The sequence below is a fragment of the Ursus americanus genome, chromosome 25 (assembly GCF_024610735.1).
Source record: "Ursus americanus isolate L20-20 chromosome 25, mUrsAme1.1.p, whole genome shotgun sequence".
NCBI classification, from domain to species: Eukaryota; Metazoa; Chordata; class Mammalia; order Carnivora; family Ursidae; genus Ursus; species Ursus americanus.
In genome coordinates this window covers 1,332,638-1,403,805 of record NC_142151.1, presented here as the reverse complement: position 1 = coordinate 1,403,805, position 71,168 = coordinate 1,332,638, and the positions used below count along the sequence as shown (strand labels likewise).

General features: G+C 43.5%; 2 protein-coding genes across 8 annotated transcripts; both read left to right on the top strand.

The window, feature by feature from the left end:
* Positions 1-19,073: 19,073 nt before the first annotated feature.
* On the top strand, positions 19,074-43,079 carry PEX26 (peroxisomal biogenesis factor 26). 7 transcript variants are annotated; one of them, XR_015721582.1, is made up of 8 exons: positions 19,078-19,751; positions 21,145-21,285; positions 21,861-22,156; positions 23,994-24,140; positions 39,693-39,820; positions 40,287-40,346; positions 41,138-41,287; positions 41,415-43,079. XR_015721582.1 is itself a non-coding variant. In XM_045775401.2 (6 exons), exons 2-6 carry the CDS (start codon positions 19,501-19,503, stop codon positions 26,799-26,801), a joined length of 936 nt encoding a protein of 311 aa, XP_045631357.1. In that variant the 5' UTR covers positions 19,074-19,216; positions 19,456-19,500; the 3' UTR covers positions 26,802-29,618. The 7 variants fall into 7 exon arrangements, 4 of the variants coding, with proteins under 4 accessions (XP_045631357.1, XP_087711567.1, XP_087711568.1 ...); XR_015721581.1 differs by lacking the exon at positions 41,415-43,079 and having other exon boundaries at positions 41,138-41,406; XR_015721583.1 differs by lacking the exon at positions 41,415-43,079 and having other exon boundaries at positions 39,689-39,820; positions 41,138-41,406.
* Positions 43,080-46,259: 3,180 nt separating this feature from the next.
* On the top strand, positions 46,260-67,285 carry TUBA8 (tubulin alpha 8). The gene is made up of 5 exons (XM_045775357.2): positions 46,260-46,413; positions 58,985-59,207; positions 60,743-60,891; positions 62,622-63,302; positions 66,973-67,285. The coding sequence occupies exons 1-5, from the start codon at positions 46,411-46,413 to the stop codon at positions 67,264-67,266; spliced, it is 1,350 nt and encodes a 449-aa protein (XP_045631313.1). The 5' UTR covers positions 46,260-46,410; the 3' UTR covers positions 67,267-67,285.
* The last annotated feature ends 3,883 nt before the right edge of the window (positions 67,286-71,168 follow it).

Below are 71,168 nucleotides of genomic sequence, written 5' to 3'. Positions count from 1 at the left end.
TTCAGCATAGGATCTAAAACACTTTCCTTCTAAGTTATAAATGACTGATAAAAGCTTGAGATAGCATCTTTCACAGGGATATTTGCCCAGTAATGGCCATGGCAGCACCTTCAGATAAAAAGGGATGAAACTCTAGCGTGGAATTGTAGGTTGGAGAAGGCAGGTGGGATGCTGCTTTCGGAAAAACCTGGATTCATTGACCATAGTTTTTAAATTAAAATTTTGGACACATTGTGTGCCAATAGACCTTTTAAAATTGATTTTAGATATAAGAAGCTTATCCTTTTTTAGAAAGAAAGATTTTATTTATTTATTTTTAGAGAAAGTCTGCTTCTCCCTCTGCCCCTCCCCCTGCTCATGAGCACAAGCGTGCTCTCTCTCTCTCAAATAAAAAAAAATAAATCTTAAAAAAAATAGATGCTCTTTCTGTCCTTTCTCTTATGCAAAGGCAGTAGCCATGAGCCTCACCGTGCTTGCTTTGCTCTGTGCACACAGCTGGCTGGATTTTGTGCGTCTGAGATGCACTAAGATAAGTATTGTGGTGGGGCGCCTGGGTAGCGCAGTCGTTAAAGCGTCTGCCTTCGGCTCAGGGCGTGATCCCGGCGTTCTGGGATCGAGTCCCACATCGGGCTCCTCCGCTATGAGCCTGCTTCTTCCTCTCCCACTCCCCGTGCTGTGTATCCCTCTCTCGCTGGCTGTCTCTCTGTCACATAAATAAATAAAATCTTTAAAAAAAAAAAAAAGATAAGTATTGTGGGTAAGGCTCAAGGTCCATGAAGTCATCCTCCCACTATTCTTTTTTCTTTTTATTTTTAAATTTTTTCGTCATGGTAAGTGTACGCTTTAATTCCCATCCCCTATTTTCCTCATCCCCCATCCTCCCACCCACCTCCCCTTTGGTAAACATCTGTTTGTTCTCTAGAGTTCAGAGTCTATTTCTTGGTTTGTTTTTCTCTCTTTTCCCCTTTGCTCTTTTGTTTTGTTTCTCAAATTCTACATATGAGTGAGATAATATGGTATTTGTCTTTCTCTGATTTATTTTGCTCAGCATTACACTCTGTTGCTCTATCTATGTTGCTGCAAATGGCAAGATTTCATTCTTTTTTATGACTGAATAATATTCCATTGTATATATACCACATCTTCTTCTTTATCCATTTATCTATTGATGGACACCTGGGCTACTTCCATAGTTGACTGTTGTAAATAATGCTGTAATAAACATAGGGGTGGATGTATCCTTTTGAATTAGTGTTTTTGTATTTTGGGGTAAATACCCAGTAGTGCTATTCCTGATGATGGGGCAGTCATCCTCCCACTATTCTTTTTTTTCTTCATCCTCCCACAATTCTTGAATTTAACCAGAATCTTACTGGTGACCCATGCCCAGTTTTGTCTTTAAAAGTAAAAAACAGGGGCACCTGGGTGGCTCAGCCATTAGGCATCTGCCTTCGGCTCACATCATGATCCCATAAAATGACTGAATGCTTGGAAAACAGATCCTAGGCAAAATGCAATTAGAATTGTTTAACTTGGACCAGAGAGGGCAGAAGGAAGGGGTTATTTATACGGGGACTAGCGATAAACTCCTCTCCTTTTCTTTTTGGATGCAGATGGGATATAAATAATACTCATGCTTTATTTATTTCTCTCTGCTGAAAATCAAAAGAAATTGGGCTTGATTTGCAACACAGAGATATAGGGTGAATGTAAGAGGAAAATCCCAGATATTGGTCCTTAGGGTGCTTGGTTTTCTTTCTTTTTCTGGAAAATGTGGAAAAAGCAAGGCACATCAGGGATGGTTTTGCTGCAGAGGAGCTAGTTAATATTTACTAGGTACCTGTGAACTAGGACCTTGATAGGACCCTGTAGAAGCCAGAAAATACTATACTGTTTTCTGAAAGGTCCTGGTTTCAGAATTAATTATTCTAATTGTTTTCATTCCTGAAGGTTAAATGCATCATAATATAGTGAGTGGAAGGAAGATGTGAACAATTATCCTGCTTTTTCTATTCACTAACTTTCTGACAACCCATAGTTTCCTCATTTATAATGTGGTGATGAGGGCGGTGGGGGAATGGGATAGACTGGTGATGGGTAGTAAGGAGGGCACGTATTGCATGGTGCACTGGGTGTTATACGCAACTAATGAATCATCGAACTTTGCGTCAGAAACCAGGGATGTACTGTATGGTGACTAACATAATATAATAAAAAAACATAAAAAAAACCCACAAAGAACCAAAAAAAATAATGTGGTGATGATGATGGCTTTCCTTCTTACATTATGTTATTATTATTATTATTATTTATTTTTAAAGATTTTATTTGTGTACTTGAGAGAGAGAGAGGGTGAGCCCAAGTGGGGGGGAGGGGCAGAGGGAGAAGCAGACTCCCCACTGAGCAGGGAGCCTGACAAAGGGCTCAGTCCCAGGACCCTGGGATCATGATCTGAGAGACTCTTAACAGCTTAGCTTAACTGACCGAGCCACTCAGGTTCCTCTGTTTTGTTTTGTTTTTACAAAAAAAATTGACTTTTAGGAATTTCTTTTTGCTCTCTGTCTCACTCACTCCTCTTGCTCAGTCACTCTCTCTTATTTATTTATTTATTTTTTGTTATATGTTTTGTCTATTGACTTTTCATAGAAGTTGGTTGCAACTTGTAAACATGTTTTTAAATTAAGAATTAAGATCAAGTGTAATACCCATTCTGTTACAAAGTGTCATAGGTTATTGAGTGTGTCAAATAAGAAAAAAAAATGACAGTGTTCTATAAAATGTTGAATGATAGTAACTGTTATTAATTTGGATAAATCATTCTTTAGACCTTGATCAAAGGTTTTTCCAGCTGAAAGTATTGACTGAACCTGATTCTAGGTTTGAATTTCAAAACCTGTGAAATCCATCCACTTGAACATCCTTCTGTCTGCCTACCTACTCATCACTCAGAGATTCTCTACTCTGTGGTAGGCATTGTAGTAAGCACAGGGATGCAGTGATGAATCAGATACTGTGCCTGGCTTTATGGAGGTAGACGACAGTCTAGTGAGGGCAGATGGTGAAGTAAACAAGTAATTACAGTGTGGCATGATATGTGCTCTGATCTGATCAGGCCAAAGGTGCTGTAAGACCTCACTTGAGGCCCCAGATCCAACCTTATGAGAGTAGAGGGAAACTTCTTAGAGGAAGTGATAAGCCAATACAGTCTTGAGTAATAGGACTTAGACAAATGAAGAACAAGTGAGGCGGGAGGGGTCTTTTCCAGGCCAAGGGAGAATGGGTCCAGACTCAAGCAAATGAAAGCTTGAACTTGAAACTGCAAGTAATGTTAAAGGCTACACATTGCCATGCGGGAGAGAGGAAGAAGGGATGCATGTTAACCAGAAGCCACATCACAGTTCGGTTGTCTTCCTAGCTAAGGGCTTTTCCTTGAGATCAAGAGAGCCATTGAGGGGTTTTAAACAGGGAGTGTTAAGATAAAATTGAAATTTTAGAAATGTCACATGTATGTAATTTAGAGGGGGCAGGATTCTCATGAAGACTAGTAAGGAAGCTATTGCAGCAATTCAGGAAGGAAGGAAAGTAGACTGGGAAAATGTAGGTGACCAAGACCTTAAATGATGCAATGAGGTACAGACATTGGTACGATGGGAATAAGGAGTGTGGAAGCAAGAAACGTGGAGGTGGAGATCACAGAGTGGTGATGAACAATTCCTGACGATGGCAGAGACTAGGATGTAGCCTTGAAGATGGAAGCTGGATGAGTGGGGATGAAGGTCACTGACAGTGAGGTCAAAGACCTGGGAAGCTTCTCTGATAGCTTTTTAAAAAATTGTGGTAAAATACACAAAACATAAAGTGTACCCTCTTAATTAAGACTATTAAATGCATCATAGTAAACGTAGTAAGTATTTTGATTGCCATTAAGTATATTCACACTGTTGTGTTACCATTACCACCATCCATCCCTAGAACTCATCTTACAAAACTGAAACTCTGTGCCCCTTAAACACTGACTCTCCATTCCCTGCCCCCTACCCAGTCCCTGGCAACCACCACTCTACTTTCTGTCTTTAGAATGTGACTATTTAAGGTGCCTCCATAGAAATAGAATCATTACAGTATTTGTCCTCTTGTGACTGGCTTATTTCATTTAGTATAATTTCCTCAAAGTTCATCTATCTTGTAGCATGTGTCAGGATTTCCTTCCTTTTAAGGCTAAATAATATTTTATTGTATGTGCTCCTATCCATTTTAAGCTTTTGATTATGGCCCACAGTAAGTAATGTATTTTAGGGGTGCCTGGGTGGCTCAGTCGGTCGAATGTCCAACTCTTGGTTTCAGCTCAGGTCAGCCCCGTTATCAGGCTCCATGCTCAGTGGGGGGTCTCTTCGAGATTCTCTCTCTCCCTCTGCCCCCCACCACCATGTGCTTTCTCTCTCTCTCTCAAAATAAATAAATACATCTTAAAAAAAGAAATGTATTTTACATAATGACTAATACACATGTATGTATTGTGTTATTGAAATAATACATTATTAGCATATGTTACATAATAATAGTAATATATATTATATTATTGAAATAAATGTTTTACCCCAAACCACCATTTTTACATGTGATATTTTATTTCCATTCTGTTTCTTAAAAAAAATTCTAGTCACAATCCTTTTAATCAATTTCATGACACACTACTGGTTTGTGATCCCTAGTTTATAAATAATTGGTCTGTTTGACATTTGAAGTTACCCAGGATGATAGCAAGACTTGGCATAAAGTGGAAGACTAGAAGTTTGGTGCCAAAGTCTTCAATGAATAAGAAGGGCCTAAAACATAGCTTCATGCATTTATCTTCATGAAAGGTCTGTAATTTCAGGACAATCTATTAAGTAAAGGTCCAAACTATCATTTCTGGTGTAAACAGGATAATTCATGGATTTGCTGATTTTTTCCAATGGTCTCTAGCTTGCATGGGTTTTTTCTTTGATTTATTCACTGCTAGTGACCATTCCCCTCCATTTTTCTGTGATAGGGAAGAACAAAGTAAACTGTCCTTCCTCAAATTCCTAGAGCCCCACATCTGATCTGGGAAAGAGGAAGAGAGGATGGGAACCTTGGCAACAGGTGACTCTGGCCTCCAGACCTTGTAGTGCTTCCAAAGTCTCCAGCTGTTTGACAACTGCAAGAATACCCCAGAGGGAGAGGCAATGTCCACAGGAGATGGTGGGCTGGAGTTTAATCCCCAGGCTGGATCCTGGGGATAGGCCTTGCCAAGAGAATAAAGTAGGTTCCAGGGAACAATGATGATCAAGAGTCAGGCCTCCCACTAAGTATCTATGCCGTGAGAGGAGAACAGGGGCAACTTGATGTCCCGATGATTTGAGAAGACCATAAGATTTCACTGTTGTCGCCCCGGGTCACCACACTCCGGCTATTTCTGTTAAACATTAACACAAATGTCAGGAGAGCTTTACCCTTATTAATTAGCTAATCTCTATGGTATTCCCACAGGATGAGGTCAGAAAGATTGCCATCTTGATAGCAATGAAAAAATAAGCAGGGATGAGAAGGGAAATCATAGAAAAATTCGTATATTCATCCAATATTTGCTGAGGAGCCACTGCAGCCATGTGCTGCATTAACTGCTGAAGATACGATGTAAGACACAGTCTCTCCTTTTTGATGTCAACCTAAGATGTGGGGGTAGGGATGATCAGACCAAGCCTTTTAAGTTAAGGGAACGGAGTTTGCAAAGGTCCAGTGATGAGAAAGAAAATTCAGAAAAATGAAATTGAGATTGCTCGTATCAGGAGTGGACAGCTAAGCAGGGAATGAGCTTGCCAAGATTTTGACGAAGTCGATTTGGACAATGGGAATCACAGAGAAACCTCACAGACGCCTCAAGACTTAGGCTGCATTTTATCTTTGTCACTTAGCAAGGTCAGTGGAATGGAAATTTACTTATCCTAATTCCTCTATCCTTTTTTTTTGGTAAGATTTTATTTATTTGTCAGAGAGAGAGTATAAGCACAAGCAGGGGGAAGGGCAGGCAGAGGGAGAAGTAGGCTCCCTGCTGAGCAAGAAGCCTGATGCGGGGCTCGATCCCAAGATCCTGGGATCATGACCTGAGCCAAAGGCAGATGCTTAACCAACTTAGCCACCCAGGCGTCCTGTAATCCCTCTTGATAAATTTCCTTGATAAAGGAACTGGGGATCAGAGAGTAAGTAACTTGTTCTGTGTTACCCCAAAAGAGAACCCAGATGTTCTGAGCCAGGCTAGGGCTCTCTCCAGACTCCAGAACACTTTTTCAGATCCAGTTCTCCAAACTGCTTTCCCTACACAGCACTCTGAGTTCTGGCTCTGTTAGGATGAACTGACCCAGCTAGAAAAAAGGACACGTTGAGCTTCACTTAGAGTGGTCCTCAGAGGCAGCATTATATGCCACATACATGAGTCTGATGGGCACTGAGAACTCAGTCGTCTCTTTCCTTCATAGCACATCACAGTTTGGAAATGGTACCAGAAGCCAATGTTCTCCTGATTGAGGAAGAAAGGGAAGGTTGATATCCAAGAACACAAGATGTTCTCTTTTTGGTAATCCAGAAACACACTAGTGTCTCTTAGCCCAGTGAATACTGAGGGAAGCCTTAGGGTAGAGGGTGGCAAAATGTGGGGGTGATGACTGGGTGGAGATGGGGGGAAGGGTGAGGGAGGGCTTGAGAGCATAGGTGGAGAATTTTCCAGGAAATGGGTGTGTTAGTTAATAAGACAGGTGGTTGGCCTGGAAAACAGATCATGGCTTTACTTTATTTTACCTCACCGGTGGAGACCTGGTTACTCATTAGGCCAAAGCATCCTGGCCATTTATTAATTCAACAAAAGATCACCATGACTTCATTGGGTTAGAAGTTGGAAACACAGAAATAAAATACACAGCTCTTTACCCTGAGGGAGTTAATAGTTCAGTGGGGTATTCATTTAAGTAAACAGACAGTTAGTGTACTGCAGCACAGCTAAGTATAGGGTGCTACAGGAATAGAGGCACTTCAGTTACCTGAGAGAGGTGAAAAGGGAGTCAGGAAAACCTCCTCAGAGAGATGATAATTGAGCTGAACTCTGGAGGGTTAGTGCAGTCCAGGAAGTAGGAAAGGGCTCCCAAGAAGAGGGACTAATTTGCTCAAAGTCCCCAGTTTGGAGAGAACAGGGTTGGTCAGAAAAATGGCAGAGGGCTTTAGGCCTGGAGCTGTAGGTGTGAGAAATAAGGCTGGGAAAGTAGGTAGGGACTTATCCTGAAGGTGATAGGCAAGCACTTCCGGTAGAGGGGATGAGTCCATGCTCCTCAAAAGAGTCCTACTGCCTGGGCCACCAATGGGCAGTCAGTGACTACAGCTCTCAGTCCAAGCTGCGTTCTCTCTGGGCCTGGGTGCAGGAGTAAGCTGCGCAGTTGTGCCAGTGGAAGAGAAAGTGAGAAAAAGGCAGGTGGGCAGAGGTTCTCAGCCATCATGATGGAACACAGCTATGATATTCTTGATAGATCAGAGGATCAAAGATTCTGTCCACATAACTTTGAGACTACCATTCTAAAGTCAAGAATTTCTTCACTGGTTCTTGAAAAATGGGCATTTGCAGAGTGGGGCAGGGCATGGCAGCAGTGTTTGCAGCTGCGGTTGTGTTTAGTGCAGGAACTAAAGGACAATACTATTGCAAATGCAACAACTATACAGGAAAGGAGGAAAGATGAGAGGCTGGAGAGGTAATGCTGTTGGAATTTGGGTACATGGTTCATTTTGGATTTACTGGATCTGCCATGTCTGAGGGAGTGTGGAAACTCAGTGTGACAGCCCAAGAAAATGTTTATTGCTACTACCATAATTTTTAAAAAATATTTTATTTATCTATTTGAGAGAGAGAGCTCGTGCGCACGCGTGCGCATGAACAGGGGGAGGGGCAGAGGGAAAGGGAGAAGCAAGGTCCCTGCTGAACAGGCAGTCTGAAGTCAGACTTGATCCCAGGACTCTGGGATCATGACCTGAGCTGAAGGCAGTTGCTTAACCAACTGAGCCACCCAGGCCCCTGCTACTACTTATTACTGAGAATGTAAAATGGATCAGACTGGGCAGAGAACACACCATCCCAGACATAGCCCCCCTGCCCTTTCCTGGGGAAGCATGTGCACACGCGACGTTCTGCCTGCTCCCTGTTCATGCAAATTCCCTTCTCTGTGTGGCTGCCGAGGGTTGAGGGAAGAAGATGGCACAGAGGGGAATGTCATTTGCTTTGAGTTCATTCTGCTTTGATCCGTTGCAACCACACCATGGTTTCCCCAAATTCAGGTGGAAAGGGAACAGCTGGGAGACTCCTTCGTGAGGTGCTTAAATAGACATAACTTAAGTGGGTGGTTATAAAGTAAAGTAACTGGGTGGTCAATCTAACTGTCTCAGGAGCAGGGTCTTCATAAGACACCCCCCCCAGCCCTCCCCGCCAACCATAGTTGGGCTCAGCAGCTTGCTGTCCTCCCGAACCCACAGACCAGCAGTACCAGGATATCCTGCAGGAGAATGACGACAGCCACAGGGCAATCTACTAAAACCACTTGCAATTCAGCTACCTGAGCAATCATCTTCTCCCCTCTTGCTACCCTTCTTCTCCTCGTTCCTTTACTTCCCTCTCATGTTCCGCTAGGCAAAAGGATGACCAATATTAAGTGCTTCTTCCCTTGCCTCCTTGTTGAATCTCTCTTTTTTCCGTTCTCCCTTCCAGTTCTCCCTCAGGTGATTCCCCTCATCCGCGTTGATTCTGCAGCCAGCGCAGCTGGCCTTTAATCTTAAAGGGGATGGAAGCTACTGAAGCACTGTGTGTCACCTGTGGGCAGGTTGGTACTTTATTCCTTAAAATGTTAATCAGGGCCTCTGCTATTCCACACCTCTAGAGGCACCATTTGCCCTGCGGTTTATGTCCTACAACAGGGGGCGCCTTTCACATACAGCACAATGTAAATGGTGCCTTCTGGAATTGTGCAACTTCGTTGCCTCGATTTCAATATGGGACTCAAGAGCCTGCAAAGCAACAAGTCTCTTAGGGGAAAAATGTTGGCCCTTGGTGACGACCAGGTTCTCTGACTGGATATTGAAGACTGTGAATAATGCCTCTGTGCATTCAAATCTCCCAGTTACTGTTAGTCTGAGATTCAGAACCTTTTGACACAGACACCTTACATTTTTCCAATTCCCCCTCCAACCTCACCATCCACCACTCCCCCATATGACCACATCTATGGCAGATTGATGATCTGAGCATGCCATGTGCCATCCTAACTGCACACCTTACTCCTGGAGTTCCTTCCATCTGGAATACCTTCTCTCTAGATCCAAATCCTATTTAATCATTGACACTCAGTTTGCATCCCATTCTGCTGAGAAGCCTTCCTTGTCCAGCCCAGTTCAGTGATATCTCTCCTCTGTTCTCCAAACTCCTTTACAGGTCTGTTCTCCTCATCTGGCACTTTACATCAAATCGTAACTAACCACTGCTTAAAAATAATGGCTTCCCAATCAGAACTTAATTCATACTTTTTAGCCTTATAAGGCCCTGTGTTATTTGACCCAAGACTAGTTCTCTGACTTCACTTCTTCCCGTTCTTGTCTTCATCCACTCCCCTTTAGCTGCACTGGCTTGCTCTCCAACTCACCGAGTTCATATCGATCTCAAGGCTTTGCACTCACTGTTCCTACGTCCCCCAGACACCCAGGGGCTACCAGACAGTAAAATCTACAAGGGCAAGAGCGTTTGCTTTTGGTTACTTCGCCCTTGTATTCCAAGTGGCTTGAAGAGCGCCTGGCCTATGGTGGGTGATAGATCGATAACTCAATGTTGGATGAAAAGTATAAATAATAGGCAGCTTTGCATTGTCTTTTTCTTCCCTTTGCTCCACCGTTCGTTTTGTACCTACCCAATCCCCCAATCGTAAGCATCCTGAGGACAGAAATCTGGTCTTATGACTTGTTTCCCTCTCATCATCTAACCCAGTGCCCTGAGCATAGGTGCTTTAATAAGTGTTTGTTGACAGAATGAGACAGAATGGGGGGAAGAGTTCTTTCATGCCTTTCCCACCAGGCAGGCTCAGCTGGCTCCAAAGCAGAAAAAAGAGTAACCCTTGTCCTCCCAGGGCTGCTCATGCTTGGATTCAGCAAACCAGCCACCAGCCCCAGCCTCTGGAATGTCTGCTCCTATCACAGCGGAGCTGTTCTTCACTTGGAAATCATTACCACCACCACCACCACCACCACCACCACCTTCCGAGCTGGTTGGGCTCAGAGGAAGGGTCTCTGATCTCCTAGAACGGAACCAGCACATATCTAATCTCAGGAAAAACCAGAGTTCTGCTAAAGTAACTGCTTGTTTTACAGAGTGAGATCTTCTAGCAAGACTTATTAAAAGATCATGACTTTGGCTGCTGTATTTCAAAGTCTGGGCAGACATTTAGGAGATAGAGTTAAATATTCCAAACTTACCTCATACTCCCTCTTTCTCTCCCTCTCTTTCAAGGGTGAGCATTCTGTTCCTCTTCCAAAACCCAGTCCTTCTCCATATTTGGGAATCTGGAATGGGCACTAGAGGCACAGCCCTGTCTCCTTTCAGTGTCTGCTGGGAGCTGTAGTTCCCAATGAGAGACGGCTGCTTTTTTCAGGCCAGTGGGTTGTCCTTGCTCAGGAGTCTATGTCTCCAAACATACAGTGGGGTGGAAGGGTGCTATTAGGAGGCTTGCCTTCTATTTTCAGCTTTCTGGTTTTATGCAAGGCACCACTCTTCTGCGGCTCGGTCTCCCTGCCTGCAAAATGGGGATAATTATCTCTCTCTTTTCCTGGCTGCCAGATTGTTGGGTGGGGTAATTAGCCAGCACCCATTAGATGCTTTGAGCTCATTCCGGCAAGGAGTGCTTTATAAATAAAAATTGTTATCTTTAAAGAAGAAAATATTAATTTTCATTGCCTAATTGCCTCCACAAACCAACTCTGCCTGTATGTCAAAAGATGCTGTTTAATTCCTTGTGTATGCCTTCCACTCACCCTGCTTTTAATGGTTTCCCTGCATCTCATTTTATTTTGTTTCATCATTTCTAGTTTCGTATCATCAAGAATAAATGCTCTGTCCCTCCTCTCCAAAAGTAAAGCACAGGGAAGTCATGAAGAAGGAATGATTTGGACCTGATCTGAGCTCCACAACTTTACATCTTTGCAGCCGGCGCCTGCATGTGACGAAGAGGTTGGTCTCTGTGGACGAGACTGACCTTTGTTCCCCCGAAGAAGAAATTGATTGCACTGCAGCAGGAAGGATTTTTGAAAGATCTTACTAAGCGTGCCCTTCTCTGGAGATCTGAAAGATTATTTTGACACTCAGAACGTGTAGTCAGAGGAAAGTGTTTTGTACGGCGTTGTACTAAGGTTAGTTGTTATAAAATGCAGGATGATGCGGTGATTAAAAACGGAGTGTTGGGGCGCCTGAGTGGCTCAGTGGGTTAAGCGGCTGCCTTTGGTTCAGGTCTTGATCCCGGGTCCTGCTCAGCGGGGAGCCTGCTTCTCCCTCTGCCTCTGCCTGCCGCTCCTCCTGCTTGTGCGCTCTTTCTGTCAAATAAATAAATAAAAGTCTTAAAAAACAAACAAACAAGCATGGAATGTTAAAGCCAGACACATTTGGATTAAAATCCCACCTGGATTTGCTGTGGAAATTTGACCAAATCACTGCTCTCTAAATCTTAGTTATAGTGTCCCTAAAACGGGGATAGTGAGGATTACATGAGATGATGCATCCAATGGACTGAGCACAGAGCCTGGCGCACACTAGTTCCTCAATATATGTAGTTATGACTATTATTAATGTATTATGTAAATGTAGTTTTGACAATGCATTATTTTTGCATTGTGGATACTTATCTCGCTTTCAATCATCTTACTTTGTGATAATCAAATAAAGTAATGTAAAGATTTGTGAGGGATGATTAGAATTAAACCCATAAGAATAGGAGATGGACTCCCCAGAGTTTTCTTTCCGGCTTCAGGATGATACAGGATTAAGGATGTACAAGTGCTTTTTCGCTACAAAGAACTATAAACGTGTGAATTGTTACTAATAACAGCTGCATTATTTGTTTCTTGTTTTAGGGAGTGGGTAATAGCAATATCCCATTGAAAAATAAAAAGGACTCCTATGACATACTCTGAATGGGTAAGTCAAGTTACAGCGCAGCATAGTGTATTTGTGGAAGGATGTTCATCAAAATGTTAGAAGTTGTCATTTATGGATGATGGGATTTCAGATGATTCTTATTCTCTTATACTTTTCTGTCTTGTTTGGATTATTTTCACTCTGGATATGTGTCATTTTAACAAAAACAGTTGAAAGACAAAAGAAGAGCAGATATCATACAGGCGGATCTCAGGTTGTAAAACTCTAGCAGAATCTATTCTGTGGTCCTTTTACCCCAGAGAACGTTTTCTTAGGTATGGAAGACGGAAGTTCTGGCAACAAGGGCAAGTTTGTGAATGTGGTAATGACAAATGCCTTTGAAAAGGAGTTGGAGGGGAATGGAACCCCTCCAAATGGCCCTGAAAGGAAAGGAAGAGGTGACCTTTTATTTCTGTTTATTTCCTAGGCTGTAATAATATGGTAGTTTCAATCATAGCTTGTGTACACGTGAGTTTCCTTATTTGCTATGGTAACATGTGATTCCTGTTTTTCTACCTCTGCTCCTTCCAGTCCCTCAGACCCGGCTGTCAGGTAGAACTAGGAACTCACCCACTCATTCCTGCTGCTCAGGTAATCACCCTTTGTCATGACTGATTAGAGAAAGGGTGCGGTGAGCCTACTCGGAATTGGCTTCACTGTCCCACTGTATTTCAGAACCAGACTCAAAGGAACAAACTTCCCAACGGGACACAAAATTAAAGGGATGGTGACAGCATGCCTTACCATTCACGATAATCTTTCCAGAAAACTTCCCACAGGCAAGTCCACACAAGCTTGACGGCAGCTTGTCTGTCATGCAGCCCATCCCCAGTGAGTACAAAAGAGTGGGGATGCGGGGATGGGAAGGTTCTTCCCTGTTATCAGGAACAACTGTCTGCAGAAAGAACTAGACGTTTTCAGATGTCAGCATGGAAGCCCATGTTAATGTGGAGCCAGGAACAAGCAGGGCTGCCATGGTGGGACTTGTAGGTTGTAAAACAACACAGTCCCAGAGGGTGCCATTCACACAGACTCCGTGTGAACGACACCGCCCAGAGTTGAGCCTCAGTGAATCCCACCAAACGTATTTTTCCCTCCCACTGAGCACACTGATTTGCAGAGGAAGAGGCCTTTACAACAACAGACTGGAGCTCTGCTGAGTAGTCCTTAATTTTTGAAATAAACTGAATTGCTCTTGGTTAAAAAATATGGTGAGACATCTGTTTTCCTCACTTTACTAATTTTTAATGTTCTTTCTGGCGTTATTCTTATTGTGCTCCAGAAACAGTTGCTGCGTGGGGTCAGAGTATTTATGGACCATGGCACTAGGCTAGGGGTGCAGTACCAAGAAGCTCTTGAGGTCACTGTCTGAGGATAATAGCTAAAACAGACACAAAGGCAAACTGCAATTCCTTTTACTAATTTTATACTTGTTACATGATTGGTTTTAGGCCTTGGACACGTGGAACAGTGTTGAGCAAATATTTGTTTTACTTGATGTACTCAACGAGTAAGAAATCCAGTTTTAGGGTTTACTGAAATTACCAGGATTGGTAAACTGAAGGCCTGCCCTTCAACGTTTTGTTTTTTGTTTTTTTTTTTTTCATTGAAGTATAGTTGACATAAAATATTATATTCGTTGCAGGTGTACAAATAGTGATTTGACAATTATCTTCATTACCAAATGCTCACCACCTGTTTTCTGTTTTTAAGTTAAAGCTTCTTTGAGGTTCTTACCGCACCAATTCTTTCTTACTGCCTTCACCTGGATGAGGTTAAAATTAGGATTTCTGGAAATCCTCCCAACATTTCTCCCTTCTCTGCCACTCCTCAAATACCTTCAGGTATTTGGGCTTGTTGACTCAAAATTGTACTTCAGAGATAATTTCAGAAAATAACTTGGGACATAAATATTCTCTCATAGTTCTCAACCTTTTAAATACAAATGATCACTGTTAATTGTCCCTCCATCAATCCTATGTTTTGGAAAGTTTTGTTTACTAAGTAAAATCTATTAACAAGTAAGCATTTATACCCGGTAAATGTACAATTTCTTCTTGAAATATTAACACTGTGTGTTGAGAACCCTCCATCCTATTTGCCCTGGAAGGCCTGCTAGGGGCAAAAACTGCAGGTTTTGAGAACCGCTGCTGCTCTCCACGGAGGGGAGGGGAGAGAGCCCTGGAGTGGTGCGTTTAAGTGGCTGGCAGTATCTGCACATTAACCGTGACCTTGACGCTGTAGATCACTCCAAAGAAGGATTAATGGCAGGGATTTCTGGGCAAGTGAGGAAAACACTTTTAAGCACAGGTGAGGTCTTCTCTGGTCTCTCTTTTTTGGGGCCTGGCATCTCCTCCGCTTCCAACCTTTTCACACAGTGCTCACGAGAGAATGTCAAGACCAAGTGATGCAGAGCCGCTGAGGGGAGGGTCCCTCCTGAGCACTGCGTGCTTACCGCTCCACACCTACGGCAGACCACACAAGGGTGAGGGACACTCTGCCCCGGCCCTTCCTGAGCTGAAGACGGGAATGACACAAACTGTAAGAAGACTTGGAAATTGGGAAGGACCAACAAGAAAGGCATAAAAAAGCAAAGCACAATTGGGAGTTTGAAGGAAGTGGTGATTAGCTTGAATTAGGTGTGATCAGGAAAGATTCCAAGGAGGAGATAGCATCTTCTCACTCTTCCATGAGAGAGCCAGGGCTGACTTGTCCTCCTGAGCGGCCTTTACTGGTTTCATTTTTCAGGCTTGGTCTGGCGTCATGAAGATTTGTTTGGATTTCTCTGAGCGAACCCTCTGATTCCCGTAGTGGGTGAGAAACAGTGGAAATTGGACAACAGATCTCCACAGAGTGGCTCCCCCAGTCACCTTCAAGTGACGAAGAGGAGCTACTAGTGGCCCTTTGAAGAATGTCACAGGCATGGGATCTGGTTAGAAATCTCCAGTAATTGTGTCAGCTTTGCCACCGAGACCAAATGTTTTGAGCCTGGGCAGTGTCTGATCTTTAGTTTCCTATCAATAAGTAGGAATAATAATAATGTATCTGTTACCTTGTTCACGGGTTGGTTGTTAAGCTCCAATAAAATAAGTGAAAGTATTTGGTAGGACCAGTATTACGTATTAGTTAAGAAGAAAGACTCTAGAGCTAAACTGCTTGGATTTAAGTCCCAGACCTTCTTTGCACTGCTGTGTGACCTTGGCAAGTCACTTAACTTCTCTGTGCCTTGGTTTCCTCTGCAAAATAGGGATGACACTAAGACTTATGTTATAGGGTTGTTGATGATTACAATGAGTCAAGTGTAAAGCACTCAGAACAGTGTCTAGTACGTAGTTAATACCATACTATATACATTGACCTGTCTTATTTTTGTAAACTACTGTAGAGGACGATTATGATTATGATTATTACTTCTTAGACACAGAAGCAAAGAAAGAATTCTGCCGTGTCTGTATGGAGAGGAGCAAATAGGAAGCATTGAGATCTGCCCTGAACACCAAGTCCAGGCTTTTAAAAAGAGCCAGAAAAATGCTAGTGAAGGTCTGGAGTGAGGGAGCACACCACTTGGCCATTCTGGAAAAATATTATCTCCACCCTGCTAATATTTATCCCTCTGGCTTGCTTCTGGTCAAAGGTCCACACTAGGCATGATTCTACTTCATTGGAGCTTTATCACCAACATCCCTGGCTGGAAGAGATGTGTTAGAAGTGACAACTATGGATGCTGCCTGTCTATTGTCACAGAATGCAGAACCAGCTTGGAGAGGGCAGGACAGGATGGACATTACTGACCTTTGTAAGAAAGAGTCCAGTCAAATTCTAGATCAGAAAATAAGATTACAGAACTTGGGAGGTGGAATGAGATTCTTTCTTCTTCTTATTCATTCCCCAATGTATTATACCAACTGGCCTTATATCAGCCTGAAATATTCCAGAGCTTTAGAGAGCTCAGTAAGCTATTGTCACATGACCCTCTTCTGACCGTCACAAAAACCCTAGTGGCAGGTGTTGTTATCCATGTCCTCAGAGGAGAAAACTGAGGCCCAGAGGGTTTCAGTGACTTTCTAGTGGTCTGGTGACTGGTTTGGTCACCGAAGGAACCAGTATTCTAACTGGGATAGTTCATCTTCCAGTCTAGAGTTCTTTATGCTACAAAAATACCCACTTGTCATCTGCTCTGAGCAGGCAGAGCAAATCTGCATTCTCAGATTAAGGCAATAAATTGATAGACTGAGCACCCTGCTGAGTAGGGTGGGGCGCACCAAGTCCCAGAGCTTGGTTTGGGGTCAGAGGATGGCTCATAATGTGGATTTTTTATCTCATTTACTCTATTTTCCCCAAAAGAAAAGATTCCAATAATACAAATATTAGCATGGACCAGACCTTAGATCTGGTCTTATAGATCAGGCCTTATTTCCACTTCTTGATTTATCCCAAGGGGAGGATAGGTGCTTTCAAAGATTGTGTCGTGAGCCCTGAGTCAGAAAGACTGGTTCGGTATATATATCTGTTTACGCTCCCTCAGGTAGAATGAACTTGCTTATGTTTAGGATTGCTGTGTCTTAGCTTGAGAAATTCTGGGTACATTCAGACAGGGGAGACAGTGGAATGTCACAGTGGTGGTTCAAGAGTCAATTTGTGGGCTTAACAATGCTAAAGGTTAAGTGGTGACATACAGACCACTGAAGTCCTGTATAGTCAAAAATTGGGTGAAACACAGAAATAGAACACAATCATATTTTTATGTGATTTTTAGCAATCCCCCCTCCCCACAATCTTGACCTCATTACGGCATCCATACCACTAAATAGGCAAGTTTGTTTCTGGCAGGTCTGCTTCTTTTAAGGCTGTGCTGCCATCTCCTGGAAGCATTTTGAAATAGCAAGAAACTTCTTAGGATTTAAGGAAGGCGCCCTTTCAAGGCGGCAATCTGAGGTGGTGGGTGCTTCTGGAAGTGATGTGATGTGGTTTTGCCAGTCTCAACCCGGCTAGGTCTGGTCCAGTCTGTTTTCTGATGCTCCTGCTGCTTTCCTGATTTTTCAGGGAAGACCTCTACACCTAGTTCTGAGAATAGGGTTTTTATTTGCAGTGCAATAATAATAATCAAATCTGAGGCAGAGCAGATAAAACATTTCAGCAACTTCATTCTCAGACTGATCCACACTTTCCAGGGATCTCTGTTTGCCTCTGGAGTTTCTGTGTGGGAATGAATACTGGCTGGTGAGGAAGAGGAGGGTGGAGCTTCTCACGAGCAACACTGAAAATAAGTTGGTCCCAAGGGTGGTGCTCCAAAATGAATAGTGATCCACTGACAGAGCCTAGTCCTGAGCAGGAGGTCCACATTTTCTCTTTGCTCTGCCCCTAACCCTGGATTTCCTGTTAACAAAGTTAAATGTGCATACCAACTCCACCTCTCCACTGCTGTTACTCCCAATCTCTCTTATTTCTCCCCAGCATTTATTATCATCTGACATACTACTGTTTGTATTTTACTTGCTTTTTTCAAATTTTGTTTTCTTTCACTATGACATAAATCCACAAAAGCGGATATTTTTGTCTCTTTTGTTCCCCGTGGGATCTTCAGTACTTAGAACAGGGCCTAGCACCTAGTGGGTGTTCAAAAAGTATTTGCAGATAAGTGAAGTCCCGACTTCATCACCTTATATGGTTACCGGGTCCGTACTTCTCTTTCTTCAGAATTTGATGGATTTCATGTTTCCACCTCAGCTTTCCATGAGGACTTTCTGTGGAGAGCTGAAAGCCCAGCAGATGTGTGTGTCTATATCTAGTGACAAGGGAAGGGGATGTATGGTATAAATGGGCACTTACCCTGTGCCTGGCCTTTCTAATCTAATCACCAGGGGAGTAAACAATTCCAGAGAAGTTTTGCAAAGAGTTCAAAAGGTAGGGAACTGAGGAGAAACTAAAGCTGAGAGAACCTAGTATAAATTCAACAGAGTCTGGGTGACACACACAATACAATAATAAATGTAATTTATGTATGTATGTAAATTTATATTATTGTTGTTATTATTATTATTATTATTATTATTATTATAGCTATAATTTATTGAATACCTGCTCTGTTCTAGTACTTTATTCTAAATTGCATTACACACTGTGTGGCTTTGTTTTCACAATATCTCTATTTTATATGAAGAAACAAGTCTCAATGACATTATGGAACTTGCTTGGGCAATGATTTGTAAATTCTCTGAATAGAAAGCATAGACAGTCCTGTCCTGCAGAACAGAATAGTAGTTAAATACATGGCTTTGAGCAAAAATAGCCTTGCTGACTTAGTTTTTGCCACCTCCTTGTTGTGCGACCTTCAGCAAATTGTTTAAATAAGCTCCAAGGTCCTCGCCTGCTAAACGGGGGTAACAGTTGTTCTTAACTCCCAGGGTTGAGGGAAGGATTAAATGAGATTGCACAAGAAGCACTTAGCATAGCGCTAGGCCCTGTAAGCACTGGATAAATGTGACTATGCCTGGGAAGGCGGAACATAGAAGGAAGTGTCCAGCTCTAATGTTTCCTTTCAGAGCTTTTCCGGCTCTGTCCTCCTCCTGTTCTAATCGCTATTCCTGCAGAAGCTCAGAGTTAGAAGCCTGTTCATAACTCCACCTCCGTTACTGGAATTTCCTCTGTCCGGCCTCAAGTGCAACTACTGGGACCTCCGCATCTCACAACACAGCCTCTGTTTTGTTATTTCCCAAAGCTTTGGTGCCAGTTTGTTTTCTCCGGGGACAGCGACAGTTCCTGTGGCGTTGTATGCTGGGGGTTGTAGTCCGAAATTCCCCCATCCACATCAAGAGGGCGATTGAGACGAGAGCCGGATAACTACAACTCCCGGAGTCCTCCGCGCCGCCGGGACGCCATGAGTCTGCAGGGGGCTGCGAGAGCCGGAAAGATGTCTGTTCCCTTGTATGGCGCCTGCAGTGAACGTCTATACTCATAAAAAAGGAAGCTGGAACGGGACTCCCCAGGGATAAGGTGGTATCAGTAAATGTCGTGGGGACAGAGAAGCTAGAGGCAGGTATTCCAGGGAGGTAGCTTTTCTGCAAATATGAGGTGTAAACTGGTTCCCCGTGTTCCAGGCTGTCTTGAGCTGGAGCAGCTACCCGGCTAACCCAGCCTTTGCCTTAGACATGGCCACTAACTTTTCCTTCTCCAGGACTCGGCCTCGGGAAGGGTTGTGGGCAAGCGTACGAGGACTGTCCCTCTTCTCCCAGGCCGACGCGGGATATCCCGGAGCCCCGGGAGAGGCTGCCACTCTGATGTCTGAAGACACAGGCCCTAAGTCCAGGCTGGCAATGAAGAGTGATTCCTCGACCCCTGCAGCCCCCCTTAGGGGACTCGGGGCGCCCCTGAGGAGCAGCGAGCCTGTGCGCGCCGCCCCACCTCCGTCGGCGGCCATGGTTCTGCTGGAGGAGGCTGCGGACCTCTTGGTGGTGCACCTGGACTTCCAGGCGGCGCTGCAAACCTGTGAACGGGCCTGGAGGAGCTTGGCCAATGATGACGCGGGCATGTATGTGCTGGGCTCTGTTCATTTCCGGGTGATATTGGGGAGGGACTCAAGATTTTGGTAGTTCTGTCATTCCCAGATTGCTCACAAGAAGCCTTACACCTTGCTTTCATTAGTGGTTCCTCTCAGAGGCAGCGTGCCCATTCTACAGAGGAGGAAACTGAGGCACTGCACAATGAGGTAGAAGTGGTCAAGTCGGGTAACAGAGCTTAGTGGGAACCCACAGCCAATTCTTTTCTCCCTATTCCAGTGTAGAATGGCATGGTGGGAACATAGAATGTGTATTAAGTGTTACATTATTTCGGTAAGCAGGAATAGGCAGGTGGTGGAAGTCCTCTCCTAGCTAGGTACACTTCTCTCCCCAGGTTCTTCACTTCTGACCTTGCTTGATGAAGGGAAATAGAATTCAGAGCAGGAGTAGTGTACTGGTCCTGTTGAAGGATTGGATTAAAGAATCAATCTGGAGAAAACCTTGGTCCTACATTGCTCTTTCTAATGCTGGTAGCCTCCTCAGGAAGTTGAAGGCATCATTTCTCTGTGGATTGTAATGTTGATTTTGGCTACACTAGGGAGGTGGTGGGTAGAATAGTCAAAGCCGACCCCAGAGAAGGATGAACTGGAGAGCTCCTGCTGTGTTTTTAGCGGGTTGGGTAAGGGCTTGTTGCAGTAAATGCCGGAGACTGTGATTTGGGGTGCCTGGAGGTACCTCACTTGGTGGTGCTAACAGGCCAGTTGTGAAGTTCTGGTACCTACACTCAGGCAGAAACCTTGCTCCATCCCCACTTCTATGCAAACTCTTAGCTCCAGCTCTCTTTCCACCCACACACCTGTGCTACATGTTACCCCTTTCCTGATTTCACCTGGATTCAAAGATGTGTGGAGGCAACAATTGAGTTGCCTCCAGATTTACAGGAACTTTGAACTCCTGTGTGAAAGGGCAGTTTTCTTTGTGTTGGGGCTAGTGAGACCAGTTGTAATTTGAACTCCACTTAAATACTAATGAGGAGGATAGAGGTGATGGCTGCTGTGTTGGGAACTGGGGAGGAACAGTCCCAGGGTGGAGGTAGGAATGGAAACAGGGGAACCATTTTTCTTCTTTCTTCCCTTCCTTTCCTTCCTTTCTTTCCTTGCTTTCTTTCCTTTCTTTCTTTCCTATTTTATTTATTTATTTAGAGAGCATGTAAGACTGGGTGGGGGGAGGGGCAGAGGGAAAGGGAAAGAATCTCCAGCAGACTCTGCACTGAACTGGAGCTCAGAACCTGATGCAGGGCCTGATCCCACAACTCTGAGATATGACCTGAGCAGGAACCAAGAGTCACCTGTTAACTGACTGAGCCACCCAGGCCTTCCTGGAGGGGAACCACTTCTAAACCTGAATTGGTTTTTCTGCTGACAGCTCCTTGGAGGTGAAATGCTCCCTGTGTGTTGTGGGGATCCAGGCCCTGGCAGAAATGAATCGGTGGCGGGAAGTCCTGTCCTGGGTCCTTCGGTATTACCAGGTCCCTGAAAAGCTACCTCCCAAAGTCCTGGAACTGTGGTAGGTCCTTGTTCTGACTCATTGGATCAGTTCAGGAACAAGAGGATTTTCATGTCCTTTTTTGAATCAGTGCCTAATAACTTCTCTTTCCCCCTTCCCTACCATTCCCCTCTATATCTAATTCTTTCCCTGTTTTTTGTTTTGTTTTGTTCTTTTTTTTTTTTTTAATGATTTTTTATTATGTTAGTCACCATACAGTACATCCCCGGCTTCCGATGCAAGGCTCGATGATTCATTAGTTGTGTACTGTTTTGTTTTGTTCTTGACCTCAAAACCTAGCTATAAAGGATGAGGAAGGGGGGGGATTTAGGAGTGGGGTTGAGGAAAAGAGGAGGAGAGCGGACAATGGGAATAGGAGATGTGAACTGGGACGACAGAAGTGAAGTATGTCCTAGCTGAGAGAGCTTCTTGCTACTTCCTAGGAACTCGTAATTCTTCTCAGTATCATCATCCCATAGGGAAAGCCTGGAGGACACGGGAGGGACTGGGTAGGAGAGGGTGGTAGTTACAAGAGGTGAACCAACCATGGAGCACTGACTGTTCTTTTTTTGAAACTGGATTATTTGGGGTTGCAGTGTTCTTTTATACAGCAAAATGCAAGAGCCTGGAGCTGTGCTGGAAGTGGTCAGTGCCTGGCTGCAAGATCCAGACAATCAGGGCCTTCCAGAATACAGAGCCTTGGCAGAACTTCATCTGCAGCTGGTGCTGCTGCCTCTGGGCTGCTTGTCGGAGGCTGAGGAGCTAGTGGTGGGCTCTGCAGCCTTCAGTGAGGAGGAGCGGCTGGACGTACTCCAGGCCATTAGTAAGGCAAGGCAACAGCAGAAACTTCAACACTCGGGCTCTGAGGAGGCCCAGAAGCTAAACCAGGAAGGTAGGACATTATCCTTCTGTGGCCTCTATAAAATGAAGTTGTGGGCTTTCTCCTATACCTTGGGGTTTATCATGACATTCCTTGGAGCTTGGGAGCAAGTATTTGTATGAGTAACTCCCAAATCGAAGAACAGGAAACTGTTGATTTGATTAAAAAGCCAAGCCCTGACCCTCTGTAGTTGGCAGTGGAAGGAGAATCTCTGGGAGGTGTCACTGAATCTCAGAACCTTAACTCTTGTCTCTTGAAAGCCACCTTCTCCTTAGGGTCCTCTCACTAGATCTCTTGTCTCTATCATGCTGTCCTGAGTGGGATGTTATTCCTCCTTTAAAGGCTGGCCCAAATACAGACACAGCTGAGGTATGCTGTGGGATAGCTAAAGGAAAAGAAGCTGATACAATAACTTGGTAACTTGACTTAGATAAAAATTACTTATCTTCAGCTTGGGCCCCACTACCCAGCCTCCTGTCTGCCTTTACTTACTAGATCTCCTGGGTATCTTCTTCAGTGATTGATGTCTGCCTTTAAGGGGCAGCCCACCTCTGCACATTGGAGTGTAGTTTCACACAGTGGCTTTTTAGGGAAACCATTTTAAGACCCAACATCGTACACCTGACTATTATCCTACAAGGGATGCCTGCATAGGGGTGGGTGTGGGTGTGGATGTTATTTTGTTATAAGGGATTTTAAAGGTGCCCTACTCCAGACCCTTCCCCTGGTCTTTGATTCCTTCTCATCCTTTTTTTATTTTATTTTTTTAAGATTTTATTTATTTATTCAACAGAGAGAGAGAGACAGCCAGCGAGAGAGGGAACACAAGCAGGGGGAGTGGGAGAGGAAGAAGCAGGCTCATAGCGGAAGAGCCTGATGTGGGGCTCGATCCCATAACGCCGGGATCACGCCCTGAGCTGAAGGCAGACGCTTAACGGCTGTGCCACCCAGGCGCTCCCTTTCGCATTCTCTTTTCCTCGAGTGATCATCTAGTCCATGCAAGGATAGAAAATTCACTATTTCCAGAAGCAGCTCATTCCATCTATGGACAGTTCTATAGGGAAGTTCTTCCTGATGCTGAATTTAAGGTTTTTTGGGGTAGTTTTTAGCCACTGTTCTTTGATTTTTCTCTTGGCACATAGAGAATAGGCATGATCCTTCTTTTTTTATATGGAAGTTCTTTAACTAACTATAATCCTGTTCTCCAAAGTTTTTTCTTTGTGTGCTAAAGAGCATGAACTGCTGAGGTTGAATCACTTCTTTGCAAACAGGTTTTTGGCTTCGGGAATGCCTGTGGCTACCCCAGCCCTCTGCCCCTCCATCTCCTGGGGAGGAAAGATGATGTGACGGGTTTGATGGCAAGTTCAGAGTGTTCTGTCAGACTTGCCACCACTTGTTCTTGAGTTGGTGGTGTTCATATCTACAATCTAAGACTTCTGAATTCTTTTAAATTCTTCACTATATATATTAAGTGCCTTTCATTTTCCTTCATTAATGTGATAATCAAGAACTACTGCTCTGTGTAGCTCTTTGCACATATCTTAGGCGAAAATATAAGGAATGTTATAAAATAATATTTAAAAAAGTACACCAAATATGCCAGGTTTACCCAGCTGAGTACATGTTGTCTATTAAAAGTCTCTTCTAAGGAGATGACATTCTAGTGTAGTTTGTCCTTAAAACATTTTTGGAGCTTTTGGAATCTCCTTTAGAACCACTTCATGAACTGCAGGAGTGAACTAGTCTTGTTGCCTTTTGTCCAGCTCTCAAAATCAAGCTCCAAGCTCAGAGTCAGGGAAGCTGGGTCTCATGGAGGTACCCTGCAGTTATACTCTGTCTCCCCGACCAGGCTCCTTCTCCCACAAGTTCCTGTCATTAACGATGTTGCTTCGCCGGCTTTGGTACTGTGCCGTGAGCCACTTCTTTTCCGTGCCCTTCAAAAAGAGCCTCCTGGCCGCTCTGATCCTCTGCCTCTTGGTGCTGAGGTTTGATCCAGGTGAGTAACGAAGCCTGTCTTCTCTCCTGCCCTTCCTGGGGAAGGGGCTGTCGAACAGGGGCTGGGTCTGTGCGAGCCCTCCTGGGGATGGAAGCCTCTCCGGTGCCACTTCTCCCTGAGTCTCCTCTATACGGAGGGACTGTTGGACCTCAGTAAGGGCCAGCTCAGCTCACCTAGGAGAGAGCAGCCCTGGAGTCCATGAGAGCAGTCTGGAGGAAATTCACTCTACTCTGTTGACCCTCGAACATTGACTCTGAGTCATTGTCATCTACTTTATCCGGCGGTGAATTCTGACTAGAATGTGAGAATTAAAAAAATTTCCTCATCGTAATATCTAAAAAATTGTGTTAAATTGTAAATGAAATATATGTACATTTTAGAAAATGTGGAAAATAGAGAAAAGTATAAAGAAGAAAATAGAAACCACCTTTAAGTTTGTTATTGTAATGGTTATACTTTTAGTCTTTTTCTGTATGGATACAGATGCAATTTTGCATGTTATAAATATCTTTGAAAACATGGCTTTAGATGGCTAAATAATATTCCAATTTACAGAAATTTCCATGATTGATTAATAACCCCCTATTGTTGAACATTTGATTTCTTACTCTGTTTTCTGTAGTGCTGTGAAGCAGACATGAGCTCCCTAAGTGCTATTTGGGAACAACCCTGGTTATTTCCTGAGGATTAACTCCTCAAAATTCAGTGCTGGACCAAAGATTAGGAGCTCACTCTTTTAGATTTTTATGTTTGTGTTATTCTATGTGAGTTATAATCTAATCTCTACTCATGAATTAAATTTAGAATAGAATTATATAACTTTCAAAACTGCAGAGAAAACTGGAGATCCTTATTCCAGTCCCTTCTTTTCCTTTCTTTTTTGATTGAGAAACCTAAGAACTAGAAAAAAAGTAACTAGCCCAGGGCCACACAAATAATTTGTCTATTTTAAAAACTGCCAGTTCTTGGGATGCCTGGGTGGCTCAGTTGGTTAAGCGTCTGATTCTTGATTTCTGCTCAGGTCATGATTGTGAGATCCAGCCCTCACAAGGAGCTCATGTGGGCTCTGAGCCCAGTGGGGGAGTCTGCTTGAGATTCTCTCTCTCTGCCCCTTCTCCCACTTGCAAGCGTATGTGGGTACTCTCGTGTATGCGTGCTCTCCCTCTTTCAAATAAATAAATAAATCTTTAAAACATAATGAAAACAAAACCTGCCAGTTCTTGATTTAATCTTTAGGTCTTCCCCATGTTCCCCATTCCCCTTTCTCTTATTCGGTGAGCGTTTTTTGGTGTTTTTTTTGCATAGCTCAAAGTTGTCCTTTTTACTTTGCTGAACACTGAGCAGGAATTCCTTCTGAACAGCTGTTTGCTTAAGGAAAGAGTCACTTGTTAGTTCTCAGGAAAGGTGAGGATAGTTGGTGTTCATTCCTGTCCACTCTCTGACTTTCTTCTTTGTTCCAGAGACTTGATAAAAATTTAGAATTTTTTTTTGTGGTCGTTTTAAGTCCTGCTCTTATGAGTGGGGACTGCAAGAGGCAATTTTTTTTTTCAGATACATATGTCCATTTTATTTTTTTTATTTTTTTATAATTTTTTATTATGTTATGTTAGTCACCATACAGTACATCCCAAGTTTTTGATGTGAAGTTCCATGATTCATTAGTTGCGTATAACACCCAGTGCACCATGCAATACGTGCCCTACTTACTACCCATCACCGGGCTAGCCCAATCCCCCCCACCCCCCCGCAAAGCCCTCAGTTTCCCAGAGTCCACAGTCTCTCATGGTTCATTCCCCCTTCTGTTTACCCCCCTTCCTTCTTCCCTTTCTTCTCATACCGATCTTCCTACTTCTTAAGTTCTGTAAATGAGTGAAACCATATGATAATTGTCTTTGTCTGCTTGACTTATTTCGCTTAGCATTATCTCCTCCAGTCCCGTCCATGTTGCTGCAAATGTTGTGAAATCGGTAGGAAGGATGTAAAAAGAGTAGACTGTCAGTAGCTTTCTTTAAAAATAACATTTTTCTTTTTAAAAAAGAAAAAAGTTAAGAAAAATCAGTAATCAAATAAGGAAAAACCAACCAATCAACTCAGCCCTAATTCCAAAGAGGTAGATTGTACTTTATTTTCAATATAATTAACTTAGGATAAAAATAGGTAATACTGTCACTTGGCTCCAGGTTGAGAAGGTATGAAAAGGAATGTAGTGAAGTCTCTTCTCAAATATATCTTCCAGAGGCAGCCACCATTACCAGTGTGTGTGTGTGTGTGTGTGTGTGTGTGGCTAAAACATAGTAAGTTTGGATCTTTTTCTCAGCAAACTTAAGGTCACTGTAATCCAAGTGAAGAAAATATACCCCAGAGAATACATCCTAGAGAAAGTGAGAGTTTTCTTTATTGTTGGGGGGGGAGCAAATAACAGTAAGCATCAACATATGCTTTAAAAAGATCACACATACTCCGAAAGTTGTAGAGTTTCCAAGGGATGGGACTTGAGGCTGAGGAGGAGAGGAGGGAGTAAAGGCAGACACACTGACAGCAATCTTCCTTTTTCCTGCAGCTTCTCCTTCTTCCTTGCCCTTCCTCTACAAGCTGGCCCAGCTCTTCCATCGGATCCAGGAGGCCATGTTTTCTCTCTACCGACTTCCTATCCACGACTGAGTGGTCTTTCCCATTCCACTCAACCTCTCTACTCCCCAGGTCTGCCGTGACAGAAGCAGAGTCACTCATCCGTAGCAGCCCTCCTGTTGCTGGCTGGGCCCCCAAGGGAGTGGGGCCAGCCCCAATTCTAGAAAGAGCTGATCCATTCTGATGAACTGAGTTTTGCCACCTGAATGTTCTCCCTTTTGCACCCCACTTTGGCTGGTGTAGGTAGGTAATATAGGAACAAAGTGGGGCCAGAGAGCACAAGTCCTCCAGAATAATACTCCCTTATACCCAGAGGCCCCTTCTAAAGGAGGAGTTTGAGAAAGGAGAGTGTGTCCATGAAATATTCCATCTTCTTGGTAGAGGCAAGGGATTGATTTTTCAGGTCAGGGTGTTAATGAAGCTGGAAGTTCAGAAAACTCTTGATGGAATGACCCTTGGCCTTTCACTTCCATGGAAAACTTACCTCTGAAAATTGCCTCACAGGGCAGGCCCTTAATTAGGCAGAGTGAGGATCTGAGAGGGCCTCTTAATTCTCCTCTGTGCTCCTCTGCACCAGATCTGTGGGAGGAGCATAGAGAGGTTATTTACCAATACACCATTCCTGTGGTTTTGCAATGGGCTTGAAGCTACTTGGGCCCTCTTTTCAGACCAGGTCGTGGCTTTCAGAACCACCCAGCTGACTGTTGAGAGCAAAGTAAGGCTGCTCTGCTCTTCTCGCTGGGTAAAGCGATCTTGCTTGGTGCCTCTTGGGCTTCAGCTCAATTTTCCAGGTTGTCAGTGGCCAAGTCCTGCTTTGTTACACACTCAGTATTCCTTTGCTCTCTTTCTTCCTGTCAGTTCCTTCTCCCTGCCCTGAAATAGTGTGTTTTTACTTTGTCTGATGGCTGTTTCACCAAGTTCTGCCTGCATCCTTGCCTGGTTACCACAGTTGCTGGCTCCCCTCCTTCCCCCCACTTTCTATGTCCTGTTGTTCTAGTTATAGTCTATTGTTTGTATAATGTACAAGTTTTTCTGCTCGTGTGGCCTTGAAAAGTAGGCCAGCCTCAGAGGCTGATGAACTGAAAATGGAACTGGGTAATCAGGTGAGCTGGAAGGGATGTGTGGAGGGAATTGGACAGAGGGAAGATATGGGTTTTGAAAGTAATGAACAATTCATTGTTAGGGGGAGGAAGCATTGGGGCTATAGCATTTGGGTATTTGAAATGTTTCAGTGTTTTCTGTCACTGGCCACAAGAATCTTACATGTTTCTGTGCAAGTAAACGTAAAACACTACTATGCTGTCCGAATTGTAAAAGGCTTCCAGTAGGGGCTAGCCCTTCGAGGCTGAAGGCCAAGCAAACCACCCCCAGCTGGGGCTTCAGGCAGTGTTGATGCCAGGAATAGAGGAGGTGCTTAGTAGTTTCCCCGAGGTTGGTTTTCAGGAATTCCAAGTCAACAACTCCTCTTTAATAAAATGGGTAGAAGTAAACCTCACAGGCCCTTGGGAGGTAAGTCCCTAGGGTGTGATCCACCTCTGTAAGAAACAAATCTATGCTTTTACATGTGGGCTTTTAAATAGAGTTAAGAACCCTGGAGAGGGGAGGAGGCAGGTAAGCTTTGAGATCTGTTAGAATGATTTCTCAAAGTGAAAATCTGGTCGCTTTCGCTACCCTAGATAAAACTCTTTAATGGCTTCCCATGCCTCACATGGCATTTCTTCTTAAATTCATCATGGAATTTAAGGCCCCTTATGCACTGGTTTTGGCTAACACCTCCACTTTCAGGTGGTGCCTCTGTTCCTCACGCACACTGCCCTCCAGCTGCCCAACCAGTTTTCCGAACATACTCCATGCTACTGTACCTTTAGCACCTGCTGTTCCCTCTGGAAGGTCCAGCTCCCACTTTTTACCTGCTTAGCCCCTCAAATTTCCAGACTTACTCAAAGGTTACCTTTGGAAATCCTTTCCTGATGTCCTCTGCTTCCACCTTTTAGTGGTAGTGACCCCATGGCCTTATAATTGTGAAGTTCTTTGTTACCTCCAGTAACTGTGAGCTCTTTGAAGCTAGGGAATGTGGCTCGTTGCAGTGTTTAAGAATCAGGTTTGGATCCCTGCTCTACCACTCATGAGTGTGTGACTGTTGGAAAGTGACCTGTCCTTTCTCAGCCTCAGTGTCCTCATCTGTTAGTGAGTTATTATCTCATAGGGACTTTTGGGCCTAACCGAGCACCTAGGAAATATGAAGGTATCAGAGGTGTTTAAATTAATGAACTGATAGAGCTACCGTGACAAAAGGTCCATGTGCTTTTGGTGTATTTTGTATTGTGAAAAGTCTGAGTAAAAAGAAGACCTGACTATGCCCAAAACCTTTTTCTGTCTGTCCCCTGAAGTTCCTGCATGTTATTGGGCTTGTAGGCCTCTAGGTTCTCTGTTTGATATTTGTCTTGAACTCTGCAACGTTGTCTGGTAACCAGCCCCAGCTACCTTCCTAGACAGTCAAGGAACTCAGAACTCAGAACTCAGAACTGATGACTTTGACCTTTTCTAAGAATGAAGACTGGTATTCATATCAGTCTTCAAGTCTGGGCTTGACGAGGTCAGAAATAAAGGGAGGGCCTCCTTGTTAGAGTTAGACCCATGCTGTCCAGTATGGTAGCCACTAGCCACAGGTGGCTTTAAGCACTTGAAATGTGGCTGGTCCAAATCGACATGTTCTGTGAATGTAAAACACTTACTAGAGTTTGAAGATTTAATACTGAAAAAATGGAGACTCAATAATTTTTATACTGATTGCATGTTGAAATGATAATATTTGGGTATATTGGGTTAAATAAATTTTATTAAAATTAATTTCAGCTGTTTTTTTACTTTTTTGTGGGGTTACTAGAATGTTTAAGATGACATATATGACTCACATTATATCTCTTCCGGGCAGTGCTGTCGAACACACCCAGTACACATCAAGTTTGGAGGGGATGGCCATCAGCATTGTATGGGGGGATTTTGTAGAGTGTTAGATCTGGGAAGACCATCTCTTATAGCCCCCCCCCCCCCCCCCGCTTTTTTAAGTTAAGGAAATTGAGACTCTGAGAGGTGAAGTGATTTGCCCTGAGTCACGTGGCCTGAATAAGATCAAGGTCTCCTGACCCTCAAGTCTGGTGTTCCTTTCACTGCGCTACGGTTCTGCTACACTTGCCCTACAATCAGTCACTCTCTGGCTGAAATTCACTGTTACTATGCAAATACGTCTGGAGGGGTAACTCTAGCTGGAGTTAGTTGATGAGCTTTACCAGGTTCTGACAGAATACAGCATAGAACAGGTATTTTAAAATGTAGGGATGCCGAGCAGAGCAGCAATGGGTAATAACCTTCTTTGGTCAGATAGGAGGCTGGGAAGGTTGGGGGGTGAGGTGGAGAGATGAAATTAAGCTACTGTGGGCAATCACAGGAGTGGAGGTGGGCGGGCCGGCAAAGGGCATAGTTGGTCTGCTTCAAGGCACTGAGGAGGTACGTCATAGCTTCGTGCCGCGATCTGCACTCTTTTGCATGTATGTGTTTGCACCATGTGTGCATGTAACCATTTAAAAATGATAGTGAAGTTTTATACACATGGTACAGAATTCAAAAGTTACTAAAGGATATTCATGGAAAAGAATATCTTTTTTTCCACTCCCAGTTTCCTGCCTAGAGACCACCTAGAGACCACCACTGTTGATTAATTAATCTTGGATGATTGTTCCTCATCAGCTTATGTGGAGCTGCCTCATTCTTACTAGCTATTCAGTATTCCTTGGTGTGATAGGATCGCAGTGTAGAAAGCCCCCACGCTTTCCCTTTTTAATACATTGAAACCTGTCCACCCTCTCCTAAGCCTAGAAACACAGAACCTCTGAGTTTGAGATTCACAGGTACTGGTCCTGCCTCTTTACTGTCACTTCGTGCAAACATGGAGCAGTCTGTTCAGCCTTTCTGGTAACCACCACAGCCACAGTGGGCAGATAAGAGCAGGCCCTTGTTCACCTTGGACATTCAGATTTTTTGAGTCTGGACTGGCACTCAAGCAGCCTCTGCCATCTGCTGGAAAGAGCCAGAGGAAATGGCAGAAAGAGAAAGGCCTGATGTGAGTTGCAAATAGGCACCTTCTCACTACCTTGCTGTCTTTCCCTTCTTGCACGGAGTCCCAGGGCCAATGGAGTGTGACCTCTGGCATGCACAGGTGAGGCCAGTTGTAATTCTGCTAATTTTACTCTCTGACTTAAGCAAGCTCCCTGCGGTAGCACCCCTTTGGAATTTAATACATGAAGTGTTTACAAGAAGAAAATAGGGCCCTTTTGCTTCCCTCCCTCTGGAAACCTTAGTTTTATGGACTGGTAAGAAGTGAAGTTAAAGGCAATGTGCACAATGCCATTAGCAGCCTATGAAATCCCTCTCTGTGTCATTCCTCCAATGATAAAGTAGCGCTCCAGATATTGTTTACTGGCCTCTGGGCCTCCAGGCCTCCTGATAAAACAATGACTATTTTTCTTGTGTTAAAGCAATGCATATGTATTTTGGTAAATAGTAATAATTGCATAGAAGCAAATATAGAACTCGTGATCACACTACTCAGAGATAACCACTGTTAATATTGATTTTCTTTCAGTTCTCTTTTTTTAAAAATTTTATTTATTTGTCAGAGAGAGCAAGCACAAGCAGGGGGAGGGGCAGAGGGAGAAGCAGGCTCCCCGCTGAGCCAAGAGTCCGATGCGGGACTCGATCCGAAGACCCTGGGATCATGACCTGAGCCGAAGGCAGATGCTTAACCAACTGAGCCACCCAGGCATCTCTCAGTTTTATTTTTTTTTTAAGCATCTAACACTCTCGGTAGCCCAGGTGCTTGAAAAACTGAAAAAATGGAAATTTCTAGACAGAATGTTCATGAGTGAGACTAACTGGCTCAGCTGGGTGCTGTCTACTGAGGAGAGTAGACATGATCTCGGAAAGGTCGGGCTGGGGGAGAAGAGGCCGTGCAGCCAGTTGTTCTTCTGTGGTGGCTAAATAGCTTGAGGTATAATGGAATGGTGAAATGTCCACTAATGCCCACTTTCACCAGCACTGCCAGATCCCAATAGGTAGGATTGGGATTTCATTACCTACTTCTAATTTTAATACTGACCCAAGCTCATATTTAACACAATTTCCAAGCTCCTGTTTCTTTGAAACTTTTAACATCCCCTTGTCCCTATTATACTACCTGAGGCAGGGACTGACACGCGTAAGATAGTATTTGGAGACTTGGTTGAAAAACAAAAGGATTTTTGCAGAAGTATGTCAGTATAGAAAAAAGTCACTTTATTTTATTTTTTAACTATATGTATAGTTTTATATATATATAGTTATATATACATATATATATTTAAAGATTTTATTTAAGAGAGAGAGACTGAGAGAGCATGAACTGGGGGAGAGGCAGAGGGAGAGGGTGCCCCGCTGAGCAGGGAGCCCGATGTGGTACTTGCTGGGATCATGACCTGAGCCGAAGTCAGATGCTTAACTGACTGAGCCACCCCAGTGCCCCAACAATATACTGTTTTTAAGATTTTATTTATTTATTTATTTGAGGGAGAGAAAAAGAGGGAGAATGAGAGGAAAGGGCCAAGAAACAGACTTCCCACTGAGCAGGCAGCCTGATGCTGGGCTCGATTCTGGAACTCCGGGATCATGACCTGAGCCAAAGGCAGACGCTTAACCAACTGAGCCACCCAGGTGCCCCCAAAAAAGTCACTTTAGTGTTAACATCAGGGCACCTGGCTTTTTAAAAATCTTTTAAAAAAATAGTAACATCAATTTTATTTATATATAGAGATCCTTTGGGCAGAAAACCAAATTGTATGGTCCTTAGAATGTAACCAACAGATTCTCACGCTCAGAGAGATATTACATTCTAGAAAAAACCCATTTGTACTTTTATGCAAAAGACTTGTTTTCCAAATGCAATAGAGTACTGTCTCTTCTTTGGTGCCTTCATCTGTCTCTAGCCTCTCTGACTGCTCCTTTGCTGTTTCTTTGGCTGGTTTCTCTTTTTCTTTTGGCCTTCAAACTTGAAGTGAGTGTATCCTCAAGGCTCTGCCCACAGCTCTTCTCTTTCTACGTATTCTCTCTTGGTGAGTTTTTCTACTCTCATGGATTCAAGTACCTATCTGAAAGACCTCCCAGTCTCCAACTCCATCTCTCATTTCTCAGGGTTCATCTAATTATATTTCCAACTGCAGAGAAAACCTGGACCCACATTCCTTCTCTCCTCTCACATTCCTTCTCTCCTCTTCCTAAAGTCTCTCACGCGAACTCTTGGTCTTCATTCTTACTGTTAATTAGCTTCACGCCCAAACCCATGCAGGCCCTGTGTTCTCCCTTGTGCTTCACCTTTCCATAGACTGCTTATCCTTTAGATCTCAACTTATCAGTCATCCAGATTCCTCCTTCTATGACATTTGTACTGACCATTCTTGGTATTGCCATGATATTTCTCTTTTCAGATAGTCTCTTGTACTTAATAGCCAAACTATTCATTTTACTAAGTCAATAGATCCTTGTTTTGTTCTTTATTTTAGAAAGTCTTATTTTGTCTCTCTAACTGGATAAAAGCCTTTTGTATGGGACAGGGACCATGTCTTCTTTTTTTTTTAAATTTTTGATGTAAAGTTCGATGATTCATCAGTTGCGTATAACACCCAGTGCACCATGCAATACGTGCCCTCCTTACTACCCATCACCAGCCTATCCCATTCCCCACCCCCTCCCCTCTAAGCCCTCAGTTTGTTTCTCAGAGTTCATAGTCTGTCATGCTTCATTCCCCCTTCTGATTACCCCCCTTTCTTTATCCCTTTCTTCCCCTACTGATCTTCCTAGTTCTTATGTTCCATAGATGAGAGAAATCATGTGATAGTTGTCTTTCTCTGCTTGACTTATTTCACTTAGCATTATCTCCTCCAGTCCCGTCCATGTTGCAGAAAATGTTGAGAACTCGTTCTTTCTGATGGCTGAGTAATATTCCATTGTATATATGGACCACAACTTCTTAATCCAGTCATCTGTTGAAGGGCATCTCAGCTCCTTCCACGAATTAGCTGTTGTGGACAATGCTGCTATGAACATTGGGGTGCATATGGCCCTTCTCTTCACTATGTCTGTCTCTTTGGGGTAAATACCCAGTAGTGCAATGGCTGGATCATAGGGTAGCTCAATTTTTAACTTTTTAAAGGACCTCCACACTGTTTTCCAGAGTGGCTGTACCAACTTGCATTCCCACCAACAATGTAGGAGGGATCCCCTTTCTCCACATCCTCTCCAACAATTGTTGTTTCTTGCCTTGTCAATTTTTGCAATTCTAACTGGTGTAAGGTGGTATCTTAGTGTGATTTTGATTTGAATTTCCCTGGTGGCTAATGATTTTGAACATTTTTTCATGTATCTGTTAGCCATTTGTATGTCATCATTGGAAAAGTGTCTGTTCATATCTTCTGCCCATTTTATGATTTGTTTATTTGTTTCTCGTGTATTGAGTTTGAGAAGTTCTTTGTAGATCTTGGATATCAGTCTTTTATCTGTAGTATCATTTGCAAATATATTCTCCCATTCCATGGACTGCCTCTTAGTTTTTTTGACTGTTTCCTTGGCTGTGCAGAAGATTTTTATCTTGATGAAGTCCCACAAGTTCATTTTATCTTTTGTTTCTCTTGCCTTTGGAGATGTGTCATGAAAAAGGTTGTTTTGGCCGATGTCGTAGAGGTTCCTGCCTATGCTCTCCTCCAGGATTTTGATGGATTCCTGTCTCACATCGAGGTCTTTCATCCATTTGGAGTTTATCTTTGTGTATGGTGTGAGAGAGTGGTCAAGTTCCATTCTTTTGCATGTAGCTGAGGGACCATGTCTTCTAACAATAATAGCCAACAGGCACCATTCAAAGCACTTATATTTGCTAATTCAATCTTCTTTTTTTAATTTAATTTTTCATTTTTATTTATTTTTTTTGATGTAATGTTTGATGATTCATTAGTTGCATATAACACCCAGTCAATCTTCTAACAGGTCAGTGAGGCAGATATTATCTTTATTTTAGATAGATAATAAACAGATACAGAAAGATTAAGTAACTTGCCCAATTGTCCCATAGCTATTAAGTAGTAAAGCTGGGATCTGAACATAGGCAGACTGATACCAGAGTTCATGTTCTTATATCCCCTATAACAAACAGAATGAGGCCATGCAGGTAAGAGGCCATGTAATAAAGATTTTTTGAATAAATTTGGATTTGGTCTTGAGAATTAGAGGAAGGAAGAAATAGAAGCAGCAAAGAGGGTGAGCAGAAAGGCAAGCATCAGGGCTGAAGGGTGGAGGTGGAGGTAGAAAGAGAAGACAGATCTTTGGCACTGTTTTAGCAGTATCATTGCTCAGCTTACTGCAGAGGGAAAGTGCAGGAGGTATTCCTTCTCAAGTGTACCAGTGATGACAAAGACAGCCTGGCAGGTGTCATTCAGTGTAGATATAAATACAAGCTTGTGGTTCTATCAGATGACTTCTATGGACAAGCCAGGCTCTCGGTTACCAGCAGACTCCGCTGGATCCCATGGAATGGGCTGCTTTCTCTGAAAGGAAGCTACTCTGTTTCTTTGATCCCTTTCAAAGTGCTGTCTGAGAGTTTTGCTCACCCTTCCTAATCTGTTGCCAAGCTGGAATCCTGCTAAATTGGCTTGTTACCCTAAAAGAGCCACCCTACACACTCTGGATCTCCCTGAGCATTTGGTCTCTTGATTGTGGGTGGCAGCCTCCTCCCAGCAGGTACCCACTCCTCTGGAACATTCTGAAGATCCTACCCCCTTCCCTCTTAGTACTTGTTACTGTTCTGTCCTATTTGTGGATTTCATGGTCTCCTAGGTGACAGTTAGCTGTTTCAGAGGTGCTAAAGACAATGGTTAAAAGATATGCCCCATTAATCCTCCCAAGAAATACAAGGAATTTTACAAAGCCTTTTTTTTTTTTTTTTTTTTTAAGAGATCAGGCTTAAACCCAACGGGATAATTTTGCTATATAAGTGAGAGGCAGTGTGGGATGGTGTTTGAGAGTGTGGGCCCTGAGACTCTAATACCTGAGTTCATATCTTGGTTTCCCAACTTTGACCTTGGGCAAACCATCTTTTCCTGTGCCTTACTTTCTTCATCTGCAAAATGAGGATATAAATTGTATTTACTTCATAGGTTTGTTGTGAAGATTGAGTGGTACTAACTTGTATAAACACTGAAAAAGTTCATAGCATATAGTGAGCAGGTGCTAGTTATTCTTAACATTGCCATTAATTAAGTGTGAGCTGCGGGAGGGAACGTCAGTAGTGTTAGATCATTCATTCATTCATAATGTTAGATCATTCATCATCATCAAACCGCGAAACAGGAAGCCTCCCCCAGTTCCTGGTTCTCAGCTCAGAAACTAGGCTTTGCAGGTGACTCTAACTACTTAAAGAAGTGCCAAGCCTTTTTTTATATGTTTATTTAAGAACATATTTAGTTTTCTGAATATGCAGTGCAGTCATATGGTTTTTAAAAAAAAGTATGAAAACGTCTAGTGTGAAGAACTTTCCATTCCTGTCTATCATCCAGCAAGTTCCTTCCTCTCCCAAGTACTGGCTGCTGCTATTCATATTTTTATTTCTTCTTCTTGAGTTTCTTTGTACATATATAACAAAATATGGATATAGATCCTATTTTTTTCTTTTTTAAAAAACATAGTTGTAGTATGTTATATGCACTGTTTAATTCCCTGTGTTTTATTTTTTCAAAGAATAAGAATGATTTTGAGGGAGATAAAGGAAAATATGTTACTATAATGTGGACCTTTGGAAATAGGACTAGGCTGGTTTTGGTTCTGGCTCTGATACTAACTTGCTCCATAACTGCAAAAATCACTTAATCCTGGGTCTCAGTTTTCTCACTTCAAAGATGGTGATAAAAATTACCTGCCTTATAATATTTTGTGTCAAGTGAGCAAAAGTCTATAAAAAATTTTGAAAAGTATTAAGTGATACACATGGGGTGGAGTATTGGAAACACTACGTAATACTTAATATTATAAAATAGGATGGTTAAGTCTTTTTATTAAAATAGGTTGAAAATTTTTGAAATAGAGGCACTTGGGTGGCTTTAGTCAGTTAAGTGTCTGCCTTGGGCTTGGATCATGATCCTGGCATCCTGGAGTGGAGTCCTACGTCAGTCTCCCTGCTCAGTGGGAGTCTGCTTCTTCCTCCCCCTGCTCTTGTGCTCCTGCTCTCTCTCTCTCCCTCTCAAATAAATAAATAAATAAATAAAATCTTAAAAAAAAAAGAAAATATTTGAAATAGATGCATTAAATAGAAAGACTAAATAGATACTGACTTTTCATATGGGCTCATTTAGCTGAATTAAGTAAGACTTAAATGATCCACTAGAGATCTGTGTATAGTTACACATGCAACTACAAATTAACACTTTCTCTGAATTATTTCAAATAATCAGGTAATAGGTTAAAAAAGAATATGCTCTCTGCTTCACCTTTACTTGGGAGGGTGGGGATTGGTGAGTGAGGAGGTAATAGAGTTTGTGAGAGAATTTTTTTTTCAAACTTCTCTGTGTGTGTGTGTGTGTGTGTGTGTGTGTGTGTGTGTATTATTTTTTTAAATTGAAGTATAGTTGACACAATGTTATATTAGTTTCAGGTATACAACATAGTGATTTGACAACTTATGCTGTGGTTATGCTGTGCTCACCACAAATGTAGTCACCATCTGTCACCACACAATGCTATTCAATACCATTGACTAGATTCCCTATGCTGTACTTCTTATTCCCATGACTTATTCCATAACTGGAAACCTGTATCTCCCACTCTCCTTCATCTGTTTTGTCACTCCTCTCACTCCCCTTCCCTCTGGCAACCATCAGTTTGTCCTCTGTATTTATGGGTCTGTTTCTGCTTTTTGTTTATTCATTTCTTTTGTCTTTTAGATTCCACATATAAATGAAATCACTCTAGGTCCATCCATATTGTCACAAATGGCAAGATCTCGTTCTTTTTTATGGCTGAGTAATATTCCATTGCGTATACCACATCGTCTTTTATCGTTCATTTATTGATGGATACTTGAGTTGCTTCCATATCTTGGCTATTATAAATAATGTTGCGATAAACATAGGAGTACATACATCTTTTTCAAATTAGTATTTTCACTTGTTTGGGTAAATACCTAGTAGTGGAATTACTGGATCACATGGTAATTCTATTTTTAATTTTTTGAGGAACCTCCGTACTGTTTTCCATAGTGGCTGCACCAGTTTACATTCTCACCAACAGTGCACAAGGGTTCCTTTAGTGAGAGAATATTTTGTTTGGCTAAAGAGAAAGGCTGGGAATATCTGGACCAAGAGGGGGTAAATCTACTTTATAAGCAAGAGTCCATGACAGGGAAGCAGGTACAGGTGGGTAAAGTTTTGGTGGGTACTTGAGTTTTAAAAATGGACTCATGAGGCAATATCGCTAGAGTCAAGAACCAAAAAGTCAAATTGACTGGAGTGAAGAATAGCCTGGGTCCTAGCCTGGCTCTGCTGCTACATGGAATGGACTTTATTTTTAGGTTGTTTTAACAGTCCATGTTACTTATCATATTTTAACATACCAAATACTTTCTATTTATTCAAACAACTTTACTAAAAGGTTGAAAATTAAATAATCTAAATCTTCTCTGTAATATACATTCATATTTGTTTATCATAAGCACATATAGACTGCTTTCAGTTCTGCAGCTTTTTCATTTACTATTATTGTCTACTCAGTTTCTAACATTATCTACTTCCTTTCCATATGTGTTTGTTTCCTACGGTGACTGTCACAGATTACCACAAACTGGGTAGCTTAAAACAACAGAAATTTAGAGGGCTTCAGAGGGGAGGTGGGTGGGGGAGGGGGATAGACTGGTGATGGGTAGTAAGGAGGGCACGTATTGCATGGTGCACTGGGTGTTAATACGCAAGTAATGAATCATGGAACTTTACATCAAAAACTAGGGATGTACTGTATGGTGACTAACATAATAAAAAAATATTATTTAAAAAAAAAAAGGCCATACTTGAAGCTCTTAAAAAAAAAAACAAATTTATTCTCTCACAGCTCTGGAGGCCAGGAGTCCAAAATCAAGGCGTCTCTCTGAAAGCTGTAGGGGAGAATCCTTCCTTGCCTTTTTCAGGTCTGAGTGGCTCCTTGCATGGAGAGGGAGGAAGATGGTAGAAGAGTAGGGGACCTTAGTTTTGTCTGGTCTCTGGAATTCAGCTAGATAGCTATCAAATCATTCTGAACACCTGTGAACTCAACCAGAGATCTAAGAAGAGAATTAGTGCAATTCTACAAATAGAAAAGGGACCACTTTCTACAAGAATGACAAGACGGAAAAACTCACCCCGAAAAAGAGAACAAGATGCAGTACCGAATCAGTATAGATACAAGTAAGATGCCTGAACTAGAGTTCAGAATAATGATTAGAAAGATACTACCTGGGCTTGAAAAGAGCATAGAGGACACTAGAGAATCCTTCCCTGGAGAAATGTGTGGCTCCTCACATTCACTGCTTTGGGGCAACATAACTCCCATCTCTGCCTCCATCTTCATTTGGCCTTCTGTGTTTCTATCTTCTTTTCTAATGCTTATAAGGGAAATTGTCATTGAATATAGGACCCCCCCAATCCAGATGATCACATCTTGATACATCTTAATTGCATCTAAAAAGACTGGTACCCCAAATAACAGTGTGAGATTCCGAGTGGACATGTCTTTTGGGGACCACAATTCAACGCACTGGTATACATTAGTACCCATATAGTATTCCTTCCTATTTTTAAAAAGATTTTATTTATTTACTTGAGACAGAGCAAGTACAGAGGGAGAGGGAGAAGATGACGGCTGCTGAGCAGGGAGCCTGATGTGGGACTAGGTCCCAGGACTCTGGGATCATGACCTGAGCCGAAGGCAGACACTTAATGGACTGAGCCACCCAGGTACCCCATATTCCTTCCTATTAATAAGCTGGCCATTTCAGTTCTTTCTGACTTTTTGCTGATATGAATAGCAGCTCTAAACGGATGCATATGAAAATGCCACGAAACAGTACTATTATTTTCCTTGTGTGTTATTTTCTCGGATAATTTTCCGAAGTCAATTTATAACGTCAGTGGTGAGAACAGGTTTCCAGCTCTTTTAATATACTGCCAAGGTGTGGTCCAGAGAGATTGGATCACTTTGCAATACTCACAGCAATATGTGAAATAACTGCCCCCCCAAAAAAAGAGAGAGATAATTCAGCCAATTGTTTCAATGTCCAACAAGAGGCAATTAATCTAACAAGTAAAGAATTAACTATATACAGAATACCAAAGCCTCGGAGAGAAGAAGGTAATGACTCAACTGCCTTATCTTTGCTGTGTTGCCACTTTATCCCACACAGATCTGTTGATGCTTTTTTAGGGGCTGGCAGCTGAAGAAAGTGTTTACCTGATCTGTAACAGAACCTTAGATGCAATGAAGGTAAGGCCTTCTGCACTGGCCTCTAATCAGCTTGAGCCAACTTGTGAGGGAAATGAGTTTTTTTCTTAGTTCCCCAACCTCAGCATTCTTTGCAATTTGCTTGTCTGTCTTTGACCCCCAGGCCTAAGCGCCTACCGCCTCACATTCTCACTGCGTCATCTTTCTGCTGAATTCTGTGTGGCTGACCTATGTTAGCCTAAAGGGCTGATCACCTCAGGGGAGGTGAGTTTAACAGGGATTAAAAGCTAAAGTTATGGAGATGATGCACTAAAAGGTGCCATTTCTGGTGTCGACCAATTGGGAGGAGTGTGAGCAGAGGAAGAATCAGGGCCAATAGGAAAATACTGCCTTCCCCAGCTTGAAACAAAACAACCCAGACTCTCTTAAGGTTGATTTTGAAAGGAGACTCGCTCGGGAGAAGGTAAACTGGATTGTGTGACTCCAAATTTATCCTGAGGCTCACCTCCTTGATGGTGTCTTGATGGTTATGGTGGCTGCAACTGTGCAGACTTCAAAGAGAACCACTTCATCTGTGATTACTGTGGCCAAAGATTCCCGTCCTTCTGTTAGTACCAGGCAGCACAGGAGAAACAGCTTGGACTATTATTGTTATATGCGAGTGTACTTAAGACTAGAGAATAACCAAAGTTAAGTAAACATGGTGAATACCTAAATCTAGATAATCTGATTATAAAATCTAATCTGCTGTCCGGAATTTGTCATCTCACAGCAGTGTAGGTGCCTGGAAATTAACAGGTCTTTTTTTTTTTTTTTTTTATCTCTTCCTCCAGGTTCCCCGTCTCCCTCCACACGGGAACTCCATCTTTAATACACACCCCTGGGAGCACCAAACCAGATATGTGGACTCTCAAAGTCTAAGCTAAGAGAATGAGGAGAAGTCCTCTTCACCTGCAGTTTGCCCTTCCAGTTCCACTCTATAGGTAATGATGGAACATTTGAGTTTAGCCTTTGGTACCAGACTCCCTGAGTACAAACCCCAGCTCTACCTCTTAACAGTTGTGATCAGGATTGAGTTAGTATGTCCTTTTTTTTTTTTTTTTTTTTAAGATTTATTTATTTATTTGAAGGGGAGATGGGCAGAGAGAGAGAAAATCTCAAGCGGACTCCCCAGTGAGCCTGAGATCATGACCTGAGCCGAAACCAAGGGTTCGATGCTTTACCAACTGAGCCGCCCAGGTGCCCCAGGATTGACATTAACATTTCTAAGTCAGATTCTTCATCTGTAAAACGGGATAATAAAATTTTTAATTTCAGAAGTTTATGGTAAGGAATAAAAGAGATAAACCCTTAGCACAGTGTTTGGCACACAGGAAGTGTTGTGTCAGCAAATATTACAGACATAAGTGTAAATAAATATTGTATAAATAATAAGTATATAAATAATCATGAAGACTAACTCTTCTCTTGGGTGACTGATAGAAATTACCTTACCTCCTACTCAAATGGATGTGGCTCAACTTTTGAGGCTATCACAAAAATGATTATATTTGAGAATGTGACTTCACAGCCCAAAAAATTCATGCAAGAAATACATTCATACATAGTTACTGGGATGCGGAGTAATTTCTTTACAAGGCCTAAGTAACAGTGAACAGGAACTTTTTTCCTCAGAAATATAAATATAATCACTAGTATTGTTATTATCATTTTTATCGAGAGGGAGAGAGAGAGAGGAGAGAAGTATTGACTTAAAGAATTGGCTCACGTGATTATGGGAGCTGACAGATCCCAAGATCTGCAGTCAGCAAGCTGGACCCCAGGAGAACTGATGGTACAGTTCTAGTCCAAGGGCGAGAGACTAGTGTCCTGGCAGGCAGCTGTTCTCTCTTACTTAGCTTTCTGTTTCTATTGCAGTCTTCAGTTGATTGGGTGAAATCCACCACGTTATCAAGGGCAGTCTGCTTTACCCAGTCTACTGATTCACGTGTTAATCTCATTCAGAAGAACCCTCGCAGACACACCCATAATAATTTTCTGACCAAATATCTAGGAATCCTATGACCCAGTAAAGTTGAAACAATAATCATCCAGGACTGAAAAAACATGTCCTTCCTCCTTTCCAAACTTCCACTCAGTGATAAAGGCATAGGGTGGAAGTGGGATGGGGAATTATCAATGAAATCTGGGTTGCTACAAGTCAAATAATTTTAAGAGGACTTAAAAACTAAAAGGAAGCAAGCATTTTTTTTTATTCCAAAGACCCTAAGGCCACAGTTTTAGTCTGCTCCAGCTGTCATAACAAAATATCACACACTGGGTATTAAACTATGGAGATGAATTTTCTCATAGCTCTGGAGGCTGGAAATCTAAGACTAACATCCAGCAGGGTCAGTTTCTGGTGAGACCTCTCTTCCCGACTTGCATACAGCTTCCGTTTTGTGTCCTCATATGGCCTTCCTCTGTGCATGTGCATTCCTTGTGTCACTTCATCTTCCTATAAGGACACCAGACACTGGATTAGGGCCCTACTCTTAGTGACTTCATTTAACTTTAGTTATCTCCCTAATGGCCATGTCTCCAAATAGGCACAGTGTGGATTAGGGCTTCAACACAGGAATGGGGGGGAGAGCACAACCCAGCATTTATGGGGTGGTCATGGCTCCCTCCAGCCCAAACCCCATAAAGGGAAGGATGACAAAGTTCAAAGGGCAATTATCATATGGTTTCTCTCATCTATGGAACATAAGAACTAGGAAGATCGGTAGGGGAAGAAAGGGATAAAGAAAGGGGGGTAATCAGAAGGGGGAGTGAAGCATGAGAGACTATGGACTCTGAGAAACAAACTGAGGGCTTCAGAGGGGAGGCGGGTGAGGGAATGGGATAGGCCGGTGATGGGTAGTAAGGAGGGCACGTATTGCATGGTGCACTGGGTGTTATACACAACTGATGAATCATCGAACTTTGCGTCAGAAACCAGGGATGTACTGTATGGTGACTAACATAATATAATAAAAATTCATTAAAATTTTAAAAAAGGGCATCATCATAATCACTAGTGTTGTCATTATCATTTTTATCTTGAGACATTAAGCACCTGTTCACAGCATATTTGCTGGTTCACAAAGAGAACTCAAAACTCATTTTTTCAACAGTGTTTATTGAGCATCTTTGATACACTCAACTAGCTACTTCTTTTTGGTCTGATGCATTTATTGCTATATCCCCCACCCTAGACAGCATCTGACACATCATACATACTCAATAAATGTCAGTGAAATTGACTGAAAGGGTGAGTGCTCATGAGCTTTCAGAGATCCAGGTCTCCCAGAAGGCTCTCTCCCACCCCCAGCCTCTGCTGTGTCTGCACCTGGCTCACGGACACCTACCCTTGGGCAGCTCAGGGCTTGTTGATCCAACAACCGCTCAACTTTGCCCCCTGGATTCTGTCTTGGCCTCTGTCCCAGGCTTTCCAGGAAATCCAAACCCAGCTGTTCTCAGTCTTGACTTTGCTATTCCTTACTGATCTCTGTAACTTTGTGGGGCTCTCACTCCTCTGTGTGGCAGATACATGAATGGCCAGTCAAATTGGGTCTGTTGTCAATGCTATGACCACATAGCAGGTCTTTTTTTTTTAATGTAAATTTTAGTTAGTGAACATACAGTACAATATTAGTTTCTGGAATAGAATTCAGTGATTCGTCACTTACATAAAACATCAGTGCTCATCACAAGTGCCCTCTTTAATACACATCTCTCGTCTAGCCCATCCCCCACCTGCCTCCTTCCATCAACCCTCAGTTTGTTCTCTGTTAAGTGTCTCTATGGTTTGTTTCCCTTTCTCCCTTTTTTCTTTCCCCTCTTCCCATATGTTCATCTGTTTTGTTTCTTAAATTCCACATGTGAGTGAGATCATATGGTATTTGTCTTTCTCTGACTGACTTATTTCAGCATAATACACTCTAGCTCTATCCATATCATTGCAAATGGCAAGATTTCATTCTTTTAGATGATTGAGTAATATTCCATTGTATATATGCACATTTTCTTTTTTTCTTTTTTTATAATAATTCTTTATTATGTTATGTTAGTCACCATACAGTACATGCCAAGTTTTTGATGTAAATTTCCATGATTCATTACTTGCATATAACACCCAGTGCACCATGCAATACGTGCCCTCCTTACTACCCATCACCGGCCTATCCCATTCCCCCACCCCCCTCCCCTCTAAAGGCCTCAGTTTGTTTCCCAGAGTCCATAGTCTCTCATGGTTCATTCACCCTTCTTTTTAACTCCCCCTTCCTTCTTCCCTTTCTTCTCATACCAATCTTCCTACTTCTTATGTATCATAAATGAGTGAAACCATATGATAATTGTCTTTCTCTGCTTGACTTATTTCGCTTTGCACCACATTTTCTGTATCTGTTCTTCAGTCGATGGACATTTGGGCTCTCTCCATAGTTTGGCTATTGTTGATAATGTTGCTATAAACATCGAGGTGCATGTACCCCTTTGAATCTGTAATTTTGTATCCTTTGAGTAAATACCTAGGATCAACTAGTCACTTTTGATGGGGGAGGACAACACAACCCTTGCCTTTAAGGTGTTCCAAATTTGTAGGAATGTTTAAACACATGCACACACACACACATATCTAGAATCCAAAGTGGAAAGTGATAAGTGTACTGGAAGAAGTAATGGAATATGCTATGGGATTTAGAAGAGAAAGAAATATATAGTTAGTAATAGTCATTATCCTTTATTGAGCATTTACCATTATATGCTTGGGAGTTAGCTTAATCATGATTCTCAATTTTCAGGATCTTATATTATAAGACAGACAAAAATTCAACTCATAACCTAATAAGTACTGTATGTATCAGTGGGCAAAGTGTAGTACTTTAGTCAAAGCAGCTCTGTGTAGTAGTATCTTGAGAAAAGCCATGAATTTGCCTGGAGTGATTTGATGGTTGGTGGTCAGGTGCCTGAGAAAAGTGGGATGGGAGACTGGGTTTCATATTTCAGCAGGGATTGGCCTCTGCTGGGGAAAGTGGATGGAGGTTTAATAATGTTGCCAAAATCAGAAGTGTAAAGAGAGGGGATCTTACCAAGGCCAGACTCAGTTGCTCCCAGCCGTCTCCAACTAGAGAAATCCCTTGCCCTGTAACATCATTGTGGCCACCAGGAGGAGGCCCTGTTATTGGGCAAAGAGGAAGCCAGAACCCTGATATGATTTAGTACATTCTGGGCTGAAAAGAAAGGAAGAGGGAGTGATGATAAATGGATCAAGAAAGAGATTTGAAAATAATGGTGGAGGAGTGATGTACACCAAATAGAGCAGTAGAAACAAACAGCTTAAGTACTGAGCACCTGCTGTGTACCAGGAGCTCTATGGCTTTATATATGTTATCTCAGTTAATTCTCCAGTGACCACACAGGCTTAGATGGAAGTAGAAACAGGTTACTAGGGCAGAGGCTCAGCACAGGCAGGTGAGCAGCAGAGCGGAGCTTGGAAGCCTACTCCTCCTAGCAGGGAGCCCTGCATGCTGCTGGGTGTAGGTGACTGCAGTCAACTAAACCCCAATTAGGTGCCTTTCCTGCCTGGCCCGGTCCATCCTGGCAGCTAGTGTGTGGCAGCAGGAAGAGAATGAAAGTTTGGGCAGTGATGAACATTTTGTTCAGCAGCACTTTTACATTTCTTTCCTAAGCCGCTTTCCAGCTAATGGCCGATCACGCAGAGTGTGCAAGTGCGCTTTGGTAATAGGAGTGCCACCCCCACGGAGCCACGGAAGCGCTAGGAACTCAACCGCGCAGTTCCCAGGGCGAGCAGTTCCCGATGCCGAGGGTGGACCCAGAGGCGGGGTGGGGCCACGGCTGCTGCCCGGGGATTTGAGCCGCGGGTGGGCGGGGAGGAGCAATTGTGACCTGCTCCGGTCCCTCCCCTCCCCGGGCACTGTGATGCTGCAGGGCTGCTGCTGGCCCAGCATGTCTGTCCCCGGCCCCCTCCCACCCAGTGTGTCACAACAGCGGAGGCGGCTGTATCTAGAGCAGTTGGGGTGGGCAGGCCCAGCTGCGAGGCGAGCCAGCGAGGAGAGCAGCCGCGATGGTGAGCCTTTCCGGGGCCCGGGGCTGGGGGCCGGGGATCTGGGGCGCGGAACTGGCACCCAGCCGAGATCCATATCTACTCGGGGGCCAACGGAACCATTGCTTTGGATCTTCAGAGCTCGAAGTCTCTTGGGCTGTCAGTTCAGGGTCAAGGGGGTCTGTACCCTCGGGTGGAGGACATCGTGCCAGTACCCTTTATAATAGACATAAAGTAGAGACCTGAGGCGAATAGTCCCCCAAAGGGACCTAAGGGGGATTTGCGCACGCAGTGAGGAGAGGGAGGACATGGGAAGCCTGCGCAGAAAAGGTGAGATTCTGGGGGATCCTCAGGCGGGCAGCTCAGGGACTAGAGTGGGCTAAGTAGGGGACTGTCCAGGGATTCCAGGTGGGTGAGCTGGGCCCCAGCGGCTGGGGGAGCAGGCGCAGTTAGGTCCCCAAATCCAATCAAGTGTGACTGAGCCCCAGGATGTGACAGAGGACTTAGGGCGTCACAGTCTCCCCACACTTGAGGTCGTTTTCCTTTCTGGTCTCTGAACATTCGCTTCGGTTTGGGGGGCGTTTAAAACTTGAGTGCTCCACGCCAACTCCCCAGTTTTTCCAGCGGTCAGGATCGGAAGCACTTTGGCACACAGAAGTCTTCCTCCGGAAGGAAAGGGGACCTCAGACTTCTCTTTTTGTTTACTGTCATGGTTAAGGGCTCAGCGGTGGCTCCGTTCTCCCTCCCCGAAATCTAACTCCTTTTGTAGACGCAGATCTTGCTGGAGGGGGCCTCTTCAGGCCCTCTAGAATCCTTCCTGTCACCACCCTCCCTCCCTCTCCCCCGGGGAGTGGGTAAAATCGTCCCCAATCCACTTCCCTGAACACCTGAAAACCCGGAATCTCCTTGTTCAGAGCCCTGGTATTTTGGTAGCAGGGAGGTGGGTTGGAAGGGTTGGGTGGAGGAGGGGGACAGAATAAGCAAGTCTCATAAGCCAAGGTCAGGTTCTCTGGGCACTCTTGCTCTAGGTGTCAGTGACAGAGCAGCTCAAGCCAGAAAACTCACCTCCTCCCCCAGCCTCTGCTGTGTTTGGAAAGTGCCCAGGGCCTCTAGCTCTGGCTCCAGCTGTTTCTTAGCTAGAGGTCTGTCCAGCAGCCTCTCTCTCAGGAGCAAGCTCCCAGACCCACCTGGGAGCTTGAAGAACTTGGGAAATATTGGTGATAGCGGCCCAAGGAATCCACTCCTGTTGGAGGTCCCTGATGTGAGGCCATAGAAGAAGCCCAGAGAAAGATTTTGACTCCTGGCTCTGCAGCTAGCTTCAGGAAGGTCGATTAACCTCTCTGGACTGGTCTCATCTACAAAATGAAGAGGGGTTATAGTTACAATTTCCAAGGCTCCACCTAGCTTTACTATTTTAAACTTCTTATTGTGGAGAATTTCAACCATATACAAAAGGGGAGAGAATGGCATAATGAACCCCAGGATATGCCTCATCCAATTTCAACAATTATCTACTTATGACAAGTCTTGCTTCATTTATTCCCCTTTCCCTCACTTCTTATTATTCTGAAGCAAATTCTAGGCAGCATACTCAAAATTTGAGATTTAATATTTATAATATCTGGCATGTAGTGCTTTATAATCTTCAAAGTGCTTTCTCTTGCATGTTTTAATTTTGACCTGAATGCCATCGCGACTCTCAGAGTAGAGCCTAAAGGAGGCTTACAGGGGAGCCAAGGATCGTAATCTAGCCCTCTGAGCAAACTTTAATGTATATTCAATAGGCAAATTTCCGAAAATATCTGGTAAATAAAAATTTTAAACAGTAAAAACTTATTTTAAATGTGGCTGTTTAACTGAAAACCTATGGTTGAATATTTTGAAAAGAGACTATTTTATTTATTATGAAACTGAATTTCGTATAGCAGGTTGTGTTTAAAATATTTAATTACATGGGCAGCATTGTCTTAATGGGAAAACATTTTTTATTGGCCATTTCCTACTCATAGAATCTCTTTTTAAAAAATCTCTTGATTCATTCCTAAAAGGCTAGACTGACACATCTAATAAATAAAGACCCAAAGAATCCCACCCTTGCAGAAAGGACTTTACTTCCTTTAACAGGTGGTTTCAGGCAGCCATCCTCCAGAATTCCCTTCCCTTGTGGGGGTTGGAGGGAGAGGCCTGCTTCTGTGTTAAGAAGAATTAGATTCAGCAGTTCTGTAGGTTCTGAGTAAGAAATGTATAAGTAATCCTATAACTGAGCATTCCCGTCTGCTCCCAGTGTCCTTCCAGTAAGCAGTTCTTCTGGGAACTGAGACTAGGACGCTTTTGGGGAAAGTGGTATGGAGACGCCTGGCCAGGTGCCCCAAGCCAAGCCCATGTCAATGACACCAGGGCACAGAGAAAGTGTCTAGGTTTATGGGGAGGTGAGAACATCTGGCGCACAGCCATCTTAACTGCATTCCTTCTGAACGAGGGAGCACTGGTTCAGATGGGGATAGGCATGAAATGGCAGCAAAGAGCCTGTTTCCTCAAAAAAAAAAAAAAAAAAAGGCAAGGGAGAGTGTTTGGGGGACGAGATGGACACTGCTTCTGTGTCTGCAGTCTTCTGCACACTGCCCCCACGTAGACAGGCATGGCTGAGCTCTGCAGGGTCCATACTTATTTTCTGACCTCAGATCATTGCTGGAGTCACTGCTGCATCTGCCCTTCCCATTACTAAGCACAGATTCCCCCAGACATTGTGGGGGTACATGCCTCTGAGCAGCAGCAGAACCCTGATGAATAGAACTTTCCTTAGCAGTGGCTAGGGCAAAGGTGCTGGCTAAATGTGGAGGAGTTTTCATAAGAAGCTTCCAGGCTCAGGTCAGGCCCATGCAGAGCTAGAGGACTATTGCTGTTGCTGAGTGTCCTTTCTGAGGGGGTTCCTGAGTGACCTTGAGAGGAAGACGAAAAGTTAAAAATAACTTCTGAGGGGGAAGTAGCTGGTGAATTCAGGACCGGCGATAGGGGGTGGGTGGACCCAACTGTCCTTCCTTGGGGGCAGAGTGGACCAACTGCTCCTTTTCCCTTTGGAAAATGCTATCTGTGGCCTTTGTGGTTGACATTTCCCCTGTCTGTGTCTTCCTGTTAGAATTAGTCCCAGATAATAAACTGTGGAAGAGAATGGGAAAATGGAGTGGGTGGTGTGCACCAGATTAAAACTCCTTAACTGTCTCTCACACTTGCCCCCAATGTCTGTTAAAGCCTAAGGGCCTTTGGACACCAATGGGTCTCTCAGGCTGGGGATCTACTTATGGCACACCCCTGCCATTCCTAAAGGTGGTCTTATGTAATCCCTATTGCTGCCCTAAATACAGTGCCTATAATGTGAGCCCCCTCTCTTGAGCTACTTTCACTCACTGATGTTAATTTAGGTCAAATTTTTGTTCTTGCTGTCTGGCTTGCTATGTATTCTTTGTTCTGAGTGATTCCAAATATGCTGTAATTGAAGGGGTTTGAGCAGAGATAATTCAAGCGCTTTTTTATGGATCACATTTCTCCTTACTTTAGTTATTCCTCCGTAACACTGTGGACCTACTTTTTATTTGCCATCTTTAACCTAGATCCTAAAATATAGGTGATTTATTAGCCCAGCCTGACAACTAATCTTAATTTGGTGTAATAATATGCTTCCTGAAAGCAGCTGTGTGGCATTTGACCATGTTGGTGCTCAGGGGATGTGGACTGGTCTCAGGTTTTCACATGGCAAATACTGCTGGTCTGTGTCAGTTTCTTTCCTAGATAATATGCCAGTTTTACTGTTTTATGATACTTCAAAATGATTTTTGAAGCTACAAAGCCTCCTTCTGCGGGGGTTCCTAATTAGCTGATCTTAGTCCTCTGAGAGCAAAACGAAAGGGAATGACTATTATTAAAATAGAAATAATATAAGATTGATATAAGAAAGGGTTTCTTATAGTGGAATTGTAAAAGGGCTGTAAAGTTCTAGAATTTTTTTTTTTTTTTGATGCTCTGCAGAACACAGGCTCCCCTCCCCGTGGACGGTGGGGGTAGGTGGCACACATGTCCCCTCCCCGTGGACGGTGGGGGTAGGTGGCACACATGTCCCCTCCCCGTGGACGGTGGGGGTAGGTGGCACACATGTCCCCTCCCCGTGGACGGTGGGGGTAGGTGGCACACATGTCCCCTCCCCGCGGACGGTGGGGGTAGGTGGCACACATGTCCCCTCCCCGCGGACGGTGGGGGTAGGTGGCACACATGTCCCCTCCCTGCGGACGGTGGGGGTAGGTGGCACACATGTCCCCTCCCCGCGGACGGTGGGGGTAGGTGGCACACAGGCTCCCCTCCCCGCGGACGGTGGGGTAGGTGGCACACAGGCTCCCCTCCCCGCGGACGGTGGGGGTAGGTGGCACACATGTCTCCTCCCCGCGGACGGTGGGGGTAGGTGGCACACATGTCCCCTCCCCGCGGACGGTGGGGGTAGGTGGCACACATGTCCCCTCCCCGCGGACGGTGGGGGTAGGTGGCACACATGTCCCCTCCCCGCGGACGGTGGGGGTAGGTGGCACACATGTCCCCTCCCCGCGGACGGTGGGGGTAGGTGGCACACATGTCCCCTCCCCGCGGACGGTGGGGGTAGGTGGCACACAGGCTCCCCTCCCCGCGGACGGTGGGGTAGGTGGCACACAGGCTCCCCTCCCCGCGGACGGTGGGGTAGGTGGCACACAGGCTCCCCTCCCCGCGGACGGTGGGGTAGGTGGCACACATGTCCCCTCCCCGTGGACGGTGGGGTAGGTGGCACACATGTCCCCTCCCCGCGGACGGTGGGGGTAGGTGGCACACATGTCCCCTCCCCGCGGACGGTGGGGGTAGGTGGCACACATGTCCCCTCCCCGCGGACGGTGGGGGTAGGTGGCACACATGTCCCCTCCCCGCGGACGGTGGGGTAGGTGGCACACATGTCCCCTCCCCGCGGACGGTGGGGGTAGGTGGCACACATGTCCCCTCCCCGCGGACGGTGGGGGTAGGTGGCACACATGTCCCCTCCCCGTGGACGGTGGGGGTAGGTGGCACACAGGCTCCCCTCCCCGCGGACGGTGGGGTAGGTGGCACACAGGCTCCCCTCCCCGCGGACGGTGGGGGTAGGTGGCACACATGTCCCCTCCCCGCGGACGGTGGGGTAGGTGGCACACATGTCCCCTCCCCGCGGACGGTGGGGTAGGTGGCACACATGTCCCCTCCCCGCGGACGGTGGGGTAGGTGGCACACATGTCCCCTCCCCGCGGACGGTGGGGTAGGTGGCACACATGTCCCCTCCCCGCGGACGGTGGGGGTAGGTGGCACACATGTCCCCTCCCCGCGGACGGTGGGGGTAGGTGGCACACATGTCCCCTCCCCGCGGACGGTGGGGTAGGTGGCACACAGGCTCCCCTCCCCGCGGACGGTGGGGGTAGGTGGCACACAGGCTCCCCTCCCCGCGGACGGTGGGGTAGGTGGCACACATGTCCCCTCCCCGTGGACGGTGGGGTAGGTGGCACACATGTCCCCTCCCCGTGGACGGTGGGGTAGGTGGCACACATGACCCCTCCCCGTGGACGGTGGGGGTAGGTGGCACACATGTCCCCTCCCCGCGGACGGTGGGGGTAGGTGGCACACATGTCCCCTCCCCGCGGACGGTGGGGTAGGTGGCACACATGTCCCCTCCCCGCGGACGGTGGGGTAGGTGGCACACATGTCCCCTCCCCGCGGACGGTGGGGTAGGTGGCACACATGTCTCATCTGCTCTGCCTTTCATGAGCCTACACGTCAGGCAAACTGTGCAATTTGTGGGACTTGCCCTCAAGTTTCCTGCCTCTTGTTCACATTGCTCCTAAGCTCAACTAAAACGATCATTTTGGCATGTCTAAATTCGTCAAGGTCGCTGCAAATATTCCTGTTTCAGGAAACCAAGCCAGAGTTGTTTTTTCTCCTTTGAACTCCCATCGTCTCTTTGGCACTGGCTACTCTCTTGTTAGATTTTAAGACCCCTCAGTGCAGAGTTCTCATTCTAATCATCCCTATATTTATTGAGCACCTACTACGTTCAAGCATTGTGCTTGGGGATGCACTGATAAGCAAGGTTCCTTGCCCTCATAGAACGTATTCTTTCTGCTAGGAAAGTCAGAAAATTGAACAAGCAACTATAATATGGCATGATAAATACAATGACAGGGAAGAAGAGGATTGTGGGAGCACATAGTAGGGGCCCTGTGCTGGTTTGTGGTTTTCCAGACTTCCTGTAAGAAGTGACATTTAATGAATAGGATAAGTAGGAGTTAGCCCAGTACCTTTTGATACCTTCTTACCCACGATAACACAATAAATATTTGTTTTAGGAATGAACAGAGTGGGTAACTTTTGTAGTTACACCAGCAGTAGATCCTCCAAGGATGTCATACTTTTCTTGAGGAAAGGAAACTCCTCTGTTAGGTTTCTCCATCTCCCTCATCTTCACCCCCTGGATTGCTGGGCAGAGAGGTCCAGCAGCACACAGGGAGCCAGCCCCCTTCCCCTCATAGCATCCTTGGAGCACAGAAGTGGTCTGAGCTCTATAAGCCCAGATTCAAAATGGAACTGAGAGAGAGAAATAGTGTGAGAGAGAAAACATGAGCTCTGATTGGCTAGAGAGGGGAATCTGAAATCTGAGTTTGGAGCAAATTTAGGACTTAAATATCCTCTGCTGGGTCAGCTTCTTCTGTACTTTGGCCCCCTCCCTCTCCTTGTACACACCAGCCCCGAGAAACAGATTCCTGGTTCTATCAGAGAAGGATGACCCATTTTCAAAGAGGCTACTACCATAAGCCCGTCTCAGTTTTTCTTTGCACTGGAGGTTTTTTCTGTTTGGAGTTTTGCTATACAAGCTTGGCCTTGCTGTATACACTATCAGGCTTACATTGATGTAGATGTGGGCATGCCCCAGGGCCCTGGAAGTTCAGAAGACAAGTGAGGCCGGAGGTTGTGTGGTGTAAAGGAAAGAACTCAGGCCGAGGTCAGAAGACCTGGATTCCAGTCTGGGCTCTTGCTGCAGAGCTGTGAAATCTTGAATCTGTCCCTTTACCTTTCAGAGCTTCAGATTTTTCATCTTTGAAATGGGGAGGGAATCATATTTGGTGGTCCATGAGGCCGGTCTAAACTTTTGCAGTTGACATAACATCCCGTTGTGCCAGATGGATGACCTTTCTTTGGTATGAGGGGTGACCTCACAAGGCTATCAGTACTGGGTCTGCTCTGTGTTTATCTATGTAGAACTTCCAGGGTGGACGATGGGGATGGTGATCAGGCAGTGGCTGGAGGAGGCTAGTTCAGTGCCCTGACAAATTAGTTCTTAATATTGTTAGTTGAATAAATGACTAAGTGAAATGGGACAGGAAGAGCCTGGGCCCGACAGGATAAGGTAATTATGGTGAGTGGAATCTTTACTCCCATTTTTCCTCTAGTTCCTTTCTTTATTTTTTTTCTTTTTAGTATGAAAAATTTTAAATCTCTGGAGTAGTACCATAATGCCACCCTTACATATATGATCTAGATTTAATAATAATTATTATTATTTTTCTGCCATTTTTACTTTACCTGCTGCATTTGTTGAAGTATTTTATTTATTTATTTTTTTTTACCGTGACATAACAGCATTTATTTTTTTAATTTTTAATTTTAATTTTAATTTTTTTATGTAAAGTTTGATGATTCATTAGTTGCGTATAACACGCAGTGCACCATGCAATACGTGCCCTCCTTACTACCCATCACCAGCCTATCCCATTCCCCCACCCGCCTCCCCTCTGAAGCCCTCAGTTTGTTTCTCAGAATCCATAGTCTCTCATGCTTCATTCCCCCTTCTGATTACCCCCCTTTCTTTATCCCTTTCTTCTCCTACTGATCATCCTAGTTCTTATGTTCCATAGATGAGAGAAACCATATGATAATTGTCTTTCTCTGCTTGACTTATTTCACTTAGCATTATCTCCTCCAGTGCTGTCCATGTTGCAGCAAATGTTGAGAAATCGTTCTTTCTGATGGCTGTGTAATATTCCATTGTATATATGGACCACAACTTTTTTTTTTTTTAATGATTTTTTATTATATTATGTTAGTCACCATACAGTACATCCCCGGTCTCTGATGTAAGGCTCGATGATTCATTCATTGTGTATAACACCCAGTGCACCATGCAATACGTGCCCTCCTTACTACCCATCACCGGTCTATCCCATTCCCCCACCCCCCTCCCCTCTGAAGCCCTCAGTTTGTTTCTCAGAGTCCATAGTCTCTCATGCTTCATTCCCCCTTCTGATTACCCCCCTCTCTTTATCCCTTTCTTCTCCTACCGATCTTCCCAGTTCTTATGTTCCATAGATGAGAGAAATCATATGATAGTTGTCTTTCTCTGCTTGACTTATTTCACTTAGCATTATCTCCTCCAGTGCCGTCCATGTTGCAGCACATGTTGAGAACTCGTTCTTTCTGATAGCTGAGTAATATTCCATTGTATATATGGACCACAACTTCTTAATCCAGTCATCTGTTGAAGGGCATCTCGGCTCCTTCCACGATTTAGCTATTGTGGACATTGCTGCTATGAACATTGGGGTGCATATGGCCCTTCTCTTCACTACGTCTGTATCTTTGGGGTAAACACCCAGTAGTGCAATGGCTGGATCATAGGGTAGCTCAATTTTTCACTTTTTAAGGGACCTCCACACTGTCTTCCAGAGTGGCTGTACCAACTTGCATTCCCACCAACAATGTAGGAGGGATCCCCTTTCTCCACATCCTCTCCAACAATTGTTGAAGTATTTTAAAGTAAAATACAGATGTCATGGCATTTTGCCCCAAATGCTTTAGAAGTGACCCTCAAAAACTAATGATGTTGGCTAACTGAACATAATTTTTTAAAAAATGACCCTAAAAAATAAGGACATTGTCATACCTAACTATACTTTCATTATCATGCTTAACAAAATTAATCAATTTCTCTATTTGTCCCCCAAATAATTTTAATTTGTTCAAACCAGATTTCAGGCAAAGTACACATACTACATGTGGATTTATGTTTCTTGAGTTTCTTTTGATATGGAACAATCTCTCCTATCATCTTTATTTTTCATGAACTAAAAAGATTGTATCAATTGCCCTGTAGAAGTTTCACCTTCTGAATTTATTTTATTGTTTTCTCATGATGTCACCTATCACTCTGATCGTGGTGTTATCTCTAATGTAACAAAATTTAAAGTGTTTAATAGATTAAGACTGAGTTGTTTTTTTTTTTTTAAGAGAGAGTGTGAGCACATGTGTAAGAGTGAGTGGGGCGGGGAGGAACAGAAGGAGAGGGAGAGAGAGAATCCTAGGCAGGTTCCAGGCCCAACGTGGAGCCCAATGCAGGGCTCAATCTCACAACCCTGAGATCATGACTTGAGTCAAAACCAAGAGTTTTACGCTTAACCGACCGAGCCGCCCAGGCATCCCAAGGCTAAGTACAAGAATTCCTCATGGGTGGTGTTGTGTATGTCATGTTGCATCACATCAGGAGGGTCTTAATGTCTGGTTTTCTCACTATCAGTACTGTTAAGATTGATTCCAGTGTTTGGCTAGTAACTGTTGTGGTTACTTTTTCCCGTTGTAACCTGGAAGTAACAGTGATTCTTTGGCGCTATATGAATATCCATTTCTTTATATGGCAACATATCTTAATATATCATTCCTTGTACATTTATTAGCTGACAATCCTCAGTTAAAAAAAAAAAGAGCTTTCCCTCATCAACAGTGCTATCTGGGGACAAATGAGTTTTATTTGTTTTCTTAACACTAAGGAGTTGTGGATTTTTATATACATCCTGTTTCAATCAAGTACCATTATTCTTCTTTTTGATGCTCATGCTGTCTCATCTTTGGCAGTGGGAGCTTCTTCAACTTGGTTTCTGAAATCTTTCGACATCGTCCCAGCCTGTGTTAGCTTCTGTGCTTTCAGGCACCATAAGATGTTCCAGGCTCATCTTGTGTATTCCTTGCCCCAGACCTAGAATTCTTCATTTCTCCCAGGAGCCCTGGTTCCTGTTAGTGGGGAATGGTATTGAGGGATCTTCCTTTTCTCTTGATTGGTGTAGCCACTTTTGGGTTTTGGAAGCATCTATGAACATATCAGTTATTCCTGAGTCTCTTTTATACTTCCAATTACTCTTTAGTTTAACAGGGAAAATAGCTCTTCCTAAGGGATGTGTGTGTGTGTGTGTGTGTGTGTGTGTGTGTGTGTGTGTGTGTGTGTCTGTGTGTGTAAGAAAGAGAGAAAGAGAGTGTTTGTGAAGACTGGCATATTTATCAGTTGTGTGAGATTAAAGGAGATATCAAAAGAGGCTGATATCATTGATATCATCATATTGGTAGTTTTCTGGTCCCAAAGAGCCTTTACTCTTCCTCCTATGACCTCTGATCTTTCTTAAATATCCCTACATTCTTGCTGAAAAAGAAAGAGTGTTCCAGAGGGGAGGGCTGACTGGAGAGCAAACAGCACCACAGATACGCCTGGAGGATAGGTGGGGTGTGGTGGTGGTTAGTGGGGGGGGGGGCAAGGTTCAGAAGACTGAGGGTCAGGGCCACAGAGGATGCTGTCGCCTAGAAGGTGATATATAGGATCAGACTGTTTTTTTAGGTCTCTCCAAAGTCCCATCAGCTTTAGACACCTTCCTAAGAAGCCAGGGCTGCCTGGATGTGAAAGATGTGGACTGTTGATAATACAGTAGTTGTGGGGTAGTTCTTGGTGTAGGACACTTTTTAAAAGACTTTTTTTAAAAGTCTTTTTAAAGACACTTTTTTTTTTTTAAGACACTTTTTAAAATTAAGACCTAAGGTGAAGGCAGAAAATAGACCTCACAGTAAAGTTGAGTAGAATGGAGACCTGGAGTCTTTCTTTAGTGTTTCCACTGTGTTTCTTCCGTGTTTCTTCTGGGTGCAGAATAAAGCTACAAGGTAATATCATAATGAAAATGATAATGGTAAAGGCAGAAACAACTATAATCATGGCTAACTTATTTCCAGATGAGGTGAAGTTAGTTAAATCAGCCAAGGTCACACAGCACAGCAGGTAAATTGAGAAGGCTAGATTTAAACCCTGGGGTGTGGACAACTTTGTGAGTGAAGCCTTTCTCTGGCTACCAGACTCATGGAAATACAGCTGGGTTGTATTTCCAGATAGGGCTATGTTTCATACTGGCTGCTGTGAACACCTGTGCTCTATACTCCCCAAGGCAAGGGCATAGAGACAGGTGTAGGATAGGTGCTCAGTTCTAAAATTGAATTACGGAGTAATGGGTCCTGGCACCTCTGGCTCTTTGAGGTGTTATTCAGGGAAGCTGCCCTGTTCCCATGCCCAGAGAACTTCCAAGTTCCCTCTGACTCCATGTGTTTCAATGCCCAGCCAAATTCTCTGGAGGCTCTGCTCTTGGCTTGGGTTACCTAGTTGGAAAATGCCAGGTTGGGTCATGGATAAGAATAGAAACCCATGGACGAAGCACATGCTTCCCAGCTGAGCTCTAACAGGCATCACAGGCACAGAGCCACTTTGTGGTGGCAACTGCTTCCTCACAGGTGGGATATATGGAGGTGGTACGGCTTTCTGGTAAAACCCAGCTTCTGGTAATACACACGCATTCATTTTCTCTGTCTGTCTCTCTCATGCACACACAGCCCTTCTCATGCTCAATTATGACCAGTCAGGTAATTGTGGCTTAAAGAGGTAAAGACCCTCTAAAAGTCAGCTTTAATATGTGGCCTGACATAGGCAAGGGAGCAGATTATGGTGGCTACAAAGAAATTTTCCAACTTCTCAGAGTTCAGAAAGAGCCTAATTTATACAATCCCAATTTTCCTTTGCTGATGTAAAAATCCTTTCTTCTTCCTACATTTGTAACCAGAACACTAAAGATATCCATGATACCTACTTACAAAATATTTTCCTTCCATGACTGTTTATCTGCTCTGTGATATTCTGAGACTCTGTGTGTGTGTGTGTGTGTGTGTGTGTGTGTATGTATGTATGGGAGAGAGAAGGAGAGGAAGGGGGGAGGAGGGAAAGAGAGAGAACGAGGGATAGAAAGAGAGATAGAGGCTGTTGTCTAGGAAGGTCAGGGCTTAGGCAAGAATATGAATGCTGCACTGTGTATGGTAGTGAACTTATGTACAGTTTCTGCTGTTATCATTGGTTCATCCTTTGACCTTCTTCATCAGTACAGGAATTTCATGGTTTGGAATGAGCCCCTTGTATTATCAGTATGGCTGCCCTGTTTTTCCTTTTCTTGGTACAAAGAATTAACCCTATGAAACAACCTTTAGAACAAGCCACAAAACCGTGATTCTTCCTCAGAGCCAAATCACAGTCCAGGTGCAGTGCTGCCCAGTGCACGCCTCAGACCCCACCTGGTTTTATATGGCATGGTTGGAGGGATGGATATCCTGTGAGTTGAATGCCAGGGAGAGACAAGTCCGCAGATGTGCAGGATATAGCATGAGGGCATGACTAGGGCCTAGGACTCTCTGACCTTGATTCGTACTCTCCTCACAGCGGGAGTGCATATCAGTCCACGTGGGTCAAGCGGGAGTTCAGATTGGTAATGCCTGCTGGGAGCTCTTCTGTCTGGAACATGGCATCCAGGTGGATGGCACCTTTGGTGTCCAGGCCAGCAAGGTCAACGACGATGACTCATTCACCACCTTTTTCAGTGAGACTGGCAATGGGAAACATGTGCCTCGGGCTGTCCTGGTAGATCTGGAGCCTACTGTAGTAGGTGAGTATGGGTTAGGATCATTTCCACAGAGAACAACATGAAGCTGCAGAGCCTTTGGTCCATGATAGCTTAGGAAGCAGAATCTCCAGTTGGAAGGTGGGGGTGGCTCAGCTAGAACCTCCCCACCCCACCCCACACTTACTTCTGTTAGTTTCTTGAAATCTTCACAGTGTGGTGGAGTCTCACGATGGGAATCACAGATCTCTACTCCCCCATTATAGCTGTAACCTATGCAGAACAAAATACCCTGTACTTAAACCTCTTAAACCTGCTGAGAAAGATCCAAATTGTCAAGATTCTTAACTATATGCTAAGAGTAAAAAATAAAATAATTTTAGGAATTATGAGAGGTCTTCAAATAGTCAATTTTCCAAAGTATAGGTTTCTGGTTCTATAATAATTGCAGTCTTTTCTCATGGGTCTGGTATAACCTTGCAGTATCTTACACAAAATGGAATAACAGCGGGCACATTCTCTTACAGCCAGAGGTTGCTATAATTCTAGAATAAACCTCTTCTGGATCATAGAAAACAGGAATCCTGACTTGTGTTGGGACAGGGTTCTTGGTGCTTCACCTTTCCCTTGAGTGCCCCTCCCCTCGACTCCAACATCACTTACCTTGGGTCTGACTCCTGGGTCAATCCTCAGCTCAACATCGGGATTTCCTCAGCTTCAAGGCTGGTTCACCAAGCAAGGGATGGGTAAGTTTCACAGAGATATCTGGGCTAATGTCTATAATGCCTAAATACTAATTTCTAGGGGCAACAGACTATAGGTACACAACCCTTGGATACTTTGTACAAATACAAAATGTGCAGATTACCCTCCCAGGCACTATGCAAATGGGTGATTTCCCTGGGTGGGGTCGTAGAGGAACTCTGAAGAAAAGAGAGTATGTAGTTGGGGCTTGATACATCTTGGTCTGCCATATGTCTACCTTGTGTGGACCCTTGAAGGTGAGCTGAATGGTCACCCTCTCTAGGGTCCCTGCTTGTCTAGAACCTGGAGCATAGCTCTGCTTCAGAGTCATTCTAAAATATCTCTAGTGCCTGACATATATTAGGTTAGGGGTGGGACAATTCCTGGGAGAGCAGATCACCTGGAATCTTTCTCTGTATCCCTAGAACATTTTGGTGCAAGTGAAATTGGGTTAAAGTTTTGGGTAACCCTGCAGCATGAAAGAAAAAATAAGAAGGAAGACTTGAGGGGCCAAGGTGGAAGGAAGGAGGGGCAGTCAACTTTGGTGTTTGGTGAACTTTGTGAACCTAATGCTTTTAAAAGTTCCTGCCAGCAGAGCAGGAAAGTTTCTCTTTGCCTATTTGAGTCACAGGCTTATGGTTCTATTAGTGCCTATGTTAACCTGGAATTCTCTTAACCTTTTGCAGATTTATTATAGGGTTGTCTGGTTTTGCCTCAGTGGAATTTTACAGGTAGAGGAAATGGAGACCCAGAAAAGTATTATATGATATTTAATGAGGGATGCATCTCCTCTAGAAACAATGTAGTAAGACCTGATGGTTTCTGTCTCTTGGTAGATGAAGTTCGGGCAGGAACCTACCGTCAGCTCTTCCATCCAGAGCAGTTGATCACAGGGAAGGAGGATGCAGCTAACAATTATGCCCGGGGCCACTACACAGTGGGCAAGGAGAGCATCGACCTGGTGCTGGACCGCATACGGAAGCTGGTAAGTATTAACAAGGGTGGGGAATTGATGAGTCAGGCTAAAATGGACAGGCCTAAGCCTGAGCAGAATTAGTGGAGGCATATGACCCCTGGCTAAAATGGACAGGCCTAAGCCTGAGCAGAATTAGTGGAGGCATATGACCCCTGGCTACAGAATAGAGCTCCTAAGATTTGGGAATTTTTGCTTATGTTCTGTAAGAAGCATTCACAGGGATGATGCCCCTTCCTCCACTTGGACATCATGAACTACCCTACAGGCCAATGCCCTACTAATTCTTATTGATACTCTACGGTAGTATCCGGGGGAAATTCCAGGTATAAGGAAGGCTAGCTCTTTTCTTGTTGGAAGCATGGGTTAACACAGAATTTAACTTGGAAGAGAAAAGATTGAGCATTTGAGCACTTACAAATGCCATTACAAATGTCAATTAGATACATTCCTTCACTTAATTCCCTTAATAATGATACAAAAAAGTCATCTCCCTGTACTTTACAGATGAAGAAATTGAGGTCCAGGGTGGCTCAATAATTCAGTGTGGGTCACACAACTACAAAGTGGTAGAGTAGGATTTGAATCGGATTGTTTTGGCTAGAAAGCTCTGAGTTGTAAGGTGGGCCACTTTATCTCTTTGAGATTTCACTTCCTTATCTTTACAATGGAAATGGCTGGACTTGATCAGGGGTTCTTGGGAGCTAAGGATGCCAAATTTTTGTATATGTTCACTTTTTCTGTTTAGTGGAAGGCTCATAGGGGTTATCTGTCTCAAAGCTGTCTGTGGGCCCCAAAAGTTCAGAACCAGTATCATAGATCATACCCAATGGGAAAATTTGTGACTGTATGAATTCCCTTAGTTCTGATAAGAGCTAACATTGAGTACTTACTACATATCAAGTCCTTGCTCAGCAATATCATACTATCTCATTTGATAATCACAATAACCTTGTGAGATAAGTTTGTTTTTTTTTTATTGCCCTACTTTAGTCAGGAAAAAACAGAAATCTGGAGAAGTTCAATAACTTGCTCAAGTTTTTACAACTGGAAAATGACAAAAGAGATATTAAAACTCAGGTTCTCTGACTTCATTTATATTTCTGATATTGGTACCCTGAGCCACCTTTCAAGGCTGGGCTGAGATGTATAGTCAGCAGCTCCCACAAAACCAATGACAAGAGCAGGGAAAATGGGCAAGGAGTTGGGGTTCTTTTTTTTTTTTTTTTAAGATTTTATTTATTTGACAGAGAGAGAGACAGCCAGCGAGAGAGGGAATACAAGCAGGGGGAGTGGGAGAGGAAGAAGCAGGCTCCCAGCGGAGGAGCCTGATGCGGGGCTTGATCCCAGAACGCCGGGATCACGCCCTGAGCCGAAGGCAGATGCTTAATGACTGCGCCACCCAGGCGCCCCCAGAGTTGGGGTTCTTGAATGGCAAAGTTATTAACCACTGTAGTTCTGAAACTCTTATTCCTAGTTCAACCAAGCCACTGGGCTGGAACCTTCCACATACCTAGTGGCATGTGCCTGTGCAGTTTGTCACCCTATACATTTTAGCTAGTTCTCTCAAGATCAACCCAACTCCGTTTATCTTACTTCTTCAAGGATGTTTTGATTTTACCTACATAAAAATGTTGAGGAATACAGTGAGGCAGATAGAGAGGATTGCTTGCCTTTGCTCACATGAGGGTATTCTCATAAACTTGTCTTCATGGTTTCTTCTCATGTTCTACTCTCCCCAGACAGATGCCTGCTCTGGCTTGCAGGGCTTTCTAATCTTCCACAGTTTTGGTGGGGGCACTGGCTCTGGCTTCACTTCTCTGCTGATGGAACGGCTCTCCCTGGATTATGGCAAGAAGTCCAAGCTAGAGTTTGCTATCTACCCAGCCCCTCAGGTTTCTACTGCAGTGGTGGAGCCCTACAACTCCATTCTGACCACCCACACCACACTGGAACATTCAGATTGTGCTTTTATGGTGGATAATGAAGCCATCTATGACATCTGCCGCAGGAATCTAGACATCGAGCGCCCCACCTATACCAACCTCAACCGCCTCATCAGCCAGATCGTGTCCTCCATCACTGCCTCTCTCCGCTTTGATGGTGCCCTTAATGTGGACCTCACTGAGTTCCAGACCAACCTGGTGCCCTATCCCCGCATCCACTTCCCACTGGTAACTTATGCACCCATTATATCTGCTGAGAAAGCCTATCATGAACAACTTTCCGTGGCTGAGATAACCAGCTCCTGCTTTGAGCCCAACAGCCAGATGGTGAAGTGTGACCCGAGACATGGGAAGTACATGGCCTGCTGCATGCTCTACCGGGGGGATGTGGTGCCTAAGGATGTGAATGTTGCTATTGCTGCCATCAAGACCAAGAGGACTATTCAGTTTGTGGATTGGTGTCCCACAGGCTTTAAGGTGAGAGCTGATGACTTAGGGAGAAGATAGACAATTAGAGAAGCAGAGGGAGATTACTAACGATGGGGGAGGAAGATGTTTAAATTCCAGCGTCTTAGACATACAATTCCATGGGAGCTTCAGGCTTCATGGGATGATATGGGAAGAGGGCTTAAGACAAATATAACCGTAATTTCATTAGTTCATTTATTTTAAGTAAGGAGAGACTTTATTTGAAAGGATTTTTGAAAGAAGAGGGAGGAGGACAATCGCAATACTCGGAGGGGCAATACTGCATGCGGCAGGGAGAATGCTCCTACTGCTTCTACCCTAACATCTGCAAGCATCTCAAAGGTTAGGAAGAAAAGGGCTTTTCTCTAATAAGGAGGAGTGAACAGGCTAGAAAGAACCCATGCAGGCAGTGTGGGATGAATGGGATGAATGAGTAGAGGTAGTCGTAATCTGACAATAGATCAGAAAATGGAGTTAACCAAATTATTCAAGTTACCAGAGAGATATAATTCCCTCCTTTAACAAAAAATGTGTTCCTCTTCCAGTTTATTTTGAAAAATTAAACATTCATCCTGTAAGTCTTAATTAAACTTAGAGTGAGGATAAGAAATTTTATGGTTACTATAGGATTGTGAGTCACTTATTTTGTGAAGCTCTGACATTTCCCATTAACCAGGAGTAAGCAGAAGCTGAGGAAGCCTGTTGTAGATCAGGTGTCCGTAATCTGGAAAATGCCAGACTCTGAGGATTAGTGGGTAGATACAATAGGCAGAGAAAACACATGGATCTCAGGACTAGTGAATGTTGAATGTTAGAAGTCACTCCTTTGAGTTGCACAGACAAGGCATGCAGCTGGCTCTGTGCATATGAACTGCTTGACTACTTTGTCCTGTGTTCCTGTGGTGTTTAATCGGATTCCACTATCAAAATAATTACCATCATTTACATTAATAATTAGTAACCCTCAGCCATGCCTTTAATAGTTCAAAGGTTCACTCAGCACCAGGGGTGGTTATACCAGTTGCTGGATATACAGAGATGAGCATGTCTGTTTTTCCCTGATGGGGCTTACAAAAACAAGGCAGCATGTGCCAATCTCTTGACTGACCTATTTGCATATGAGACTTTGACCTAGCTGATCTCCTTTTGTAGCATTTTTCCTCACTGCTGAACTCCTAGCTATATACATAATCTTTTCCCCCTAGACCACACCTATTTTTATGGATCAGTTTCTGTCATTCTTGTGAAAACTGTCAAGATCTTCCAAAATATGGAGTTCTTTTTAAATTTTTAAAATGGAAACGAACAACAAAACAAGCTAGTAAGAAAATGAATGGGAAAAAAAGAAAAAATGAGATGTGAGGGTGGTGGGGAAGTTAACAAAAAGGAGATGCCCCTCATTCTCTCTTTTTTATTTTAAGCTGTCCAGAAAATAGGTAGGGCTAAAATCTTTAGCTGCTTTTTGGAAAAGCTCATGTTTGTTGAATTCCGTCCTCTCACATCCTCCCCAAGGGTGTGTGTCCCTATTTAACTCAGTTGAAGGGATAATTACTGTTCAAGAGAGGAGAGTTGGCTCTAGGCACAAAGTTTTTTGCTGCTCAGGGTCAGATCTAGCAAAGTATGGGATACAGCAAAGTTTATATTCATTGCACTTCCCCTTCTCATTTTTGGTCCTTTGCCCCTGTCTCATCATCACTTCTACCACCCAGATGCTACTTTTGTCTAAGGGGAATGATAGATGATTGTGAATTCATTTAATGGGCTACCCACCTTGGCTACATAGCCTGCAGCAACTCCCACCTACGTCTCAAGAGGACATGTGTTTTAAAGCTATGAAGTTAAGAGGCTGACAATTAACGCATGATGACCTGGGTAGGAGAGGTATTTTTTGGATAGTACTGTGGTTCTCAGTGTCCCATAAATATTATCACAGTTTGTTACCTTAGACTTCTTCCAGTTTTCTGCAGTTTCTGGGGTTGGCTTTGGTTTGGGATATGTATACGGGGAGAAGAGAGATTTCTTAGATAGTGCCCCTAACATCACATTGGGCTAGGGTTAGCTTAGAGGACCCTGCTGTGCTACCAGATCTTGGGAAGTTGGTTTGTCCAGGCAGGAGTTTTGATTAACTTTCTTTGATTGAAGTCCTTGCTTTTCTTCTAACAAGCCTTACTCCCCTGAGACATGGAGCTGGGTTAACACTAGCACCATCTCCAGGAACTTTTGGATTTTTAAATTTATTGCTCTGGATTATCTCCATGATCCTTTTTTCTTAATTTAAATTCAATTAGTCAAGGTATAGTATATCAGTAATTTTTGATATAATGTTCAATGATTCATTAATTGAATATAACACCCAATACTCATCATATCATGTGCCCTCTTTAATTCTCATCACCTCGTTACCCCATCCTCCACCCACCTCCCTGATCTTTTAAACAGCCCTTAACTCTTGGCAGAGAAATTTCCATAAATTTGTTGACAGTATAACTAAGAGAAACTTTAGATGACCATGTGGAAAAGAGTAAACTTCAAGTCTAGAAATTAATTTGCCTCTAAAGGGAATCTATTTCCCCTTTCAAGATAAACACATATTGTATACCTGCCTTAATAATAATCTCATTCATTACCCTCATTTGTCTACTTGACTCTCCCTCACTAACATTTCTATCTATTACCAGCCCTGTTCTCCTTTTCTTTTCTTCTTCTTCTTTTTTTAACAGTTCATTTATTTTTTTAAAGTTCGATGATTCATTAGTTGCGTATAACACCCAGTGCTCCATGCAATACGTGCCCTCCTTACTACCCATCACCAGTCTATCCCATTCCCCCACCTCGCTCCCCTCTGAAGCCCTCAGTTTGTTTCCCAGAGTCGTCTTCTTTTTTTTTTTTTAAGATTTTATTTCAAAAATTAATGAAGTACTGTATGGTGACTAACATAACATAATAAAAAAAATGAAGTGTATTCAGAAGGGCACGTGATGTGATGAGCCCTGGGTGTTACATGCAACTGATGAATTATTGAACGCTACGTCTGAAACTAATGATGTACTATATGTTGGCTAATTGAATTTAAGTTAAAACAGTATATTCAGTAACTGCTGTGAAAATGCAAAATATATATTCTTGAAAAGTAAAAAAAAATGTTTTATTTATTTGTTGGGGGGCAGGGGGAGAGAGAGAGAGTGTGAGCGCACAAGCAGGGGGAGGGGCAGGCAGAGGGAGAAGCAGGCTCCCTGCTGAGCAAGGAGCTGGATGCAGGGGGACTCAATCCCAGGACCCTGGGGTCATGACCTGATCCAAAAGCAGACACTTAACCACTGACTGAGCCACCCAGGCATCCCTGTTCTCCTCCTTTTCTTTTGCAGTTTTTATTTTTTCTTCCAAGTTTTTATTTAAATTCTAACTAGTCTTTTGCAGTCTTTAGATTTTATAGCCATTCTCTTGAATTTGCTGGCACCCAGTTCTACTAGCTTTTAATTTATCTTCAACACTCACCTCTTTCTAACTTTGTTTCTCCAACCTTTTTGGTTGCTTCTTCTCACATCCAGGCCTGCTCCCATTCCCAACTCACGACTGTGTCTTGCTACCACACCACGTTACCAAGACAACCCCATCTTGAGTTATCTTTTGGCTGCTCTGCATTTTCTTTTATTGCTCCTCTTCTTTTTGTGTTCCTCAGGTGGGCATCAACTATCAGCCACCCACCGTGGTGCCAGGAGGGGACCTGGCCAAAGTCCAGCGGGCTGTTTGCATGCTGAGCAACACTACTGCAATTGCGGAGGCCTGGGCCCGCCTGGACCACAAGTTTGACCTCATGTACGCCAAGCGGGCCTTTGTGCATTGGTATGTTGGAGAGGGAATGGAAGAAGGAGAATTTTCTGAGGCCAGGGAGGACCTGGCTGCTCTGGAGAAGGATTATGAAGAAGTGGGGACTGATTCATTTGAAGAAGAAAATGAAGGGGAGGAGTTTTAAATATAACACTTTCCCCTTGGCTGTGTCTCTTTATTTATGCTTCTCCACTCAAAGCACATTTAATTATTCTAAGAGTAACAGACTAAACTCCTAAGCCCAGCCTAATTTCTGTCTTCCATTGGAAGAGGTGTCTGACACCAGTGCTTGTGGGTGACTGGGCTGTTCAGACCTTCCCTTGGGTAAAAGCAGCTTTGTGTCACTAAAAAAATTGAGAGTCACTGTCTCTAGGTTAGGGTGAAGCCAGGTTACATGTTGTGAAGAGGCCTAATCAGGATTTTATATTCTGGATTAGTCTGGGCCCACCCTAAAATGCAGCCTGCTGGCTGTGGAAAGATCTGGGCATTGGGAAGATTCCAGGGAGGGAGTGGCACTGTTAGAGAGTGAGAAACAAGACAGACACATTTCCTGTCCTTGTAAAAACACAAATAAATGAATGAAATAATTCAGGTAATGTTAACTGATAATGAAGTAAAAAAAAACCGTGATAAGGGAAAGTGTTCCTTTAGACTGGGTTTTCAGAAAAGACGTCATGGAGACCTGAACGACAGGAGAGAGCCATCATGTGAAGTTCTGGAGTTAGAGAATGCTGGACATAGAACAAAGCACAGATGTGGGAACAAGCTTATGTCTGAAGAACATAAAGCAGGTCAATGTGCCTGGAGGATGGTGTGAGATGGAGATGAGAGCCAAGAACCAGGCTGGGGCAAAAGCATATTTAGCCTGTAGACCACGGGAAGGAGTTTAGATTTTTTCTCTAAGTGAGAGAAACATTTGGAACATTTTAAGCAGGATATACTATACTTTATATACATACATACCTTATCTCTAATCCTCCCAACAATCTCAAATGGATATTCTCATTTTATAGATGAAGAAACTGGGGTTTACAGAGTTGATATGTTGCACATAGTAAGAGATCTCAGATAGCAGGGCCTACCGATTCTGTTCTATTCTTGTCTACCCTACACTGTTTCTTTCTTTCTTTTTTTTTTAATAATGATTTTTTATTATATTATGTTAGTCACCATACAGTATATCCCCGGTTTTCGATGTAAGGCTCGATGATTCATTAGTTGCCCTACACTGTTTCTATGCCTTGGTATCTGTGCCCAGCTCTGGCAGGATTATAGGAAAATCAAAACGCTGTTCTTATGAAACTACTATTGGTAAGATACCCAGGGTTGGGACCACAGTATGTCCCTGTGTATTAAATGTACATCTTGTTAATTGTTGATTTTCCCTAATTTTTGTGTATTCTTTGGAAGAGAAAAATAGAATAAAATGTTCCAAGAAAAGGAAGGTTATGTCAGAAGTAATGCTAATCACTTCTAAAGGATTGTTTTCAGAGAGACCATACTTTCTTGCTCTTCTATGAAGGAGATCATGGTGAAAAAAAAAAAGGGTCCAGATATGCTGTCCATTGTGACCTCTCTTACCTGAGGGTCATTCCTGAACCAAGTCCCGTAGGTATCTGCATAGACAAATTTATTAGAGAATTGTAGTAGAGAATTAGGGTCAGGAACTCAGGAAAGGGCATATTCCCTCTTGATGGAAGTTGAGAGATGTACCCATGGATTTCAGATAAGCCTCAAAGGACTTCCTGGGTGTATAACTATGACCTAATTAGGGAGAAAATAACATATTCTCAAGGCCAGGGTTTAGGGCTGTGGTAATTCACTCACGGTGTGTTCCTTTCCTTTAGACTTATATGAATTAGGTTAAAGTAACAGGAATGGCAAAGTCATGTTTAAAAGGTATGAATAAAGGGGGATAAGGCTGCTGGAAAGTTTGAGGGATGATATATAAAAGCTTTGGATGTATTTTCCCCAGTTTCTCTTCTATTTTTTTTCATTTGGTTAAGTCCTTGTCCAATCATGGCGTTGGGTACCTCCAGTCCACCTCAGCTTTTATGGCTGTGGACATGAAATAGGATTATTGAATTTTAGAACTGAAGTTAGTTGTCCCTACAAAGAGGGTAAATAACCCCCCCCAAAAATGGATGATTCTGTACCATTCCCTGAGATAGGCAACTTCATAATTCTTTCTCTAGCCGGGGATTAGGAAGTCTTCTTAAGACTGTAAAGCAAGTTTGGCAGATGCTAGATAAGATAATTGTGCAACAGCCTTTCATAGGTTGCTTGTTTAGCTCACTGGGTCTGGATTACCGAGACTCTTGAATCCTAACACCAGTTCTTAGGGATTCCCAAGTCACTCTCATTTACAAAAAAAGAAAAAAGAAAGAAAGAAAAAAAGAAAAAAAAAGGTCACTTTTACTTTTTAAATACTTTATCCCAAGAATTAGAAGTGTCCAGAGTTAATATAATATATAGTGCAATTCTCTTTAGTTTTCTGCCCCAATTTCTCAACACATTTCTTGGTTCTTTCTAGTTTGGCAGCATGGATATTCATATGCATTCCTCACTCCAGCACACGTAGTACTGGGTCCTGATTTGTTAAGACGACAGAACTCCAGTCTTTTTTTTTTTTTTAATTCAGGTTTATTTTACATAGAATAAAATGTATGGATCGATGAGTTTTGACAATGTATGCACTCATGTAACCATCACCCAAATCAATACATGCAACATTTCCATGGCTGCTGAAAGCTTTCTTGTGCTCTTTTCCAGTTAATATCCCCAGTGAGAGGCAACCATTCCGATTTCTGTAGATTAATTTTCCCTGATCTTGAACTTCATATAAACAGAATCGTACAGCTAAGTACTCTTTTTTTTTGGGGGGGGGGTGTATCTATTTTTTTTATTATATTAGTCACCATACAGTACATCCCTGGTTTTTGATGTAAAGATCCATGTTTCATTAGTTGCGTATAACACCCAGTGCACCATGCAATACGTGCCCTCCTTACTACCCATCACCGGTCTATCCCATTCCCCCAACCCCCTCCCCTCTGAAGCCCGCAATTTGTTTCTCAGAGTCCATAGTCTCTCATGCTTCATTCCCCCTTCTGTTTACCCCCCCTTCCCTTTCTTCTCCTACACATCTTCCTACTTCTTATGTTCCATAAATGAATGAAACCATATGATAATTGTCGTTCTCTGCTTGACTTATTTCACTTAGCATTATCTCCTCCAGTTGCATCCATGTTGCAGCAAATGTTGAGAAATCATTCTTTTTGATGACTGAGTAATATTCCATTGTATATATGGACCACAACTTCTTAATCCAGTCATCTGTTGAAGGACATCTCGGCTCCTTCCACGATTTAGCTATTGTGGACAATGCTGCTATGAACATTGGGGTGCATACAGCCCTTCTCTTCACTACGTCTGTATCTTTGGGGTAAATACCCAGTAGTGCAATGGCTGGATCATAGGGTAGCTCAATTTTTCACTTTTTAAGGGACCTCCACACTGTTTTCCAGAGTGGCTGTACCAACTTGCATTCCCACCAACAATGTAGGAGGGATCCCCTTTCTCCACATCGTCTCCAACAGTCTTTTGACAGCAATCAGCTTAGGTTCCAAAATAAACCTACTAAGGAAGAAGATAGGATATTTATTTTCTCCAAACTGCTGTTTCTATCAGCAATTTGATCAGCATTTAACTTTTCTCTAACACAAAATTGCCACTAGCCCCACTATTCTGAGTTGTTAAGGGCCACTGAGTCAATCCCAGTGGAATCACCTTTCCTGTAACAATGCAAATCTACTAAGGGATTGAAAACTTTCTTTTCGTGTTGTGAGTCTAAACTGTTTACATTAAAAAAATCAGGGTTTTTTTGGTTTTTGTTTTTATTTTTTAGGTCTTGGGACAAACTCATAATGCTGAGCATTTTAGGGGTGATTAAAGTGAGAGAGGGAGTGGGGCATTAAGAATGAATATCAATACTGATACTAATTAAATTTTGTAATGCTTAGGTTATCCTTCCTTCTCTTATGTAAC

What these genes read in the sequence shown, in the direction of transcription:
- PEX26 (XM_045775378.2), top strand. Translation starts at nt 19,372, where the DNA reads ATGGCCACTAACTTTTCCTTCTCCAGGACTCGGCCTCGGGAAGGGTTG. An exon ending in CCCAAAGTCCTGGAACTGTG is followed by an intron (nt 21,286 to 21,860) that starts GTAGGTCCTTGT and finishes TTGGGGTTGCAG; the next exon opens with TGTTCTTTTATACAGCAAAA. An exon ending in GGTGCTGAGGTTTGATCCAG is followed by an intron (nt 24,141 to 26,700) that starts GTGAGTAACGAA and finishes TTTTTCCTGCAG; the next exon opens with CTTCTCCTTCTTCCTTGCCC.
- TUBA8 (XM_045775357.2), top strand. An exon ending in TCTGGAGCCTACTGTAGTAG is followed by an intron (nt 59,208 to 60,742) that starts GTGAGTATGGGT and finishes GTCTCTTGGTAG; the next exon opens with ATGAAGTTCGGGCAGGAACC. An exon ending in TGGACCGCATACGGAAGCTG is followed by an intron (nt 60,892 to 62,621) that starts GTAAGTATTAAC and finishes TACTCTCCCCAG; the next exon opens with ACAGATGCCTGCTCTGGCTT.